The sequence below is a fragment of the Phyllostomus hastatus genome, unplaced genomic scaffold (genome assembly GCF_019186645.2).
Source record: "Phyllostomus hastatus isolate PE091 unplaced genomic scaffold, TTU_PhHast_1.1 phas_contig_551, whole genome shotgun sequence".
In the NCBI taxonomy this organism is placed as follows: Eukaryota; Metazoa; Chordata; class Mammalia; order Chiroptera; family Phyllostomidae; genus Phyllostomus; species Phyllostomus hastatus.
The window spans coordinates 8,184,922-8,257,010 of NW_025333909.1; the positions used below are offsets into that span (position 1 = coordinate 8,184,922).

Sequence of the window (72,089 nt, forward strand, 5' to 3'; positions counted from 1 at the left end):
ATATCACAGAGCTCTTATTAGTAACATGACTAGCAGATAATAGACATTCATCAATGCTAGTTCACATGTGTGTGCATGTATGTGTATGTGTGCATTACCTACAAAGCCTAACATAGGGGCTTGCATATGTACACACCAAGTTCTGGCTGAACTAAACACACACATACACACACACAAAAAACAGAACAATACAAACCATTTTCTTTTTGTTGTTAGATGTGGTGCTGCTGGTGGTAGAAATGTGTATTTATGGGCATGTTTGGTATAAAAGATGAGGGGAAAGAAGTAGGGAAGAAAAAAGAAACTGAAGATATACCTCTGAAACATTACAATGCCCAGTTATCTTCATTTCATTCAAAATGGTGTTGGGAGTATAAGGAAAACAAGAAGAGGTAAGTTATATAGAACAATAAGGATTTACAACCAATTCATGCATAAATAAGTGGAACAACAAATCGGTATCTATCCCTTTGTCGTTGTCTTTGTCTCTCCCCTTCCTCTCTCTCTCTAAAATCAATAAAACAATAAGGGTTTACTGTGTCGAATTACCATTTGTTTAGGCATTAAAAATAAAAAAAATTGTATTTGAACAATAAACAAATAAACAAACAAACAAATACTGAGTATTCTTTATTAAAACATGACACAATAATACCTGTCCAACCCCGCCAGACACATAAAATCTGTTTATAATAGCTGTCCATGAAGTAGCACAAAATACTCTTATATTTACAAAAAATCAAGTGCCAAGAAAAAAGATTATATCAAATAAAACTGAGTAAGAAAGATCAGATTGGAATTCCTCAAGCATTAATAGAAAATTCCCAGGCACATGCACAATGTTCATAGGAATTTCCAAGGTCTTCCTGGGTGTTAAGTGTAGACTTTTCTTGGCAATTGTGCCTAGTGCTTAGGCTTGGAGACTGACACTAAATACCTTGAAAGGCTATAATTATGTTTCTTCAGGTCATTTCATATGGCTGTGTGCACAATATGGTTATTCAGTAGTAATAGTCATCACGATTATCATTATTTGTATTACAGAGGTTTTTACTATTTATAAAGCACCTCCACATACATTCAGATTCAATACAGAACTTAATTCAGTTATGAGAACCTATTATATCATAGGAACTTTTACATGTATTTTCTGTGCTCCTTACAACATTTTATAAACTAGTAGAATGCTCTCCCTAATATTTTCAGTACCCAACTGGCACCATACATAGTTATTACAATATTATTGACTAAATTTTTTATGCTGTACTTTATATCCCTATGACTATTTTGTAACTACCAATCTGTACTTCTCAATTCACTTTATAAAGTATATGATTGTGTAACCACTGTGCCATATACTTGAAACCAATACAAATTAATATTGAATGTAAGCAGTAATTTTTTAAAAAATTTTAAATTTTTTATTGTTGTTCAAATAGAATTGTCCCATAAACGTAAAAGAAAAAATGATGGAAGAACAGAGAAAAAGTTAGAATGTACTTATTCATATTTTGCAGATGAGGAAACTTGAGGCTCAGAAACTATGCTTTTCCAAGATCACAAGGATGATTAATGGCAGAGCTACAATAAAGATGTTTGATTTATAACCCTACAGAAGTTCCTATTCTCCACTTTACGATACTACAGTTAGGTTCTTTTTAAGTATATTTTATTGATTATGCTATTACAGTTGCCCAGTTTTTTTCTCCCCTTTATCCCCTCTCTGCCCTGCATCCCCTGTCTTTCAGCATTTCCCCCCTTAGTTCATGTCCATGGGTTGTACATATAAGTTCTTTGACTTCTCTATTTCCAAAACTATTCTTAATCCCCCTTTATCTATTTTATGCCTACCAATTATGCTTCTTATTCCCTGTACCTTTTCCCCCATTCTCCCTGCTCATATCCCTGCTGATAACCCTCCATGTGCTCTCAATTTCTGTGATTCTGTTCTAGCCATTTGCTTAGTTTTATTTTTGTTTTTTAGGTTCAGTTGTTGATAGTTGTGAGTTTGTTGTCATTTTACTTTTCATAGTTTTGATCTTCTTGTTCTTAGGTGAGTCCCTTTAACATTTCATATAATAAGAGCTTGGTGATGATGAACTCCTTTAACTTGACCTTGTCTGGGAAGCACTTTACCTGCCCTTCCATTCTAAATGAGAGCTTTGCTGGATAGAGTCATCTTGGATGAAGGTCCTTGCCTTTCATGATTTTGAATACTTCTTTTCAGCCCCTTCTTGCCTGCAAGGTTTCTTTTGAGATTCAGCTGATAGTCTTATGGGTACTCCTTTGTAGGTAATTCTTTCCTCTCATCTTGCTGCTTTTAAGATTCTCTCCTTATCTTTCTTTAATCTTGGGTGATGTAATTATGATGTGCCTTTGTGTGTGCTTCCTTGGGTTCAACTTCTTTGGGACTCTCTGAGCATTCTGCACTTCCTGGAAGTCTATTTCCTTTGCCAGATTGGGGAAATTCTCCTTCATTATTTTTTCAAATAAGTTTTCCATTTCTTGCTCTTCCTCTTCTTCTTCTGGCACCTCTATGATTCTGATGTTGGAGAGCTTAAAGTTGTCCCAGAGATTCCTTAGCTTCTCCCCACCTTTTTTTGCATGCTTGTTTCTTCATTCTGTTCCGACTGGATGTTTATTTCTTTCTTTTGTGGTTTCCTTCCCTTCACTGTTGGTTCCCTGTATATTTTGCTTTATTCCACTTTGTAGAGCCTTCATTTCTCCCTTGATTTTATGACTGAGGTCAATCAATTCTGTGAGCATACTGATTATCAGTGTTTTGAACTCTGCATCTGATAGGTTGTCTATCTCCTTGTTGCTTAGCTTTTTCTGGAGTTTTGATCTGTTGTTTCTTCTGTGCCATATTTCTTTGTCTCAGCAAACCTGTTATGTTGTAAGGAGGCAGAGCCTTAGGTATTCCCCAGGGTGGGGCAACCCTCTTTGTCATGCTGTGGTGCTGTCTGTTGGAGAGGGTTCAGAAAAGGAACAATGCAGCTCACTAGCTGCATTCTAGCCCTACTTTCCTATGAACTCTTCTGTGAGACTGGGGTTTTCTGCCATATTCATAACCCCTACAGGATTTTACAGCTAGAGGTTTTGAGTCTTTAGTTTCCCAATCAGCCAGGCCCTGCTTGCCTGAGTGGTCTATAGCCTTCCTGCGAGTCCTCTCAGCACCGCTCCCCATCTCTACCCTTCCTGGGTTCTGGAGAAATGTTTCTTTAACTCCTTGTTTGTTGGAGTTCCACGCAGTTTGATTTTCTGGTAATTCTGCTTGTTTATTGTTTTTAAATTGGTTGTTATCATTCTTTTGATTGTGTGAGGAAGTGAAGCATTTCTACCTATGCTTCCATCTTGGTGGGAACCCAACAGTTAAATTCTTAATAAATCCCTTTTGTGTGTGTGTGTGAATTCCTGACACTTGAGGCTTAACCTGTTAAAAAAAATTCAGTTCAACCCTCAGATACCACTCTGGCTTTTACTACCTTTGACACCATCATTCACCTATTTTCTAGAATGAAAGACTTAAAATTATTTTTTAATTCCTTTCTTTCAGTGCTTCTGTCTGCTGCACTGCCATATCTAATCTAATCTAAATCTTGATGAGTCTTCTTCTACATATACATTCAAGTTATGATTTTTCTTCTCTGGTACTCAAATTTTTCATCTATAAAATGAGGGGTATTGAACTTATATTCTTTGAATGTCCTACTAGCCCTAATAGTCTAGGATTATAATAAATATATGGGAATGTTAATAGTTTCTATTTCTGGTAGTGTAATTACTTCCATTATTCCTTAATTCAACAAGTTCATATAGTAAGGGCAAAGATACAAACAGGCTTCCACTAATTACTCAGAAACATGGGAAGGAAGTGGACAGTATGATTCATCATAAAATAGGCTTTCATTTTATGTCTTTGAAACCTATGTCTTCATTGATCTTCATAAACATGAGTTACTGTTGTTGTAATTAAAACAAAAACAAAATTAAGGAACTAAATATAGAAACAAACCATCTACTCCTACCAGAAGTATTTTTCAAGCATTCAGTACCTTCAAACTCTGTGGGATACAGTGGTGAACAAGACAGATATGGCTCTTGCACTCATGAAACTTAACATAGTGACTTAGAAACTTAAAATAGGTTCTTTGAAGAAGTATAATAGGGACATCTAACCTACTTAAGACATGTTTCTTGGAGTGTGTTCTGGATATTGCTTGCATCAGAACCACTTAAGCCCTTGAAAAATTCAGATTCTCAGGCCCTGCAATAAACTTATTGAATCAAAAATCTGGATGTGGTGTCTAGGACTCTCAAGTTTTTTTTTTTAACTTTAATTTTAATTTTTCAATTACAGTTTACTCACAATAGTATTTTGTATTGGTTTCAAGTGTACAGTATAATGGTTAGACAATCATATACTTTTCAAAATGTTCCTCCTAAACTTTTCAGTAACCATCTGACATCATACATAGTATTATTGACTATATTCCCTATGTTGTTTAACAAACACCGCAAGAGGTTTTTCTATGCATTGCAGTTTGAGAAGCTCTGTTCTAAGGCATGCCTAGTCTTACATTTTGTTCTTTTTATGTATTTGCATTATCTACAGTTTTTCTTCGGTAAATGTGAAATACTTAAGAAAAATCTTAAATTTTAAGAAAATTCAACCAAATGTGTGAGTTAGACTACTAGTTAACAGAAATCATTGGAGTGATCAAAATGTGGTGGATTTTAAGATGAAAGATCAAAAGTTAGATTTTGAAGGATGTGATGTCAATAGATTAGCTGAAAAAAAATTCCAAAAATACAACAGAGTCTGGTAAGAAAAACATAAAGATTAGAATCAACAAAATAAAATTTGGGGATAAATGAAGCAAATCTTTCCAGAACAGAGTTAAGTCAGGGAGGAATGGGATGAGGTTAATGGGTATAGGGTAATATATCAATGGAAAGTCTTGTTTTCAAGCTGAGGTGTTGTGATTTCATTTAGGTTAATCAAAGGACTTCTTTGAACAAGGGTGGATGAGATTATGCAAATCATGCTTTCAAAAGATGCATTGGGTAGTGTTATGCAGACTAGAGAGAAAATGAGGAAACTAGAATAAAGGAGATTAGCTAGAAAGACTAGTAGACTGATACATATCATTTTATGAAGTTTTGAACAGCAGTGATAGTTTTAAAATTTGTATTGAATAAGAGGTTAGGAATAGTGAATGGATTTTTTTTTTAAATTTAGGTTTTAAGAACTATATTCTCTATTTTTTCTTGTTTCTTTTTTTAAGATTTTATTTATTTTTAGAATGAGGGGAAGGGAGGGAGAAAGAGAAGGAGAGAAACACCAACACATGGCTTCCTCTCATGCACCCCCCACTGGGGACCCACCCTGCAACCAGGCATGTGCCCTGGCTGGGAACCAAACCAGGGACCTCTTGGTTCACAGGCCAGCATTCAATCTACTGAGCTAAATCCACTGGGGCTCTTGTTTTTTCTTAATAGGTATAATCTTTTCCTCTTTGATTAGAGGACAGTGTTTTTTGTGTTAGGATATTTGGCTCTTTCTTACACATGATGAGCTGATTTACCATGTGTAAGGATTGGCCCATTTGAACATTTGCTCTATATATTGTAAATTGTTTAGTAACAAAGAATTGTTCTCTTTAAATGCCCAACAAACAAATAGAACTGTTATTGACTTTACCAGCATTTGTGTTATGAGATCCTAAGAACAAAGCTCATCCCATAGGTTCAAGGTACAGCAAAGCTGATAAGGGAAATTTTTTTCTGTATTTAGATAATTGTTTAACAGTAGAGCTGAAGGGGACTATAGGGGTTATCTAGTCCCACTATCTTACTTTACAAATAAGGAATTTGAAGCACAGAGAAGTTAAGAAGCTAAATTTGCATTAGTCGATAAGCCAGGGTCATAGAATCCAGTATTCTGCCTCCCATGGTGGAAAAAGAATTCATCTGCTAATGTGGCAGATGCCTTCTCATAAGCATAGTCATGGAGTACCATATTTGCTAATATTAATCAAAATGTATCAATATTTCTGTGAGAAAACTAGGCATAAAATTTAAAGTCCTCTAGATCCACACTTCCAGTTTTAACTTGATACACTACCCCCCTCAATTAAATAGCACTTTCACAATGCTTCAGGGCCTTAGCTTTAAAACAATGAGAAAAGATTCTAGATTTTATAGTTTTGTGCATTTAACATCACACTAGAACCACATGGGTGCCAAAAATATCCTTATATTTAGATGGCCAAGGATAAGAGTATGAGGATAAAGAACAAGGGAAGATTTAGTTATGAACTGAACTAAATTTACCCAGAGAACAAAAATTGAAACAGTTGTTGTAGTACAGCTCATGTGTTGCCAGAAACAGTGCCGCTCTTGTACCAAATGAAGCAGCAATGCAGAGGGAGTGTGTCTATGTCTCTGAGCGGGATATTTCCTTCCTCCCATGGGACATATGTTTCAAGTTATAATTATAATCTCTGGCCAGGAGAGGATTTCTCTAGTAACACACACACACACACACACACACACACACACACACACACACATAACACACACCATCCAAGTTATTTATGGATTTGTCTCTTGATAAATCTAAGTCTAAGTTATTGAAGAGTGTTCTCCTTTTACTGCCTGGCATCTCACTAAAAGATCCAAGCCAACTGTCTGGTCCCCTTTCCTATATACACCCTTACAACGACCAATTACCCCATGACCAAGTAAGGGTGCATTTATCTGTTATGCAACAACTGAACTTGTTTTGGGAGGAAACAACTAGTTCTACTTCTCCATGTCTCTGTCATTCTGTCTCTGTCTCTCTCTCTCTGCCTGTCTCTCTCTCTCTCACACACACACATAGGGCAGAACCATCAAACAAGACCGTTATCTTGTGTTTGGGTACTTGAAGCAATTACATACCCTTTACTTTGCCCAGACATAAAACTTTACTATTTTCAGAAAGTGATTCAGAGATAGATATCCTCTAGAAGAGGAAAAGAAACTATCTTGGATACTGGAAAACTCCACTTCAAATCATATACATGAAAGCAGTTCATAAAAGCATACTCCCCAAAACATAGCTCCTTCTTAATTCCACATTTGCCCACCCTCCCTTTCCACATTCACATTGTAATCATTTCCCCTACTGCTAGACTGACCTTAAATCACAAAGTTCCAGCCGTCTCACTTTCCTGTAGTTCAGAGCAACTCTTCTAAGCTCTACTGATGTGTTTGCTTAAATAACAGCTTTAGCCCAACCCATTAAAATATTTTCGACAAACTGATTCTGCCATTATTGACCCACTGATTTAGCAACTGCTATTCTCAGGACAGAGATGTCTGTATTAAATATGTTATAGAAATAAACTCAACTATTTTGTATCAAGTAATTTCAATGTACTAAGTGATGGACTGACATTGTGTGCTTGTATATTTGGAAGCGGGGAACATGGGATGGGGTTTGTTCAAGGACAAAATAAACAAGCTCCCTCTAATCTCATAATACTTCTAATCTGTTGAGAGGAAAAAATATTAAAGCTCCCTAGAATTTAAAACATTTTTTAAAAGATCAGGAAAGAGAACAGTAGGGAAGTGTCACTCTAGCTGTACTTTAGATCCAACAGATGATGATAACAAAATTATTTAGCTACTTCATTTAAAAGTAGATAAGACCCATAGCATAATAGTTTTCTCTGAACTTCATCAACCAATGTCTTCAAACATTCTCTGGAAATTCTAATCCCTTTTTTCTGATACTAAAGGCTCATCTCAATATTGCAATATATCAGATAAAATATAAAGTATAAAACCACCCAGATGGCAGTGATTTAAAGAATTTTATTGTGAAACTTCTTGGCATTTTTGATATGTCTACAAAAGACACAAGAAAATTTAAACTAAAAATTTGGGTTATAAATATGTTACCTTGTTACTTAAGGCAAATATTTGTAAGGGAACATGTTCTTGGTGAGATTGAACATAAAGAAAAATATTCAATACTTGATCGCACCATTGCTTCATTCTCATTCTGTCTCCCTCCCCCTGCCTGACATGAAACATTCTTCCATGAAATGCCATTAATAACTATAACATTTCCAGACATTCTGTGCAGCAAGATTCAGATGACCAAAGTGGTAAGCAAGTATATGCAGCAAACTGAATAGGGTCATGGCTGCAAGTCAGAAGCATTCAGATTCCAACTTTGCCATTAACTAGTTGTGTGACCTTGGGCAAATCCTGTAATTTCTCTGTGGCTCAGTCACCTATCAGTTAAATAAGGGTGTTGGACTATATAATCTCTCATGCCCCTGATAAATTTCACAATCTATCAATTTAATTTAAAAGTTAGTTAACAGACACCAAAACTGTCCTGTTACCTCTGAAATTTCAGTGTAATGTTTTATATATTTGTATACATTGTCTTATTTGATGCTCAAAAAAGCCCAGAGGTAGGCATACATCCTCACACCTACATTAACTATAAACAAGTTTAACCTCAGAATGTTTAAGGGTTTATTTAATAGGGAATATAGTCTATTTAGTGTTTTTGTTTACTTTGAATATATACCAAGAAGCAGAATTGCTGTATCATATGGTTGTTCCATTTTTTATTTCAAAGATTTTATTTATTTATTTATTTATTTATTTATTTTATTTATTTATTTATAGAGAGAAGGGAAGGGAGGGAGAAAGAGAGGGAGAGAAACATCAATGTGTGGTTGTCTCTCACACACCCACTACTGGTGACCTGGCCTGCAACCCAGGCTTGTGCCCTGACTGGGAATCAAATCGGCGACTCTTTGGTTAGCAGGCAAACACTCAATCCACTGAGTCACACCAGCCAGGGCTATTTTTAATTTCTTGAGAAACCTTCATAATGTTTCCTTTTGTCTTTTTTGGGGGGTGTGGTTACCGATTTTATTTCTAGACTTTTCTTTTCACGTTTGTCTTGTTTTCCTCTGGAAACATGCCAGCTACATGTCCATGCTGGGAAACACCATGATGTGCAACTCAAAACACATACAGACTCAACTACCCACCCACCAGAGACTGTCACAGATACGCTAGCCACAGGAGAGGTTCTGCTGTGTTTGTACCCACCTCAGGCCTCTGAGCTCACAATGTTTGCCCTCCACTAGGACACACTCGGGCTCCAGGACCCGGTTTGATTCAGACACAGAAGCTGCAGCCAGAATGGTTGAGGTAAGCAGAAGCAGAGACCCTGCGGGTAGGTCACGGCCTGGGAGCACACTAGCCACACCACTGGGCAGGGCTGCCAAGTATGTAAATCTTTTTGGTTTGGTGGAGTGCTAGGTGATTGGGGCATACAGCATTGTGGGCAGGCTTCAGTGAGATCTAAAGCCTCTTTAAATGAGCATCATGCGGCCCTAAACAGAACAGACAGAACAGGAGAACACAACAAATTCAACACACCTGAAACCGAATGACTCCAGAAGCCAGTGACCAAGTCCTAGGGCACAGCACCACAGTGGCACATTAAACCATACTTCTAATAACAACAACAACAAAACAACAACGATAATAATAATACAACTTTCATAGCTATATGCAAAGAACAATACGGCTATATAAACTACCAGGATGGTCAATGCCAGGTCAGATGGAGAGTCCATCATAACAGGAGCAGGGAGAGGATACAGACCAGGGCTTGTTCTCAGAGACACCAGGTGGCCACAGCCAGAGCCAGTCCCCACCAGGCCTATTTGAGGATCTCATCTGCACATCTGTTTGCTGAAGCAGGAGGCCATGGGCCAGACAGAGCCTAGCCGCTGGTCTATCCATGGCTAAGTGAAGCATGAGGTATCATGGAAGGGCAACCTCTTTGGAACACAGCAGTAATCACATTGTCAAAATTGATCATGTAAAAAACATCTACCAATACCAAAGGCATCCGTAAAACATTTTTTTTTCATGAGAAAATTAGAACTACATGGCAGTATATAACATTGTAAAACAAAAAAAACGTGATCCTAGCCCTGGCTGGCGTAGCTCAGTGGATTGAGCATGGGCTGCGAACCAAAGTGTCGCAGGTTTGATTCCCAGTCAGGGCACATGCCTGGGTTGCAGGCCATGCCCCCCAGCAACCGCACATTGATGTTTCTCTCTCTCTCTCTCTTTCTCCCTCCCTTCCCTCTCTAAAAATAAAAATAATAAATAAAACCTTTAAAAAACCCCAAAAATGTGATCCTCCAATAGCAGCTAAACAGTGTGAAAGAGATACAGAGAAGCATTGTGAATCTGTTTCCAAACTGTGCAGGGAAGTCATCAGTAGCAATGAATGAATGAGAAAAATAGGAATTGGGGCAGTAGCCTGCCCCTCCTGGTCTCGCCTGCCTCTCTCCCACTCTCCCTCCCTCAAATCCCCTCCCAGAGCCCACCTCACCACCTCCCGCCACACACACCCTACTCAATAATGATCAAAGGTACAGAGCCAAGATATGAAAACTGTCTACTGGCTGCTAACACTCTTTCTAAAGGAGGGAGCAGGGGATAAGAATGTGCTAGAACCGAGCTTGATTCAAGCACTCTAATTTTCGGGGAACTCTGATGCTTCTCAGATCGGATCACTTTGGGCAACACCAAACAGGCCGAATCACTGTGTTTGTGTTTTTTTTCTGGGGATTCTCCCCGCTGACCCTCCTATGAAAGGACCTACCTTTTCTAAATGGTATTAAACCTGCCCCATGAAAGGCAGCAGGCGTGTGTGGGTTTAAATCAAAGGGAGATTGCATTACTTTATAAATCATGCTGGCCTCAGGAACATCCTCTGTAATATTCTTTTTAGCTTTCACTATAAATTAACATATTTTAGTGCTTGAAAAACTTCCTAACCATTAACCTGTGTTCTTTAGGTGAACCTGTAAGGCCCTTACTTTCAAACACCAGTTGGCATCAAAGGATTCTAAACCTTCAACTTCTCTACAGAAAAGACTGTCGTAATGGCAATGTGAGGATGTAAACTTTTTCCTGGAGTGGACACTCATCTTCTAAGCACCCACTTTTTCCACTGCCCATTCTCTAAACACAGACACAAACACGCTCATAAATATTGGGGTATAATATCCTCTATTTTGGTAATACAACCCTCCCCCCACCCCACTCAGCTCATGGTTATACACGTTATTTTTTGTGCTTTTTTTGAAAGGCAGTTTTGCGATACCTTTTTTTTTGTTTGCTTCACTTACGTTAGAGATAGAAGGGAGAAAGACAAAAGAAAAAAAACAACCCAAGGAGAAGGAAGCCTCCCCTTCCACAGTGATTGGTCCTGGGGAGGAGCAGTTGGCTGCTTAGGGCGGGACCTGGGGCCGGCACCTCCCTAGCCATGGGCAACCTCAAATGTTCAAGTCTGAATCTTCAGTAGGCATCCAGGCCAGGTCTACCTCTTCTTCCAGCCCCTCCCCCTCCGCAGTCTTGGGGTCCAGGCTCTGCTCCTGGGCCTGGCGCAGACTGGACTCCAGCAGGACTTTGATCTGCTCCCAGCAGGCCAGGAGGCAGTCCAAATCACACGTAATCAATTTGGAGAGGAATCGCGTGAGACCCTGACGCAGCCCGGGTTGCATGGGAGCTCTTCTGAGGAATCACGTGATACCCGAGCGCAGCCCGGGTCGCACATAATTGCTTTGGAGAGGAATCGCGTGAGACCCTGACGCTGCCTGGGTTGCACGTAATCGCTTGAGGAATCACGTGATACCCGAGCGCAGCCCGGGTCGCACAAAATCGCTTTGGAGAGGAATCGCGGGAGACCCTGACGCAGCCCGGGTTGCATGGAATCTCTTCTGAGGAATCACGTGATACCCGAGCGCAGCCCGGGTCGCACAAAATCGCTTTGGAGAGGAATCGCGGGAGACCCTGACGCAGCCCGGGTTGCATGGGATCTCTTCTGAGGAATCACGTGATACCCGAGCGCAGCCCGGGTCGCACATAATTGCTTTGGAGAGGAATCGCGTGAGACCCTGACGCAGCCCGGGTTGCATGGAATCTCTTCTGAGTAATCACGTGGTACCCGAGCGCAGCCCGGGTCGCACATAATCGCTTTGGAGAGGAATCGCGGGAGACCCTGACGCAGCCCGGGTTGCATGGGATCGCTTCTGAGGAATCACGTGATACCCGAGCGCAGCCCAGGTCGCACATAATTGCTTTGGAGAGGAATCGCGTGAGACCCTGACGCTGCCCGGGTTGCACGTAATCGCTTGAGGAATCACGTGATACCCGAGCGCAGCCCGGGTCGCGCAAAATCGCTTTGGAGAGGAATCGCTTGAGACCCTGACGCAGCCCGGGTTGCATGGGATCGCTTCTGAGGAATCACGTGATACCCGAGCGCAGCCCGGGTCGCGCAAAATCGCTTTGGAGAGGAATCGCTTGAGACCCTGACGCTGCCTGGGTTGCACGTAATCGCTTGAGGAATCACGTGATACCCGAGCGCAGCCCAGGTCGCGCGTAATCACTTTGGAGAGGAATCCCGTGAGGACGAGAAGCTGTTGGAAATTCCCAAGTGCAAGCCTTCCACTACGGGCCATCAGGCTCCCAGCAGGACCATGGAGGGCAGGTTGGATATGAACTTCATGTCTGTGGCACAGAGGGTGGTGAAGGTCTGCCCGTGTTTGCAGATGGTCTGTTTGTTCTCCTCAGCCACCAGCATCTTGGAGAGAAAGTGGTCGATGAAATCTTGTGGGGTCATGGTAGCCAGGGTTTGTTTTTTTTTAATTTTATTTAAATTGTTGTTGCAGTACAATTTTCTTTTACTCCCATCCAAACCCACCCACCCAGCACTCCCCTCCCCCTTCCCATTTCCACCACCCCCTAGTTTTTGTTCATGTGTCCTATTTACTTGTTCCTGTAAACCCTCCCCTTTTCCCCTGAAATTCCCTCCCCTCTTCCCTCTGGTCACTGTCAGCCTGTCCTCTATTTCAGTGTCTTTGGTTATATTTTGCTTGTTTGTTTGTCTTGTTGTTTAGGTTCCTGTTAGAGGTGAGATCATATGGTATTTGTCTTTCACTGCCTGGCTTGTTTCGCTTAGCATAATGCTTTCCAGCTCTATCCATGCTGTTGCAAAGGGTAGGACCTCCTTCTTCCTTTTTGCTGCATAGAATTGCATTGTGTAAATGTACCATAGTTTTTCGATCCACTCATTCACTGATGGGCATCTAGGTTGTTTCCAGCACGTGGCTATTGTAAATTGTGTTGCTATGAACATTGGGGTGCATAGGTTCTTTTGGATTGGTGTTTCAGGGTTCTTAGGATATAATCCAGCAGTGGAATTTCAGGGTCAAAAGGCAGATCCATTTTTACTTTTCTGAGGAAATTCCATACTGTTTTCCACAGTGGCTGCCCCAGTCTGCATTCCCACCCACAGTGCACTAGGGTCCCCTTTCTCCACAACCTCTCCAACACTTGTTGTTTGTTGCTTTGTTTATGATGGCCATTCTGTCTGGTGTGAAGTGGTATCTCATTGTGGTTTTAATTTGCATCTCTCTGATAGCTAGCAATATTGAGCATCTTCTCATGTCTCTGGATCCTCTGTATGTCCTCCTTAGAGAAGTGTCTGTTCAAGTCCTTTGCCCATTTTTTAATTGGGTTGCTTGTCTTCTTAGAGTGGAGTCGTGTAAGTTCTTTATATATTTTGGAGATTAAACCCTTGTCTGAGGTATCATTGGCAAATATGTTTTCCCATACAGTTGGTTCTCTTTATTTCAATGCTGTTTTTGCTGTGCAGAAGTTTTTATTTTGATGAGATCCCATTTTTTTATTTCCTTTATGTCCTTTGCTCTGGGGGACGTATCAGTAAAAATGTTGCTGTGTGAAATATCTGATATTTTCCTGCCTATGTTTTCCTCTAGGACTTTAATGGTGACATGGCTTATATTTAAGTCTTTTATCCACCTTGAATTTATTTTTGTGTGTGGTATAAGTTGGTGGTCAAGTTTCATTTTTTTTGCATGTAGCTGTCCAGTTCTCCCAACACCATTTGTTGAAGAGACTGTTTTTACTCCATTTTATATTGCTGCCCCCTTTATCAAATATTAATTGACCGTAGAGACTTGGGTTTATTTCTGGGCTCTCTATTCTGTTCCATTGGCCCATGTGTCTGTTCTTATGCTAGTACCAGGCTGTTTTGATTACAGTGGCCTTGTAATACAGTTTGGTATCAGGTATTGTGATCCCTCCTACTTTGCTTTTCTTTCTCAAAATTGCAGCAGCTATTCGGGCTCATTTATGGTTCCATATAAATTTTTGAAATGTTTGTTCTATGTCTGTGAAATATGCCATTGGTACTTTAATAGGTATTGCATTGAATATGTAAATTGCTTTGGGTAGTATGGACATTTTGATGATGTTCATTCTTCCAGTCCATGAACACAGTATATGTTTCCATTTGTTTGTGTCTTCCTTAATTTCTTTCTTCAGTGTTGTGTAGTTTTCTTTATACAGGTCTTTTACTTCCTTGGTTAGATTTATTCTTAGGTATTCTATTTTTCTTTTTGCTATGTCAAATGGGATTTTTCCCTGATTTCTGTTTCTTGTGTTTCATTGTTGTTATACAAAAATACCTTTGATTTCTGGATATTGACTTTGTATCCCACAGTTTTGCCAACTTCGTTTATTAGGTCAAGCAGTTCTTTAGCAGAGTCTATAGGATTTTGTAGACATAGTGTTAGGTTGTTTGTTTGAAATGTTTCTATCTTTTTTAGGTAGGTCTGTATCACTATGAACAACAGTCATCTGCAAACAGTGAGAATTTTGTTTCCTCCTTTCCAATTTGGATACCTTTTATTTCCTTTTCTTTTCTGATCGCTGTGGCTAAAACTTCCAGTACTATATGGAATAGAAGTGATGAAAGTGGACAACCTTGTCTTGTTCCTGATCTTAGTGGAAAAGATTTTAGTTTTTGCCCATTGAGTATGAGGTTGGCTGTAAGTCTCTCATATATGGCCTTTATTATGTTGAGGAATGCTCCCTCTATTCCCACTTTGCTGAGTGTTTTTATCATAAATGGGTGCTGTACCTTATCAAATGCTTTTTTCGCATCTATTGATATGATCATGTGATTTTTGTCTTTGCTTTTGTTTATGTGATGTATGACATTTACTTATTTGAGAATATTGAACCATCCTTGCATCCCTGGGATGAATCCCACTTGGTCACGATGTACGATCTTTTTAATGTATTGTTGGATGCAGTTTGCCAATATTTTGTTGAGGATTTTAGCGTCTATGTTCATCAGTGATAGTGGCCTGAAGTTTTCTTTCTTTGTTGTGTCTTTATCTGGTTTTGGGATTAAGGTGATTCTGGCTTCATAAAAAGAGTTTGGGAGTCTTCCAACATTCTGGATTTTTTGGAATAGTCTGTGAAGGATAGTGATTAGGTCTTCCTTAAATGCTTTGTAGAATTCACCAGTGAAACCATCTGAAACCAGACATTTTTGTGTTGGGAGTTTTTTGATTACTGCTTCAATTTCATCTGCTGTTATTGGTCTGTTCAGGCTTTCTGCTTCTTTTTTATTGAGTTTTGGAAGTTTATATTTTTCTAGAAATTTGTCCATTTCACCTAGGTTTTCAAATTTCTTAGCATACAGTTCTTCATAGTAATTTCTTACAATCCTTTGTATTTCTGTGGTGTCAGTTGTAATCTCTCCTCTTTTATTTCTGATTGTGTTTATTTGGATCTTTCTCTTTTTTTTCTTGATGAGCCTGCTTAAGCCTTGTCGATTTTGTTTATCTTTTCAAAGAACCAGTTCCTGGATTCCTTGATCCTTAGATTTGTGCTTTTAGTCTCTATGTCATTTAATTCTGCTCTGATCTTGGTTATTTCCTTCCTTTTACTCTCTCTGGGCTGTCTTTATTGTTTTTCCTCGAGTTTTTGTAGACATAGAGTTAGGTTGTTTGTTTGAAATGTTTCTATCTTTTTTAGGTAGGTCTGTATCACTATGAACTTCCCTCTCAGGACTGCCTTGGCTGTGTCCCATAAATTTTGGGTTGTTGTGAGTTCATTTTCATTTGTCATCAGAAACTTTTTTATTTCTTCCCTTATTTCATTCTTGACCCAGTCATGGTTTAATAGCATGCTATTCAATCTCCATGATTTTGAGTGTTTCAGGTTTCTTCTCTTGGGGTTGGTTTCTAGTTTCAGTCCCTTGTGGTCAGAGAAAATGCTTGGTATAATTTCAATTTTCTTAAATTTGTTGAGGCTTGCTTTGTGTCCTATGATGTGGTCTATCTTTGAAAATGTTCCATGTGCGTTTGAAAAGAATGTGTTTTTGCTTCTTTGGGATGAAGGGCTCTATATAAATCAGTTAAGTCCATTTCCTCTAGGCCATTGTTCAATGATACAGTATCTTTGTTGATATTTTGTTTGGAAGATCTGTCCATTTTTGACAGTGGGGTGTTAAAATCCCCTACTATAATTGTGTTGCTCTCAATATCCTTATTAAAGTCCTCTAAGATTTTCTTCATGTATTTGGGTGCTCCAATGTTGGGTGCATATATGTTGACAATGTTTATGTCTTCATGGTGGATTCTTCCCTTGAGTATTGTGAAGTGGCCTTCTGGGTCTCTTTTTATGGCCCTTTTTTGGAAGTCTGTTTTGTCTGATATGAGTATTGCTACCCTGGCTTTTTTTTCCTGTCCATTTGCTTGGAAAATTCGTTTCCAGCCCTTCACTTTTAGTCTGTGTACATCTTTTGTCCTGAGGTGTGTCTCTTGTAGGCAACATATGTGTGGGTCATGTTTTCTTATCCATTCTGCTATTCTTTGTCTTTTAATTGGAGCATTTAATCCATTTACGTTTAAGGTTATTACTGATGGGTGCTTATTCATTGCCATTTTCGTACCTGTGTTCCTCTCTCTCTCTCTTTCTCTCTTCCTTCTTTTTCTTAAAGCAGTCCCTTTAGCATCTCTTGCAGAGCTGGTTTGGTGGAGGAGTATTCTTTTAGACTTCTTTTGTCTGGGAAGCTTCTTATTTGACCTTCTATCTTGATTGAGAGCCTTGCTTGTAAAGTAGCCTTGGTTCCAGACCTCTGGTTCGCATTACTTGGAATATTTCTTGCCAATCTCTTTTGGCTTGGGGTGTTTCCATTGAGAAGTCAGCTGCTAGCCTTATTGGGGCTCCCTTGTATGTTACTTTCTGTTTCTCCCTTGCTGCTTTTAAGATTCTTTGTCTTGGTATTTTGCCATTTTAATAATGATATGTCTTGACGTGACCCTCTTTGAGTTCCTCTTGATTGGAACCCTCTGTGTTTCCTGGATTTGTGTGACTTTTTCTCTCATCAAATTAGGGAGGTTTTCCATCATTACTTTTTCAAATAGGTATTCTATGCCTTGCTCTTCTCCTTCTCCTTCTGGTATCCCTAGTATACGGATATTATTACATTTCATATTGTCTTGCATTTCTCTTAATCCCTCTTCATTCTTTCTGAGCCTCTTTTCCTTTTCTTTCTCTTTCTGGGTGTTTTCTTCTACTTTGTCCTCTAGCTCGCTAATCCAATCTTATGCTTCATCAATCCTGCTTTTCTTTCCTTCTACTGTGTTCTTCAGTTCAGAAATTGTATTCTTCATTTCCTCTTGGCCTTTGTTGATAGTTTCTATTTCCTTTTTCATGTTGATGTAGTTTTCAGTGAGCTCACTGTAGCTTCCCTGTGGTTTCTGGTAGCTCGTTGTGAGCTCATTGAGCTTCCTGACAGTCATTGTTTTGAACTCAATATCTGATAGTAAAATTGCCTCTATTTCATTTAGCATTCTTTCTGGGGCTTCCTCCTTTCCTTTTGTTTGAGGATTGTTTCTTTGTCTTCCCATGGTTTGTGAGACTCTTCTTGTTAGCCTCAGCTTCTTAAATTGATCTGTTCTGTCTCCCTGGGTTTGTGGTGTGAAATTCTGTAGTAGACTAGCAGTGAGTTTCAGTGGTGCAGTTTCCTTGATCTCCCGAGCTCACTAGTCTTGGGCTGTCATTTAAGTTGGCTTTGTGTTTGCCTTTGGGTTTTGATTGTCGTTGGGTCTTTCTTTGGTGGTTCCTAACTCACCAGCTGGTTAAGTGAGGGTCACTCTGTCCACCACCTCTTGTATTTTGTTGTGCTGGTGAGGGCAGGTTGTGTTGAAGCTGGTTCTTCCATGTGTATAAGGTTTAAAGAATTCTCTCTTGCTGTTGTTCAGTTGTTTGTATTGGGTACTGTCCCTACTGTTTAGTTGGATTTCCAGGTAGGTCCTGGATTGAGGTTTGTGTGGTTACCACTTCCTCCTTCACCTTCTTCTGTTGTTATCTGTTAGTGGTTCCTTTGTTGTTGGGTTTCCTCTTCCAGCAGGTATCCTGGTGTTTACCTCCTCCATCTACTCTTTTTTGTGATCAGCTGGAGAGGGGAGGCAAAATGGTTTAAGACAGCAAGAGAGTATTCTATGGTATTTACAGTAGCAGCAAGTAGAGAAGAGATAGGAGATCCTTTGACTATATATAGTGTTAACCGTGATCTTCCACCCAGCTAGCTGATTTTTAGAAAGGATGGAAAGAAGATAAGACTCTTGTTGGGGAAGGAGGGATTGTGAGTTGGATCTCTAAAGCAGGGAGGTTGTGGGAGGTCAGATTCTGAGATAAGGTGAGAGTAAAGGAGAGTAAATAGGTGTAGTGTATGAGAGAATATAGTTAACCACTACAGTAATAGAGTTCAGGAAACTTTGAAATGGGCTAAGATCTGGGAGGGGTGTTGTGAAGTAATTACAATTGCATGGAACAACAATTATTAACAATCATATTAGGGCAACAATCATATGACAGAATCTATGAGATTTAGGTAACAAGAATAGGGAGTACAGAACCTCGAATAGTGTGCTAATGGGACACAGGTGAGTTAAAGGACAGTAGATTAGCAATACACTATGAAAGAGATATCAGGGGAAAACTGTCAGGTCATACAATATAACCATCCTAGCAAAGCAGACTATACAAAAAGAAGAGGGATACAAAAATAATATTTAAAAAGATGTAAGAATAATGGAAAAATAATAATAATACAAATATGCAATAACTTGCAGGTTCTCTGTAATAGCAGAGTGAAATTTGTCTCACTGTTCCAGCTGTTGTGATGCTTCTTCTTTGGGTTCAAGTTTGGTCTTTTCACAGATCCAGGATTTTGTCTCACTTGTAGGTATTTAGAAAAAATTTTAAAAAAAATAAAAAAGGCAGACAAAGGAAGGAAGAAGAGATAAAATTGGAGGAAAGGAAGGAGTAAGGAATAAAATAAGAAAGCAGGAAAGAGGAAAAAGAAATCAAAAGAGAATAAAAATGTTAAAAATTAAAAAATTAAGAATTGTTAAACAAAATAGAATGAAATTAAAAAGTCTCTTTGTTTCAAAGTGGCAAAACCAGTTTTTCTGCTCTTGCTGGGTGCGGCAGGCTGCGGGGTGATTGGTATGGCTTTTCTTCCTGGGTCAGTGGCGTGCCCACTGGCTCCCACACTGTCTGGGAAGCTAATGTGGCTCCTCAGCCTTGCGCCCTGGGTGTGGGAATCAGGCCTTTCCCCAGGGTTACTGCTGTGGATGGGGTGCGGGGATGTTCTCCCGGTGCACCCTTGGCTGGGTGGCAGGGAGGCTGGAGTGATTGATCACTTTAGGAGAATTCCCCAAACAGTGTCTGTATTTTTGCTGCTTTCTCTTGAGAAATTCCTCCTGTTCAAGGCTGCTGCTCCACACAGTGGCCTGGCTTCTCCCACTGCCTCCAAACTCTCCAGCCAGACCAGTGACTGTGGGGGCGGGGCCTGCTGCTCCACCCAGCCTCTCCGGTGTCCACAGCCTCCAAAGGTGCTCACAGCCCCTGTGTGTTTGCTAGCACCTGGATTCCTCTCAGTGCCCCTTAGACCTTGTTTGGCTGGGGAGGGAGCAGTTGTCCCGGCTGTCTCCCAAGGACTCTGTGGCAAACCCAGCAGCGGGCCCTGAGCCTGGGGCTGCAGCCCCCGGACCACACGCTGGTTCCTGGGACCCTACCTTGTTGCAGCACTCTTCTTAGGGTCTGGTTTTCCAGTTCCACCACAATCCTTGGTCCCCTATTTTCACATATGCTGAAGTATGTTGGTTGCTTGCTTCTCTACTCCATAGATCGGCCGGGATTTTCTCCCCTGAGCAGAGGGAAGCCAAATCTGTTCGTTCCTACTCTGAGGCCATCTTAGTCCACTCCCCACCCCCCAACCAGGTTCTTTTTGAGTTTGTTTACCAGCAGCTTGTTGTACCACATGGAGTTGTCAGTGTAGATGCACACCTCCTCTGCTCTCAGGGGGATGGGCTCCTTCGTCTTCGAGGCCATGAACAGGCAAGTAGCCCCCAGCAGCTGCAAGCAGCTCTTCTTTAAGGGCTCCAGGGACAGGAACTGGTCAGGTAGCTCACAGACAGGGAAAGACCTCCTCTTCATACTTAGGCTCCTTACAGACCTCCAGCACCCAGGTGGGCACAATCTTACGCATGGACAGCAGGATCTCCTTTTGCACACACTTAAAGTACGACACAGATGGTACACAGGACTCTTATGCCTTGAGCATGGCCCGGAGTACATGGTCGTTGAAAAGGTTGGCATCCAGGTACATTTGGGTACGTTCGCACCTCTCAGCACAGGAGCTGGTCCTCCATGGCTGGGGCTCTGCTGGTTGCTGGGGCTGGTGGTGACTCCAGGGCTCAGTCCACACTCATCTCTAGCTCCTGTGCCCGGTGCTCCCCGGAGCTCTTCTGCCCCTTGCCAGAGAGCACAGACCCTGCTGCTCAGTGTTACTATGCCGACAGCCCTCTCTGTAATGTTTTCTATATTGGCTGCACCAATTTACATTCTCAGCAATAGTGCACAAAGGTTTGCTTTTCTATGCATCCTTGCCAACACTTACTTGTTGTCTTTTTTATGATAATCATTCTAACAGGTGTAAGGTGATATCTCGTGGTTTTGATTTGAATCTCCCTGATGTTAAGCATCTTTTCTTGCACCTGTTGATAATCTGTATGTCTTCTTTGGGAAAAAAAAAGGCCTATGCAGGTCCTCTATCCATTATTTCATTGATTTTTTAAATACTATTGAGTGTTTTAATTCTGTTGAGTTATTTGAGTTTCTTATATACAGGGTCTAGCACAAATAACGCCCCTTTTTATTACAAAATCTTTTATTACCAAATCATAAGTATGTAATTCTATAACATAATGATATCACACTCAAGCACACCATATGACATTTTAGGTGAAATGTTCAAATTAAAATGATAAATTATCACACCCATATGATTATCCTACCAACCACACGGAAGCAAGTGTTTGTTCTGCTGGACCCTGTATTTTGCATATTAACCTCTTATCAGATATATCATTTGAAAATATTATCTCTCACTTAGTAGGTTGATTTTTCTTTCTATTGATGATTTCCCTTGCTGTGTGAAAGCTTCTTAATTTGATGTAATTTCAGCTGTTTATTTTTGCTTTTGTTGCCTGTGCTTTTGGAATCATCCCCCCAAAATTATCACCAAGACCAAGGTCAAAGGGATTACTGCCGATATTTTCTTCTAGGAGTTTATAGTTTCAGGCCTTAGATTCAAGTCTTTAATCCATTTTCAGTTAATTTTTGAAGATAGTGGTTGAGGTTCATTATTTTTCATGTGGCTGTCCAGTTTTCCCAAAAACATTTGTAGAAGAAACTGTCCTTTCCAAATTGCATATTCTTGGCTTCTTTGTCATGAACTAGTTAACCATATTTGTGTTGGTATATTTCTAGATTGTTTATACTACTCCACTGATCTGTTTCTATTTTTATGCTAATACTATACTGTTTTTATCACTAAGTTTGTGACATAGTTTGAAATCAGGGAGCATTATGCCTGAAGCTTTGCTTTTATCCTTCAAGATTGCTTTGTCTGGCTACTGAGGTTTTTTGTGGTTCCATACAAATTTCAGGATTGTTTGTTCTATTTCTGTGTAAAATGCCCTTATATTTTTGATAGGAATTGCATTGAATCTGTTGATTGCTTGGGCAATATAGACATTTTAAAAATATTCTTCCAGACCATGATCTTAGAATATTATTTCATTTATTTGTGTTTTCCAGTTTCTTTCATTAGTATCTTATAGTTTTTGTTGTATAGTTCTTTCATCTTCTTTGTTAAATGTATTCCTAGGTATTTTATGTTTTTGATATAATTATAAATGGATTTTTCTTATTTTTTTCTGATACTTTGTTATTAGAGTATTAGTGAATTTTCCAGTTCTCTTCTGGTTAAATCAGATTTACTTTTATGTACAGTTGATATTTAGTTAGAAAGACAGAGACCAGACCACTTCTCAGTGCTGACATAATTCCTTATGCCTACTCAAAATCTCAATTTTACCTAAAATTCACCATGTCCAATAATGAAATAATGGTCTCTCTACCATCACCAAACACACACACACACATACCTGGAGGGAAGTGTTCTCTATCCAGTTTAAGCAACACAAGTGTCACCCTTAGCACCTTTTCCCCCTTACTTCCCATAATGTATCCATCACTAAAGCCTTATGTTTACTGCCTAAATTTATCTAAATATATCTATGTGTAACCAGCTGTATTCCAATACAGTATCCAAAATTATCGTGTTTGGAATAGGCAAGATAGTCACCTAATCTATCTCCTTGTTTCCATTCTCTCCCTTCCCTAAAATATTTGCTTTCCATTCAGCAGATTCCAAATCATAATAATAATTTCAAATTTTAAATTCAGTCATGCCACTCTTAAATCCATTCCTTGGCTTTTTACTGCATTAAGTGTTAAGCATTAATCCTTACTATAGCCTCCAATACTTTGCACTGCTTATAGAGTCTACATCTAGAACATGATTTCAATGCAAAATGCAATCTCCTCCTCATTCTCTAGGGTGTTTCAGCCACATTGGCCTTCTTTTAATTCCCAAACTGCCATGCTACTGCTTACAATGAGGTCTTCACATATATTGTTCCCTTTGCCTGGAATGTTGTTTAGGGATGTCTGAAGAGGAAAGTTGTATCCTCCTTCTGTAGTAGAATACAGGAAGGCAGCAAAACCCTAATGCAGCGGTATGTTACCAATGGGATAGGCACGGGGTTCAACTTGAGACAATCTTATGAATAAGAAATAAAATGGTATTTAATGGTGCTTTGGGGGCTTTAAAGAAAAGATAACATAGAAGTAAACTATGTCCTAACAAATGCCAACCTGATAAATCAAGACCCACACAAATACTCCCCCTCTACAACTGATAACTACAGACCACATAAACCCAACCTAATGCTGAAACTCAGAATCAACCCATGGGAAGATGAGGAAACATTTAATGGAATCAGGGCTCATAGTATAACTTCAATTCACTTATAAAAAGTGTTTTATCTCTTGCACACGTGTTTTGGGACTGAAATCTGTACCCTGTATAATATGCTGAATATACATTACAGTGGGACCTCGGTTCTCAAACTTAATTTTTTCCAGAAAGCTGTTCAAGGAGTGATTTGTTTGAAAACCAAATCTCCTTTGTTTGTTGCCTGAGGGATATATGACTGATTATACAAGTATCAGCATGAAAGGGTTGTCAGGTCAAGAACTGAGAACTGAAGTTTTGTTCAGCAACTGAGACATTTTTTCCATGAACAACTTGGTGGAGATCCAAATTTTTAGAGATAGGAGATGTTTGGGAGCTGAGCTTTGACTGTATTTATTTTGTGTGATTGTTCAATTAATGTCAATTCACTGTACGAGATTATAAAGTTCATGGGAATGGAGACCGCTCCTGTTTAATATATCCCGAACACTATCATATTTCCTGATGCATAGTTTGTACTGTTTATTTTCTAAATGTATGATTAGACAAAAATTACAATGATAAATGATTGATTTTAAAAAGAAAACCCTGTATTAATTTCGTAGGGTTGCAATAACAAAGTACCACACCTGGGTGGCTTATAACAATAGAAATGTATTGTTTTACAGTTCTGATGGCTAAAAGTCTGAAATGAAGGGGCCATTAGAGTCATGCTCCCTCTGAAATCAGTAGGGGAATCTTTTCCTTGCCTCTCTTAACTTCTGGTGGTTTTCTGGCAATCTTTGCTATTTTTTTGGCTTGCAGCCACATTACTCTAATTTCTGCCATTGTTATCACACAGCATTTTCCCTATGTGTCTTTGTCTATTCACTTGGTCATTTTTTATGAGGGTACCAGTTATATTGGGAGTCAATCAGTTGATGTTTCTCTCACATTAATGTTTCTCTCTCTGTCTCTCTGTCTAAAAAACATCAATAAACATGTTTTTTAAAAATAAAGATCACCCTGTGCTTAGTGCTACACAAGAGAACTTCCATGGTTAAAAATACAAAAAAGAAATAAATTGGTTGTATTGGCATTCTCTTTATATGGCCTTAGCAAGATAGCATGTTCTCAAGGCCTCAGATATACTTGTTGATTGTTGGCTAATTAATCTTATAAAAAAAAAAACCACCAGCCTTTCACTCATACCTAACCAAGAGCCAACAAATTGTGAACTACCCAGCTTACAGACTGCAAAAAAAATTATATATAATTTTGGCAATGTAGACAGAACATCTAGCATTGAGTTGGTTTATATTCATATAGCCATTACAAGTGTGCTTTCTTCTCCACACCAGACATTTAAACATTTCAGTGTTTAGGTTTATTATTTCTATATTTGGCTTCTTTAAATAAGTTTATAATTCAAGTAACCAAAGATTGTCTCAAACAGTGGAAACTGCCATAGGTGTCATTGTTATTTTAAAGTACAATGTGTGCATGTGAAACACCCAAATTGATTATAAGACTAGTTATAAATGTTTGTACATCTTTCCTTATTAAGTAGGCATGAGGTGTGCTTAGTTTCTCATTTTTAAGGTCTTTTCCAACTTTTCCAAGTAAATGGGAGTTGTGGTAGAAGTTAAAGAGGGGATGAATAGGAGAAACTAAAACTACCTGGAGAGTAAAAATAGTAAATTTAGTTCACCATCAAACAGAAAAGTAATGAGGAGGAGATGTGTTAGGTAATATTGAGTTGAAAATCCTAAGCCTGCACAAAGCCCCAGGCAACCTTTTGAGGCTTGGTTATTATACATATATGTCCTCCTTTTTCTCTGCAAATGATTTATGCCTCATTACTGGTGTCTTCTCTACAAGATATTTTGACTTTTTGACAATAGAATTTTAAAGAGTGCTTTTGGGCCAGAAAAAAATATCTATGCATTTATAGTAGGTAAACACATACCTGGTTCACTTTTGTTTTCTGGACCAACCTGGTATGTGTATATTGTAAATCATTTCCTTTGGATTTAATTAAGACTATGAATTCCTGAGAGCATGAACCTCATCATCTTTATATTCTGATATACACATACTGTGATACCATGAGACTTATCCTCTCAAGTGTCTAGGTAACATGTGTATTTGGTCTGATTATACTGGGGAAAACATGCTTCTTCATAATGATGTCTCCAATCCTGGTTATGGCTCTATTTCTAATCAGCTCTTAAGCCGAGTGATTCTTTCTGCAGCCATGGCTACATCTAGTCACTGACACTGGCACCTATTAGGAAGTCTCTAAGAGGTACAAAAGTAAGGCATGCAGCTGATTATTGAGTCTGATATGATTTCCAGAGAATTTCTAAGGAAGCATACAAACTGCATTCATCACAGAAACTCTCTGTAGGTTTACAACAGCTCACAATCTATGAGTTCAAAGAATTGAACCGAATAGAATTAATCAGGATTGAATATCAACAATGTTGTTTCTAAATTGTTTATTTCTCCCCCCCTGGAATTATTTTCAATCCCAGTTTAAACAACGGAATATGGTTCCCTTCATTCTCAAATACATTACCGGCTAATTCCATATAACTTGAAACAAATTAAAGTTATATTGTACCAGACAATTTTAAAAGGTTGCCTTATTTTTCAATAGACAATGTATATGCAATATGAATTGATATAACAGCAAGCTCCTTTATGTTCTCAATATAACTGACCTTACAACTTTTAATAAAAAGTTTTATTAACCTTTACAACTTTTAATAAAAAGTAAATATATGCCAACTGCATAAAATTGATGAAACACAAAAGAGAACAAAAAACAAAAATATCATTTTCTATATCACCATCCAGAGAAAATCATTGTTAACATTTTTGTGTATCTATATAGTCAAACTTTGGTTCTCAAACATCTCCCATCTCAAACAATTCAGTTCTTGATCAAGTTGTTCATGGAAAAAAAATGTCTCGATTGTTGAAAAAGCTTTGATTCTCGACCTGACAACACTTTCATGCTGATACCTGTATGAACAGTCACATGTCTCTTAGGCAGCACACAAAGCTGATCCAGTTTTTGAACAAATAGCTTCCTGAGCAGCCTTCCAGAAGGAATTAAGTTCAAGAACCAAGTTTCCTCTGTATATTTTTAGTTACTTTTATAGCTACATTTCTGTATATATCCCAAAGTGGTTCCATATTGTACAAACTTTTTTGAAGCCTATATTTTAACTTAGCACTGGGTTGTATTTTCACATGTCAATAAGTATTCTTCAACAACATGATTTTTAATGGCAGTATACCTTACCTCCATGTAGACTTACTATAGTTAAAAGAATTTTCTATTACTGGACAGTTTGATTGTTTCTAACTTTCCAATATTATAAATAATATGAAAATCTTTATGTATTATACTTGCATACATCTTTGATGATTTCTTTAGTATAAATTATTAGGAGAGGAATTGCTAGATAAAAAGTCATGCATATTTTAGGACTTATTATGTTTGTTGCCAGACTATTACTGGCATTGTCATAACATGTTTACGTTACATGTTTATATCATGTTGCTGTAGAAAGAGAACCCATCAATTTTTTAATATGAAGAAACAGCTAGATGAATATTTAAATGTTTATACTTACTTTGTTTTGAACATGATAAAACATCTGCACTTAAATGCATTTATTTCTGTCTAGCTATTAATTATGTGCCAAACTAATGTTGTATGCTTTTTTTATTATATTCAGGACACTACACAGAAGCTTTTACCTTAATGCAGATATCACTAAATGAGAATGGAAAAAGCAGAGCACCAAGTAATTTTCCATCACAAAGTTGAGCATTTCCAGAGTGTGTGTTCTCTGGACATACAATGTAAATGAAAATGTAGTGGGGTCAAAATGGCATGAGACTTTCAACAGTCCTATATCAAGTGCATACTTTGTACACAGTGTTATGCTAAATACCATGAATTTGCATGTTCATGGGGTGAGGGAGAATGGTGCAAATTTATATATAGAAACACAGAGGCTCTGCTTTCAACAACTGCCAGTAAATGGTTGCTAGAGAATGAGATACTTGATTAAAATGCTTTATGGGGGATGTAGTAAAGCCATCTCACCAAACAAAAACAAATCTATATTAGTAGATTAAAACTATAACATTTGGTTTGTAATGATCATAATTAAAGTTTGTTCTAATAAGTCTGTATTTTAATTTCAGTACTATACTCCTAATCTGAGAAAGGACTTTCCAAATTCATGCTATAATGCAAAAAGAAGTCATCACAGAATGTAGACAAATGGCATATTTTCAAATCAGTCTTGACAGTGTTGGTCCATTGTGAAAATTGTTGTAGAAGAAAAGAATATATGATCATAAAAGGAAGACCAAGATGGGGATAAAGAGAGGCCAAATTCATGGAAAACATTTGTGCTATGATTTATTAAATTGATTCTTTACATTGGTTCTTGGTCACTTGCTGTGTTATCAGCACTGTGCTAGGCTCTATGGAGAGCAAGACAATCAAATAAGGTAAGGTGCCGCCCTTATCTAGTGGAGAATAACAATGGGAAATAATAATAATGGATAATTTCTATTGAAGGCTTAATATATGGATCAAGGTTCTTGGTTGCAAGAAAACAAATGACTTTGGATAAATTGAACCAAAAGGGCAGTTCATATACTTCCAGTCTAATGGGACCAGAGAACCAAACTTGAAGTTTTCACAGGTTGCACTAATGAGATCACAGATACTAGAAACCACTACTAGATCTTATACCGTCACTATTTCCAGTAATTTGTCAGAGTTGCTGCTACTGCCTACACTCATCACCCGAGTTATTTCTGGATGATCCTAATGTCCTCCCATTTCTAGCTTCCATTCAAAGTTTGGTGTGTGATTATGATAGGCAGAGGCTTAATATTCTCATGCCTTACTTGCAAGAGAGGTTGTGAAAATAATTTTCAGTTCCTATAGTGGGAAGTGAGATATGCCTCATAAAGTAAAGGATTGCCAAAACATAAGCAGATTTTCAAGATGCTGTGCAGCTATAAGGAATTATAAATATCCATTAAGGTTAGATACTGTCGTAAGTAATACATATGTGTGTGTGTGTTTTGTGTGTGTGTGTGTACGTGTGTGTGTAAAAAATATGTCTGGAAAAAGTCCAGTCATTGTTAAATATAACAAGAATGGTTTGCACAACATTGATGTAACCTGGCGGCCAAGGAGAGTGGACTGGAATGCACACATATGAACAATACCAGTCAATGGGGGCAGTAGACACCATTGAGTGAGCATGTATACTGTGTGACTGTCACATTCAAAATGACTGAGCAAGTAAAGTCATGCGTCTGTATCCAATTTTGCATTAAGCTTGAACATTCCTCTTCAGAAACTTTTCAGATGATTCAGAAGGCCGCAGCTATGGGCAACTGGTGATTGGCAGCTTCATCACGACAACATGTCCACTCATGCATCCTGTCTCCCACAGAGTTTTTTGGTGAAACATCAAATCACTCAGGTGACTCAGCACCCCCTATAGCCCAGATTTGGTGCCCTGTGACTTCTGGATTTTCCCAAAAATAAAATCACCTTTGAAATGCATTAAATGCTTTGGAAGTCAAATGAGTCAGTTCTCCCATTTCATTGGTCAGAACTACACATGTAATCATGTTTATGTTAAAGGGGGTATAAAAATATAATCCTCTGTATATCCATAAATAGAAAAAGAAGGAGGCTTAGGGGGAATATTAATAATGTCTACCACAGTAGACACTATTTGTAGTAGCACCTTCAATTTTGAAGAAAAATAAGCAGGGTTTAAGTAAGGTTGTAGTAAATAATGGAACTGGAATATGAATTTTTAAAGATTAAATTAAGTTTTATAATAACAATGATACCTGATATGCATTGAGAAATATTAAGCATCATTTTAATTTTCACAACAATCCTGTCCAGATAGGTTGCATCATTGCCTCAGTTTAATAGACAAGAAAGCTCAGACAGTTTCACTAATTTTCTCAAGTTAAATAGCTAGTAAGTAACAGATCAAGCTTAGAAGCAGTAGTGCGATTTCAAAGCTCATGTTTTAACCACTCTATAGCTTCCATATACTATGCTTTCTAACACAATATAAATGATGTGTAGTTTTCAGCTGATTTGAAATGATATAACTGACTACTCAAGTGCTTTTCTAATACATAAATCTTTAGAGCTCTAAGGAATTTTAGAGATTATCTAGTTCAATTATTTTCTTTCACATTAAGAGACTGAGGCCAAAAGGGAGAGAGGTTTATGTAGAGTCATTGTTATTCAGTGGCAGATCTAGGACTCAAGTGCTCAAGTGCAGGCTTGAAGCAATAGTTGGTCGTACATTGAAGCCTGCAGAAGTTCTCGTAATCTTTAGATGATAGGATTACCTCAGAAGCACATCCTAGACCATATCTCGTCTAGGTTCATCAATATGTCATTTTTCCTTTATTCACGAAGATATTCTCATTTGTTTGCAGGGAGACTATGGAGTAGGAAGAGTGAGAGAAAGGTAAACATTTAGGCAGACCAATTAACAAAATCTGAGAGGGAATGATCTATTAAAGGTCTTACAGTGCCTGTTTGTACTTTAATTGTAGAAAATTGTAGTGAATTGATTAAAGGAAAAGGGATAGAAAAGTGGTTTATCATGATCAATTAATGAGTGTCTATCACATTGTACTAAATGGACCCAAATCAGAAATTGATATGAAAAGGTGAGATGAGAAAAGATGAGCAGGTTTCATGTTCTGCTGCCTAGAACCCTCTGTAGCATTTTATTACCATTTCAATGTATATTTGTTGTGATAGAATAGCTTGTTTAGTAAATATCAATCTTACAGTATTTACAGTTATTTATATTTTACTTAGTATAATTTTATGGGGATCTTAATTACACAGAGTTATCACAGTGCATTTTTGGAATTAGTGGCTAGAAAGCACTGTTTTAGAATCAAATCAGTATTTTTAGGCCTTTATTATTAGTGGAAGGCACCATGTAAGGTGTTTCATTAACTTTTTATAATAGCTTGAAATGCAGGGGCAGTGGGACCAGATAGAGAGGAGGAAGAATTTAATTATTGGTAGTATAAGATCACCAGTGCTTAAGATGAAAGCTATAAATGTGTCCTTCTGATATATAAATAGTGGCTTTTATGAGAATGTAGTAGTTAGATGTTGGACAGAGTACATTTGTATTAATAGCTATACAATTAAAGTTGGTGTTTTTTGATGGTTTTATGCAAGTGATTACAGCTATTATCATTGAAGCTTTAACATGAATTTTGCACCTCTTGGAAATTCCTAAAACCAAATTAAGAGCTATAAGAAACTTCCTCTAACCAAATTGTCACACAAGAAAAGCAGAAATTTATCTAGCTAGCTAGCTAGCTAGCTAGCTAGCTATCTACCTACCTACTTACCTATCTATCTCTGTCTGTTTAAATTAGGCTTGGAAAGTATCAAAAGTAAGTTATGAGCTTTGAAAAAGTACTTTTGGTGACATCAACTGGAGAAGAACCTATCCAAAACCAAAATGATTATTTTTCTCTAACTAGCAAGTCCTGGCTTTTTATTTCTATTTTATTTTTCCTTTTCCTTACCCTCCACATCCAAGAAGTGGCTAACTTCAGAGCTGTGGGGAGTCTCAAGTCCATCCTTTCCTAGCACTTACCTTAACCCAGACTTTTAATAGCCTTTACTTAAATCTTTACAGTATCTCTCCCACCTTGCAGATGCTACCACCACTTCGGACCTTCCTGCGCTCAACCATGGTCAACCTCACCCTGTTCTTCAACATTGCTGCTGATAGCGAGCCTTTGGGCCACGTTTCCTTTGAGCAGTTTGCAGACAAAGTTCTAAAGACAGCAGAAAACTTCCATGCTTTGCACACTGAGGAGAAAGGATTTGGTTACAAAGGTTCCTGCTCTCACAGAATTATTCTGGGATTTATGTGCCAGGGTGGTAACTTCACACACTACAAGTCCATCAATGGAGAGAAATTTGATGATGAGAATTTCATCCCGAAGCACACAGGTCCTGGCATCTTGTCCAACACAGATGGTTCCCAGTTTTCATCTGCACTGCCAAGACTGAGTGTCTGGAGGGCAAGCATGTGCTCTTCAGCCAGGTGACAGATGACATGGATGTGACAGGCATGGAGTACTACGGGTCCAGCAATGGCAAGACCAGCCAGAAGATCACCATTGCTGACTGTGGACAACTCGAATACATTTGACTTGTGTTTTATCTTAACCACCAGACCATTCCTTCTGCAGCTTGGGAGAGCACCCCTTCACCCCCATCTGCTTGGAATGTTCTATAATTGTGCTCTCAATGCAGTTCATTGGGTTCCATGTTTTCCCTACCCCTTCAAAGTCTAGCTTGATTGCAGAGTTAAGCTTATGATAATGAAATAAAAACTAAACAATAAAAAATTTGTAGTATCTCCAACTGGTTTTCCTACCACCGACCATTTCTCTCTCTCATCTAGTGGTTCGCAATACTTATTGTATATCAAAATCACATTTAAAAACTTATTAAAACACAGATTTTAGGTTCCTGTCCACAGTTTATGACTCAGTAGGTCTGTATGGGCTCAAGAATTTGTACTTATAACTAGCAAATCAGTGATGTCAATGCTGCCATTTCTGGGATCACACTTTGAATAGTCTGACTAATCCATTCTTCTTCCTGTACACTTCTGCCAAGTCTACCTTCTTAATAGTTCTGATTGTGTTTTAATTTTTTACAGAATTTCCTTAAAAATAACATTTTTTATTATTCTGAAAGCTTTCTTCTACCTTATAGCCCCAGCTATCTTTCCTGCCTTATCTTCTACCTTTACTCTAAATGATGTTAGGTTACATAACAGAGCCTTGGAGTAGATGTATTCAGTACTTGGGTTTGAATTCTGTCTCCATTTAATGAGCATGGAGTTGAGGGGCTATCTTTAGTCTTAGTTTCCTAATTTGTAAAATGAGTATAATAGTACCTACCTCTTCAGTTCTTGTTAGGATTATATTAATTGATACACATAGAATACTTAGAATAATGCCTGGGACTCAATGAATGGCAGTGGTCTAAATGACCTGCATGATCTAATACCTGCCTATTTGCCCCTATTCTACCCCTATTTTGTGTATTTTTGTCAAGTTAAAATTTTCCATTCCTGGAAACCAACATGCTGTTTTTTACTTCAGGGTCTTCACACATGCTATTCCCTCTACCCGCAGCATTTTCTTCAGGAGCCCTGCCCTGCTAACTAATCTGGAAGCACCTTGTACTTCTTTGCCACAAATGACACTACTTTTCTATGTAGTTGTTTCATGTCTATTTTCCCCACCTCTCCATGAAGAAAAGGAACATCTTTTTTGCTCATACTTTTTATCCCAATATCTAGCCTACTGTTACTTAATCTGCTTTGCTCACCTAACTCTATATCATGAACATATTTCTAGATTAATATTCAATACATACAGATCTACACATTTATTTAAATGGCTGTACAATAGTCCATTTTATGGATGATCCATTATTTAACTAACTTTCTATTTATGGGCACATTGTTATGCATTTTTCAATGATTTAAACTAAGTTCCAATGAAACTGTACACTTGCCTTCTTTTTTCTTAGAATAAAATCCTAACGAGACCTTTCCTAGTCAAAGAATGTGAGCTTTTAAAATGCCACTGTGTAAAACAGTATGGAATTTCTTTAGAAAACAAAATGGAACGGCCTTTTGACCCAGCAATTCCACTGTTGAAATTATACCCTAAGAATCCCAAAGCACCAATGCAAAAGAACCTATGCACCCCAATGTTCATAGCAGCACAATTTACAATAGCCAAGTGCTGGAAGCAACCTAAGTGCCCATCAGTAAATAAGTGGATCAAAAAGCTGTGGTACATTTACACAGTGGAATACTACACAGCAGAGAGAAAGAAGGAGCTCATATCCATCACTGGAGAGCATTATGCTAAGTGAAATAAGCCAGGTGGTGAAAGACAAATATCATAGGATCTCACCCTTAACAGGAACCTAATCACAAAACAAACAAACAAACAAACAAAACAGAACCAGAAACATGGAAATAAAGAACAAACTCACAGTAACCAGAGGGGAAGGGGATTATGGGGGGAAGAAAGGGAAGGGTCAACTCAAGGAACATGTATAAAGGAGCCATGGACAAAGCCAAAGAGAGGTAGGATTGAGGGTGGGAAGTGGGTGGTGGATAGGGCGGGGGAAAGTGGTAGCAGGAAAATGGAGACAACTGTACTAAAACAACAGTAAAAAATAAATTTTTTAAAAAGTGAAAACTTACGGTTTTCAGACATATAAAATCTCAGGAGTCATCACTCCTGTCCTTTCAACAAGAAAAGGCAGGGCAAGTTGCAAATCAACATTTTTGCCTTGACTCATGAGAGGACTGAGGTCACAGGGCAAACTGCCACCTAGATATCAGCAAGGACAGGCAAACCCAGAGAGTAGCAGCAAAGATCATCATCTTTTTTTCTCTTTTTTTAAATTTTAATTGTTGCAGTACAATTTTCTATCTTTTACTCCCAACCCACATGATCATAGAGATGATCATCTTATCTGTACAGAAGTGCTGGAGACATAAAGTTTACAAGAATACTTAATAATTTGAACAAACGGCTGGAGGCTGAGCAAAAATAATAATACATTGCAACCAAGTGGGATTCATTTCAGGGATTCAGGGCTATTTTGGTACTTATAAATCAACTGATATAATTCCTCATGTTACCCAAATAAGAAAATACCCAAATAAAAAAATCATATTAATAGATGCAAAAAGAGCACTTCACAAAATAGAATACCCATGCATGACATGAAATTCTCAAAAACTAGAACTAATCAGAAACTTCCTTAACTTAGTAAAGATTATAAACAATTTTCCCTGGCTGGTGCGGCTCAGTGGTTTGAATGCCAGCTTGCAAATTGAAAGGTGTCAGGTTTGATTCCAAGCCGGGGCACATGCTTGTGTTGTGGGCCAGGTCCCCAGTAGGGGACACTCGAGAAGGAACAACACATTGATGTTTCTCTCCCTCTCTTCCTCCCTCTGTTCCCCTTTCTCTAAAAAAATAAATAAAATCTTTTTAAAAAGTCTATAAACCATGAAGTCATATTTAACATCATATACAATAGTGAGAGATTAAGGGCTTTCTCCTTAACATCAGGAAGAAGGCAAAGGTATCCTCTCATAAGCATAGTACAGGATGTCTTAACCTGTGTGATTAAGCATAAAAAGGCAATAAAAGTCATTCGAATTGGAAAGGAAAAAAATAAACTCTGTGTTCACTGTTCACATGATTGTCTATGCAGAAAATGCCAAAGATATACAAAATGAAAAACTGTTAGAACTGTGAGTTGAGCTTAGCAAGGTTGCAGGATAGATGAGCAATGTATGAAAGTGAATTGCTTTCCTATATACCAGCAATAAACAACTGGAGTTTGAAATAAAAACTACAATTGCATTAAAATAAAATACTTAGGTCTAAATCTGTGCAGGATCTGCATGCATGCATACAACTGAAAAACACTGATGAATGAAATCAAAGGGGATATAAATGAGAAACTATTCTCTTTTGATGGATTGGAAGACTCAATATTGTAAAGATTTAATTTTCCCCAGTATGATCTCCACGTTCAACATAATCCCAATCAAAATCCCAGCTGAACTTTTGCAGATAGAGTTGAATGTACTCTAAGATTTATATGGAAAAACAAGGGACAGAATAGCCAACACAACTTCTAAACACATGAACTAAGAAGATTCACATTACCTCATTTCAATACTTATCACCATCAAAGTTACCCTAATCAAGACAGTGTTACATTAGTGAAAGAATAGACACATTGATCAGTGGGAAAAGAATAAAGAGCCTAGAAATATACTCAAACCAATAAAATTGACTGAATTTTAACAATGGTGCAAATAGTCTTCAGTAAAAAATGCTAATCTATTTAACACATGATGCTAGAAAAATTGGAAATCTATATGCAAAAATTTGAACATAGACCCAGATCCTATACTTTACAGAAAATTTAGCTGAAAATGAATCATGGACCTAAATACAAATATAAAACTGTAAAACGTGTAGAAGAAATCATAGGAAAAAATCCTCCACACTGCCTTGAGTTTGGTAATGAGTTTTTAGTTACAACACCCAAAGCACAATCCATGAAATAAAAAAAAAGATAAATGGACTTTATTCAAAATAAAAACTTTTGCTCTGTGAAAGAGGGAGAGAATATTCTCAAATCCAAAAACCTTTAAAGAACTCTTAGGACTTAACAAATAAAAAGCAAACAATGTGATTAAAATGAGGAAAAGAGATAAACAGACACCTTATTAAAGAAGATACATAGTTGTCAAGTATTTAAAATAACACTTCTCATTAGGAACATGCAAATTAAAACAACAGTGAGATACCACTATACTCTTTGCTATTAATATCTTTAAAAAGGTGGCAAATAACAAGCAATAAAAATTACTGGAGAGAATGTGGGTCAATGACAACACTTTCATTGCTGTTTTTTAAAAATCATTTATTAATATTGTTATTCTATTACAGTTGTCTGAATTTCTCCCACGTTACCCTCCTATGCCCATCCCACCCCCTGCCCACACAGTCAATTTCCACATTGTAGTCCATGTACATGGGTTATTCATATATATTCCTTGATTAGCCCCTTTCCCTTCTTTCCACCCTTTTCCCCTTCCTTCCTCCCTCCCCTCTGGTCACTTTCAGTCTGCTCCATGTTTCCATGTCTGTGGTTCTGTTTTGTTGATTAATTTATTTTTTTCATTAGCTTTTTCTTATGGTTGAGATCATATGGCATTTGTCTTTCACTGACTGGCTTATTTCACTTAGCATAATATTCTCTGGTTCCATCCATGCTGTCGTAAAAGGTAGGAGTCCCTTCTTTCTCTCTGCTGCATAGTATTCCATTGTGTAAATGTATCACAGTTTTTTTTAACCACTCATTTACTGTTGGGCATTTAGGCTGTTTCCAGCACTTGCCTATTGTAAATTGTGCTGCTATGAACATTGGGGTGCATAAGTTCTTTTGAATTGGTGATTTGGGATTTTTAGGGTATATTCCCAGCAGCAGAATCACTGAGTCAAAAAGCAGTTCCATTTTTAGTTTTCTGAGGAAACTCCATAGTGTTTTCCACAGTGGCTGCACCAGTCTGCATTCCCACCAACAGTGCACTAGGGTTCCCTTTTCTTCACATCCTTACCAGCACTTGTTGTTTGTTGGTTTATTAACGATAACCATTCTGACAGCTGTGAAGTTATATCTCATTGTGGTTTTAATTTGCATCTCTCTGATGGCTAGTAATATTGAGCATCTTTTCATATGTGTATGGGCCATCTGTATGTCCTCCTTGGAGAAGTGTCTATTCAGGTCCTTTGCCCATTTTAAAATTGGATTGTTTGTCTTCCTGGTGTTGAGTCATATGAGTTCTTTATATATTTTGCAGGTCAAACCGTTGTCCAATGTGTAATTGGCAAATACATTGTCCCATATGGTCAGTTCCCTTTTCATTTTGATGATGTTTTCTTTGGCCATGTAGAAGCTTTTTATTTTGATGGAGTCCCATTTGTTTATTCTTTCCTTTATTTCCCTTGACCTAGGAGATATATTGGCAAAAATATTGCTACATGAGATATCTGAAATGTTGTTGCCTATGTTTTCCTCTAGAACTTTAATGGCATAACGACTTATATTTAAGTATTTTATCTATGTCTAGTTTATTCTCTTATATGGTTCATTGCTGTTGAGAATACAAAATGGTCCAATCATTTTGGAAGCTATTTTGGCAGTTTCTTACAATGCTAAACATAGTCATAACCAAACAATCTAGCAATTCTGTCCCTAGGAATTTTTCCAAATTATTTGAAAACTTATGTTCACACAAAACCTTAGCACAAATGTTTATGACAGCTTTATTCATAATTGCCAAAAACTGGAAGCAGCTGAGATGTCCTTCAATCAATGAGTGCATAAGCAAACTGTGGTACATTTACACAATGGAATACTATTCAGTGATAAAAATGAATGAATCACTCAACAACATGAATTCCTTGATGCATACTTCTAAGTAAAAGAAATCATTCTCAAATCTTACATACTGTATAACTCCATTTATATGACATCCTGGAAAAATAAAAACTGTAGACACAATAAACAAGTAAATACCTGCCAGGCATTTAGGAGCATTGACTAGGTGAAACACAATGACTTTTTAGGGTGGCGAAACTACTTTATATGATATTGTAGTAGTGGATACATTGCACAATGCATTTGTGGAAACTCATAGAAATTTACAGCACAAAGAGAAAACCTTGATATATTCAAATCAAATCCAAATAATTAGGAGATAGGAGGAATCTCAAGACAGGATGTTGATTGTGACAAAATATTCCAACAGTATGCAAACATCAAAGAACCTCACTGAAAAAGATGGGGTAGGGGGTAAGATACTGACCTAAGTAACTCTGGAAGTGAATAGACAGACTACAGATAATAAAGACTGTACATGAATACTGTACTTTGCTGATACTTGTTTCCCACAGGATATGAGTTAACAATTCTAAAATCATTATACCCGAGGTGAACAATTAAGTAAATGATGACAGAGAGTAGGAGCCATCCACTCATGGTTGGAGTGGGAAGTTAAAGACAAGTAAGGGAGAGGCTAGAATGATCCTTATGGTCATGGATCAGTGTTGGAGACATTACTATAAACTTATGTTTAGTTTAATATATTTATAAGTTAATATATACAGAAATAGTATAAATATGAATATATGTGGGTTAGCATACAAATGTCTATTTCCTCATTCTGCCACCTTAAAGGGTCTAGAAATAACAACACTGCAGTAGCAATGAGAACAACTAAGAACCCACATTTGATTGCTAATACCATTCTCCAACAGAAGAAACCTAGGCTCCTTTAAGAGATGAAAGATTAGAAAGCTGAAGCAAGGAATATACAAGATGAGCCTGAAAAATGTTTTAGTCCCTGAAAATAAAGAAGTACTCAAACACATACACAGATAGAGAGACTGATAGATATTGAGAGAGAGAGATACCAAAAGAGAGGAGAGAAGATGTGAAAGAATAATAGCAGACAAATTAAAGTGTTCCCAATTAACAAAGCTAGAACCATTTGAGCAACAAAATAAGTAAAATGGAATTGGGTTATAATCCAGAATATAAAATAAATATCCATGAATGAATACTAATTTAAATAAATAATTGAATAAGTAAATAAATAAGAAACTAGACAAAAGTTCCATTCAGAATAATTCCAAATAATTTATGTTGATAGTCCACCTCAAAGAAATATAGTCTCCATTACTGAAGTGTGGACTACATAAAGTACAGTATGAAACAGAGGAAAAACAGTAACTTGACAGTGGAAAAGCCTGACAGATGCTAGTTCAGTGATAACTCATGTTGATGGCATGTACATTTGATATGATGTGATAAGAACTGCCTTTTACCTCTGTGAGGTTTTTCTCCAAAATACATAGTGCCAGTCTAAGCATGAGAAAACCTTCAGGCAATCTCAAATTGAAGTGCATTCTACAAAATATCCAACCAGTGCTCCTTGAAACTCTCAAAGTCATTAAAAACAAGACTGACAGCTGTCTAAGGGGAGGGGGTACTAAATGGAAGAAGGTGAAGGGATTAGCCAGAGTTCCCATAAGACTGCCACATGATTTCTCAAAAGAAACTTTGAAGGCTAAGACTGGCAAGAAGTATTCAAAGTCATGAAAAGCAGGGACCTACATCCAACATTGTTCTACCCAGCAAAGCTATCATTTAGAATTGAGGGCAGATAAAGTGCTTCCCAGATAAGATCAAGTTAAAGGAATTCACCATCACCAAGCCATTATTATATGAAATGTTAAAGGGACTTATCTAAGAAAAGGAGTATCAAAACTGTGAAAAATAAAATGGCAATAAATTCACAACTATCAACAATTGAATTTAAAAAACAAACTAAGCAAACAAGCAGAACAGGAACAGAATCATAGATATGGAGATTGTTTGGAGGGTTATCAGCTGGGAGGGAAAAGGGGAAGATGGGGAAAAGCTACTGGGATTAATAAATATGAATTTGTAGGGACAAAATAGAAAAGGGGATGTTGAGAACAGTGTAGGAAATGGAGAAGCCAAAGAACTTATATGCATGACATGGATGTGAACTAAGTGTGGGGGGATTATTGGAGGGAATGGGAGTACTGGGTGGAAGGGGGCAAAAGTGGAAAATTAGGACAACTGTAATAGCATAATCAATAAAATATACTTTAAAATGAAAGAAATAGAATACCTTTAGGACCATCTTTCATGATTCATCTCAATCACTATCCTCTGCCTCTCTGTCCCTCCAATTGTAATATTTTCCCACCTCCTTGTTTTTCTTTAGCTTAATAACTACAGTATTTTGCCATGTATAATGTGCACCCATATTTTTGGCCCAAACTTTCAGGAAAGAAATATTTCATTTTAATTTTTAAGTTCAATTATTTATTTATTTATTTATTTATTTATTTATATTTAGAAACAAAAACTGATCATCATATTACAGGGTATTATTTTGCACATGGATATCATTATTGCTTTGTAGAGTTACACTTTTAATGCATAAGCATGAATAAAATAATTAAAACCATTTACATAGATATGGAATTAGTACTACCCATGTATAATATGAATCCTTATTTTCCCCCCAAAAATTTGGGCAAAGAGTACACATTATATATGGCAAAATATGGGTAAGTATGTGTTCCTAAACAAAAATATTTAGTTTTGCTTTTTTTTTGTACTTTACATAAATGAAATCATTTTATGTAATGATTTTGGATCGCTTCTTTTGTGATCAACAGTAAGTTTGTGAAATTCATGCTGTATGTGTCTGTAATTTTTTCGTTTTTACTGCTCTATACTTTTATATTCTATGTAAATAACCACTTATTTAACAACAACAACAACAACAACAACAAAACCCTCCACCAAGGTGAGTCTGAAAAAATCATCACAGCCCATAGGAGCCTCGTGAAATGTGATGAATAAATGTATGGTGATATCCTGAATAGGATCTTGGAATAGAAAGAGTATTAGGTACAAACAGGAAATGTGAAGAAAATATGGATTTTAGACAATAATAATGTATCAGTATGTGTTCATTTGTTGTGATAAACAAACTATAATAATGTTAGCAATAAGGAAAAATGAGTGTGAGGTATACATAACTGTCTGTAATATTTTTGAATTTTCCCTTAAATCTAAATTTTAAGTTTATTAATTATTTTTAATAAAGTGGGCTATAGTATAAGATTTCTACTAGTAAATATAACTTAGTGATTACAAGTTTTAGTGGTAGGTCAAGAAGAGGCAAACAAACCAAAGACAGAGAGTAGAACTCAGGAATTACACTAATGGAAAGAGTACAAGCTTAAGATGGCATTTCACTAAATCTGGAAAAAAATGTGGAATACTTAAAAAATAATGTTGGAACATTTTTAAAAATTCAAGGTATGTTTAACAAAAGATAAGACATTTGAAGTGACTGAGGGGTGAGATATGTGGTGAGGAATAGAGAGAAAAGACAGGACGGGGATATGGGGAAATATCAGAGTTAGTATAATAGTAGTTACAAGCTTCATTCTGAGACAGGCTTACTGAATTTTGAGTGCTGACTCCACCAGTCAGTAAATATGTGACTTTTGGTGCCAAAGTTTTTAAATATTGGAGAGTGTAGTTAATCTGTAAAATGAATATAATAGCTTCCTTTCTAATAAGGTATACTAATTGAGACAATTCATGAAAAAATCGTAAAGACTACTTAGTACAAGGAAAATGCTAAATAAATTTTGTTATTAAAAATGCAATGCAGTTGATTTTTTTACAATAATTACAGTGTTTATTTCCCATTGATTTTCCAACACTATAATTATCAATCTTTTTCTAATTTCATAGGTGAAAAATGTCACCTTGTTGCTATGATTTATATTTCTTTGATTATTAGTTTGGAAAGAATATTTTAATATGTCATGGACCATCTATATTTCTTCTTTGTTGAATTTCTCATCAAAATCCCAAAAAGCATTTTTTTCTGATTGATTTATATTATTTCTTTATATATTAAGGGTAGTCAAACTTTCATATTACATATGTTCCAAATATTTCCCCCAAAGCTAACCTTTTGACTTTTAAATTTATTTGAGGACAGATAATTTTAGTAGTCATATTTATAAGAGGATTTTATCCAAAGCAAAACAACCTTCAAATCAGAGTTAGAATATACTCTAGTTCTTATAGCCTTATGACCCATTCATCTCTACCAAACCCAAACATAACACCAGAATTTCATTCTATAACTTTCTTGAGAGATGATCATCCATGCTCTGCTTGAATACTTCCAATTATGAGAGTTCTTTACATTATAGCACTGAGTGCATCACTTTGGACAGTTTTAGGTATGAAGTTATTTCTGATATTGAACTCAAATCAGTTTAGAATCTCTTTAAGTTAAAGGGAAAACAGTTATTTTTTCTCCATATGACAGCCCTTCAAAACACATTAAGGCACACCTCATTCTTCTCCTCAGCTTTCTTTTTTTCCAATCTAAATAGTTGTTAGTATAGAATAAACTTTTGACAGTTAAGGCTGTGATTGTGAGGAGTAATTTATTTTTCATTGGAATAAAAATCAGTAGATGCTTTCTGAACCTATGAATCTTTCATTTATTCACAAGATTTTTCAGGTAGGAAAGCAGTGGGGGAAAATTAAATTTGCCCCATTGTTTCAAATTTGCCTCACTTTTTCCTTTTATTGAATAGTTATTGTTCATATAACTATATATAGTTATATATCATTCATTGTGTCATCTTTTAGGGCAGTTTCAATAAGAAGTACATCACACTGAAAAGGCGCATAAAATAAAACATTTAATAATGTGCAGGAAATCTCCATATCCTCAAGTTTAGCAGCTAGTCATCCCAGTGTGCTGGCTCTTGATGTCCCTTCTATTTATGTATATAGATTTTGAGAGTAAAGTAAAAGTGATTCAATAAAATTTAACCTAACAAATGTTTATGTATGTGCACAAAAATCTTACAGATAGCCTAATAAACTAGAGAATAAGAACAAATAACATTTAATTTTAACAGAAACAGAATATTTTCTAGCATCCTAACAATGTTTTTTTCTTGTTATTATTTTGACTTTATTTTTAACATTTGAATGTTTAAATATATGAGCTATATTTTGTACACTAACAGTCTTATTTTTTAAGGTAATAATGACTAGAGTTTTGTAGCAATGAAAATTATCCTTTTTAACCATTTAAATAATGCATTAAAAAAGAATGCATTTTTAAAATTTATTTATATTGTATTTTTTTCCCATTACCACTTACCCCCTTATATCCTCTTCCACCTCCCTGGCCCCCTCACCAATCACCACACTGTTGTCCATGTCCATGAGCCTTTTTTCCTTTTTGCTCGATCCCTCCACCCCTTGACTACCTGCCCCAGAGCTGCCATCCTACTCTTTAACTATGAGTCTGTCTCTGTTTTGCTTGTTAGTGTAGTTTGTTCATTAGATCCCACATATGAGTGAAATCATATGAAATGAGTGAAATGTAGTTTGTTCATTAGATCCCACATATGGTATTTGGCTTTCTCTAACTAGCTTATTTCACTTAGCCTAATGTTCTCCAGGTCCATCCATACTGTTGCAAAGGGAAACATTTTCTTCTTTTTTTATGGCTGAGTAGTATTGCATAGTGTAAATGTCCCATAGTTGTTTTATCCACTCATCTACTGGTGGGCACTTGGGGTGCTTCCAAATCTTGGAGGTTGTAAATATTTCTACAGTGAACATTGGGATGCTTACATTCTTTCAAATGACTGGTTTGGGTTTCTTTGGATAAACTCTCAGAAGTGGAATTGCTGTGTTATAAAGCAGTTCCATTTTTAATTTTTTGAAGTATCTCCATACTGCTTTCCACAGTAGCTGCACCAGTCTGCGTTCCCACCCACAGTGCACTAGGGTTCCCTTTTCTCCACATCTTCACCAGCACTTGTTGTCTGTTGATTTATTGATAATAGCCATTCGGATCATTGTAAGGTGATCCCTCATTGTGGTTTTCTTTGCATTTCTCTGATGATTAGTGATGTTGAGAATCTTTTCATATATCTATTGGCCATCTGTATGTCCTCTTTAGAAAAGTATCTATTCAGGTCCTTTGCCCTTTTTTAAATTGCATTGATTGTTTTTTCGTGTGTTAAGTTTTATAAGATCTTTATAAATTTTAGATATTAACCCTTTATCAGATGCATTACAAATATGTTCTTCCATTCAGTGGGTCTTTTTCTTTGTGGATGGTTTCATTTGCTGTGCTAAAACTTTTTAGTTTGATGCAGTCCTATTTGTTTATTTTTAATTTTGTTTCCCTTGCATGAGGAGATATATCTTATAAAATATCACTATGAAAAATGTACAAGACTTTACTGCCTATGTTTTAATCTAGGATTTTTATGGTTTTTGGTCTAACACTCAGACTTTAATGCATTTTAAATGTATTCTTGTGTGTGGCATAATAAGATCAGTTAGTTTCACTTTTCTGCACATATCTGTCCAATTTTCCCAACATAATTATTGAGTAAACTATCTTTAGCCCATTGTATGTGCTTGCTTCCTTTGTCAAATGTTAATTGACTATAAAGTTGTGAGTTTACTTCTTGGCTTTCTACTCTGTTCCATTGATCTTTGTGTCTGTTTTTATGCCACTACCAGGCTGTTTTGATTACAGTGGCCTTACAATAGCATAGTTTGATATTAGCTAGTATACTTCCTCCAACTTGGTTCTTCTTTCTCAGGCTTGCAGTTGCTATGCGGGACCCTTTGCGACTCCATATAAAATTTTTAAATACTTGGTCTAGTTCTGAGAAACACATCATTGGTATCTTGACAGGAATTGCATTAAGTCTATAGATTGCTTTGGGTAGTATGGACATTTTAATGATGTTAATTCTTCCAATCCACGAACATGGTATTTTCCCCCACTTATTTGTATCTTCTTCAATTTCTTTCTTTAGCGTCTTATAATTTTCCCAGTATAGGTCTTTAATATCCTTGGTTAGATGTATTCCTAGGTATTTTATTCTTTTTAGCATAATTGTGAATGGGATTGTTTTCTTAATTTCCCTTCCTCATAGTTCATTATTGACATATAAAAATGCAAATGATTTCTGCATATTAATTTTGTGTCTTATTACTTCATTTATCAGTTCTAGTAGCTTCTTGGTGGAATATTTAGGGTTCTCTATGAACAATATCATGTTTATCTGCAAATAAAGACAGTTTTACTTCTTCCTTTCCAATTTGGATGCCTTTCATTTCTTGTTGTCTGATTGCTGTGGCTAAGACTTTCAGTACTGTATTGAATAAGAGAAGTGGAAGTAGGCAGCCCTGTCTTGTTCTAGATCTTAAGGAGAATATTTTTATTTTTTGCTCATTTGGTGTGATACTGACCATGGGTTTGTCATGTATGGCCTTAATTATGTTTAGGTATGTTCCCTGTATTCCCACTTTGATGAGAGTTTTTGTCATCAGTGGGTGCTGGATTTTATCAAATGCCTTTTCTGCATCTCTTGATATTATTGTATGGTTTTTATCTTTCATTTGGTGTATGTGGTGTATTACATTTATTGTTTTGCAAATGTTGTACCAACCTTGCATTCCAAGAATAAATCCCATTGATCATGGTGTATGATCTTTTTGATGCATTTCTGTATGAAGTTAGCTAATATTTTGTTGAGGATTTTAGCAACTACATTCATCCAGGGGTATTGCCCTATAATTTTCTTTTCTTTTTGCAATGTTTTTATATGGTTTTGGAATTAAAATAATGCTGGCCTTATAAAATGAGCTTGGGAGTCTTCCCTTTTCTTGAATTTTTTGGAATAATTTCAGAAGGAAAGGCATTAGATCTTGGAATGTTTGGTAAAATTCACCTGTGAAGCCATCGAGTCCAGGGCTTTTATTTGTTGGGAATTTTTTTATTACTGCTGCACTTTCACTAGGTATAATATGTCTATTCAGGTTCTCTGATTCATCCTGATTTAGCTTTGGAAAATTGTATGTTTCTAAAAATTGATCCATTTTGTCCAGGTTGTCCAGTTTGTTGGCATATAGTTGTTCATAATATTTTCTCACAATCCTTTCTATTTCTTTGGTGTCAGTTGTTATTTCTCCTCTTTCATTTCTGATTTCATTTATTTGGCACCTCTCTTTTTTTTTCTTGGTGAGTCTTGTTTATCTTTTTTAAAATTTTAAAAAAATTATCATCGTTCAGTTATAGTTTTTCAAAGAATGAGCTCTTGGATTCGTTGATGTTTTGTATAATTTTTTAAGACTCTATTCATTTATTTCTCCACTGATCTTTGTTATTTCCTTCCTTCTACTTACTTTAGGCTTTGTTTGTTGTTCTTTTTCAGTTTCTTTAGTTGTAAAGTTAGATTGTTTATTTGACCTTCTTTTTGTTTTTTGAGATGGGCCTGTAAATGGTATGAATTTAGGATGGCTCTTAGGATGGCTTTCCTTGTGCCCCAAAGATTTGGGGTTGTTGTGTTCTCATTTTCATTTGTTTCAAGGTATCTTTTTTTAGAGACTTTATTTATTTTTAAAGAGGGGAAGGAAGGGAGAGAGGGAAACATCAATGTATGGTTGCCTCTCAAGCGCCCCCCACTGGGGACCTGGTCCTCAATCCAGGCATGTGCCCTGACTGGGAATCAAACCAGCGACCCTTTGGTTTGCAAGCTGGTGCTCAATCCACAGAGCCACATCAGCCAGGGCCATTTCAAAGTATCTTCTTCACTTCTCCCATGACTCATTGTTGACCTATTCATTGTTTAATAACATGTTATTTAGCTTCCATGTCTTTGTGTATTTTTCAGTGTTCTTCTTGTGCTTGACTTCTAGTTTCAAAGCATTGTGGTTAGAGGAGATTCTTGATAAAATTTCAATCTTCTTTAATTTATTGAGACTTGTTTTTTGTCCTAACGTATGGTCTATCCTAGAAAATGTTCCATGTGCAGTTGAAAAGGATATATATTCTGCTGCCTTGGGATGAAATGCTCTGAAACTATCAATTAAATTCATTTGATGTAGTCATTTAAGACCACTGTCTTATTGTTGATTTTGTGGCTGGAAGATCTATCCTTTGAAGTCAATGGGGTGTTAAAATCGCCTACTATGACTGTATTTCTGTCGATCTCTACTTTTATGTCCATCAAGATTTGCATTACATATTTAGGTGCTCCTATGTTGGGTGCATAAATCTTTACCTGGGTTATATCATCTTGTTGGATTGTTAATTTTATCATTATGTAATGTCCTTCTTTGCTTTTTAAAATAGCCTTAGTTTTAAAGTCTATTCTGTTAGATATATGTATTGCTACCCCAACCCCCCCTTTTCATTTGCATGAAATATTTTTCCATCCTTTACTTTTAGTCTGTGTGTATCTTTTTTTTTCTGAAGTATGTTTCTTGGAGACCTCATGTATGGGTCTTGCTTTCTTATGCAGTCAGCAACCCTATACATTTTGATTGGAATATTTAAACCATTTACATTTAAAGCGATTATTGATAGATACATATTTATTTTCATTTATTTTTTAACTATTTTCCTCTGATTTTTTTTCTTTTTCTTCTTAAAGCAAGTCCTTTAACATTAGTTGCAATACTGTTTTGATGGTAGCAAACTCCTTTAGGTTTCTTTTTTGGAAAGCTCTTTATTTCTCCTTCAATTTTAAATGATAGCTGTGCTGCATAATGTAGCCTTAGTTGTGGGTCCCTGCTTTTCATCACCCTGATTATTTCATGCCATTCCCTTCTGGCCTAAAATATTTCTGTTCAGAAGTAAGCTGACAGTGTTGTGGAAGCCCGTTGTAGGTACCTAACTGCCTTTTTCTTGTGGCTTTTAAGGTTCTCTTCTTGTCCTTAAGCTTTGCCATTTTAATTATGTTCTGTCTTGGTGTGGGCCTCTTTGGGTCCATTGTGTTAGGGACTCTGTGCATCCTAGACTTGTGCATCTTTTTCTTTCACCTGGTTAGGGAAAATTTTGGTCATTATTTCTTCAAATATGTTCTCAATCCCTTACTCACTCTCTTCTCCTTGTTATTCCCAGAATGCTGGTGGTGTTATACTTCATATTGTACCAAATGTTCCTTAATCTCTCCTCATTTTTTAAAAATTCAATTTTCTTTTTGTTGCTTTGCTTGGGTGTTTTTTTCTACCTTGCCTTCCAAATTGTTGATTTGATCCTCTGCTTCATCTAAACTACAGTTTATTCTTTCCAGTGTTTTATTTACTTCAGATAATGCATTATTTATTTCTGACAGGCCATTTTTATGGTTTCTATGGGTTTTTTTCATGCTGTTGAGCATCCTTATAATCATTACTCTTAAACTCTATATCTTGTAAATTGCTTGAGTCCATTTCACTTAGTTCCTCATCTGAAAAGTTCTCTCTTTTTTTATTTGAGGCCTGTTTCTTTGTCTTTCCATTTTTTGTGTGTTTGTTTCTTTGTATTAGGTATATATTTAAAGAATCTAGTGTAGTCCTTTGTCAGATACTGCTTGTGACAGGCCCTAAGCAATGTGTTTGGAGCTATCAGTGATCCACAGCACGCGGCTTCCTCTGCTGAGCCTGAGTGTTTGAAGAAAGAACAAAGCTGTACACCAAGGCCAGCTTTTATCAGCGCCAGGTCTGGGGAAGGGTCAGTTCAAGTCTCAGAGCTTCCAGAGATCTGCCTTTGCCCACAGGCTTTCTGTTAGGCTTAATCACTGAAATAGCCTCTAGCTCTTCTCCTCAGCTGCAAGGATTAAAACATCACAGGGTGGGGCAGAGTAATTCCTACAGGTGGGGCTCTTGCTTCCACTCAGGCTGATGTCACTTGTAGAGGGGTGCTCTGAGAAAGGTGGCTCAAGCAGTATGGATAATGACTCAGCACAGGGATCCTGGGGCCTGACCCTTCAGCTCTCTCCCCAAAGCCACCAAACCCAGACTCCCCTCATGTGGTTCTAGTCTTCCCTTCCTCTGCTGGAGCCCAGGGTAAGTGGCTGCAATTGACATTTTGTGTTGGCCCACTAAGAAGCTCTCTGCACCTCTAGCCATCTCTCCCTGGTGGATAGAAACCCCACTACTTTTCACAGCTGGATGTTATTTGGGTTCCTTCCCTGGTTCTGATGCTGTAAGTTGGCAAGCCCACCTTGTGGTTTAGACCACATAGTTTTCAGGAGGAACCATCCCTGCAGCAGAAATATCCCTCTGGAATTTCAGCTGCTGCCCATGGGAACCCAGCCAGCCCTCTTGTGCCTCCACACTTCCTACTAGTCTCATTGTGGTGAAATGGATTTTTCTGTAAATCCTTGGTAATAAGACTTCTCTCCAGCTAGTATTCAGTTGGTTACTCAGCATGATTTTTCTATAACTTGGTTGTAATTCCAGTTTGGTCCTGGGAGGAAGTTAGTGTATCTTTCATCTACTCTGCCACCATCTTGGATCAACCCAAGGAATACATTTTTAAAAATTAATTCATACTACTCAGAAGTAATCATTGTTGACATTAGATAGACATCACTTTAAACATCTCACTTGGTGCATATACTGATAAAAGAATGGATGAGAGGATGGCTACAGAAACATTTTACCAGTCAATTATTTTTGTATAACATGGGTAATGACATAACATATTTTTGTATAGCATAATGACAAAATATCAGTGGTATTCAAAAATAAGTATTTATTTCTCATTCACACTTCTGCAAGTTGGTTGGGGAAGTTTTTCTACAGCCTGCAGGTTCATCAGTTGACTTTGCTCCATATTCTCTTCATGCTACAAGGTTATGTTTCTATAATAATGATGGCAAAGTACAAAAGAACCTAGCCAAACTAGGCCAACACATTTCAAACCTCTTCTTTTAGCTTGTCAACTAACATCAGTGGCCAAAGCACATCATACATATAGCTAAATCCAAAATCAAGAATCAGAGAAGGATTCTTTATTTACCGTGAGACCAAGGCAAAGGTATATCTATATAACTATTTATAGGGAAATGAATAATTGGGGCCATTAATTCAATCTATCACATGTAGATGGATGGAGGAATGGAGAGACAGTCTGACCATCTGATAGAATTATATAAACATATAATCCAACTATTCAATTCTATTTTTCTTCTTTGTGTTTTTTCCTTTTTAAATTAAATTTATTGGGGTTACATCAGTTAATAAAATTATATAGGTTTCAAGAGTACACCATTCTATGATGCATCGTCTATGTATTGCACTGTGTGCCCACGACCAAAATTCAAATATCCGTCTGTCACCATATATTTGACTGCCTTTATCTTTTACTACTCTAACCCCTTCTTATAATAACAACCATACTGTTTGTGTCTGTTTTTGTTTGTTTGTCTTATCCATTTACTTTCAGATTTATATCCCATATAGGAGTGAAATCATATGGTGCTTGACTTGCTCAGTCTGGCTTATATTGCTTAACATGATATCCTCAACATTTATCCATGATAAGCCAGGCAGTAAAAGACAAATACCATATAATATCACATCTAAGTGGAACCTAATCAACAAAACAAGCAAGAAAAATAGAACCAGAGACATGGAAATAACAAACTGACAATAGCCAGAGGGGAAGTGGGAAGGGATAACGGTGCTGGGGGAGGAAAGGTCAACAAGGAACGTGTGTATAAAGGACCCCTGGACAAAGCCAAAGGGGGTAGAACTGAGGGTAGAATGTGGGCGTGGGTGGGGTAGGGGAGAGTAGAGGGGGGAAATGGAGAAAATTTTACTTGAACAACAATAAAAAAGGAGAGAAAATTTATCCATGATATTTCAAATGGCAGCATTTCATGTTTTCTTATGGCAGAGCAGTATGAATTTAACCCCAAAGGCAAGGGAAATAAAAGCAAAAATAAATAAACAGACTATATGTAACTAAAAAGCTTCTGCACAACAAAAGAAACTGTTAACAAAGCAATAAGGCAACTAACTGAATGAGGAAACGTATTTTCAAACAATAGCACAGACAAGGGGATAATATCCAAATTTTATAAAGAACTTATACAATTCAACACCAAACAAACAATCCAATGTAAAAAATGGACAGAGGACCTGAACAGATACTACTCTGAGGAAGACATACAAATGACTATTAGATATATGAAAAGATGTTCAACTTCATTAGCTATTAGAAAAATGCAAATCAAAACTACAATGAGACATTGAAATTAAGAACAAACTGACAGTAACCAAAGGGGAGTTGGGAGGGGATCATGGAGGGGAAAGTGGGAAGGGTTTTCAGGCATATCCATAAAGGACACATGGACAAACCAAAGGAGGGTAGGGTCAAGGGTAGAAAGGGGGGATGGCTGTGAGTGTAGTGGTGGGGGAAAATGTAGACAACTGTACTTTAGCAACAATAAAAAATTTAAAAATTAAAAAAAAAACAAAAGAAAAAGAAAAAAGAAAAAAATTAAAAAGGATATCTGTAGCATTTTCACAGTCTTGGTACAAGCAAGCCATGAATAAATATTTCTTTACCAACAAAAAAACCTACAATGGGATACCACCTTACACCTGGTAGAATGGCTATTATCAACAAACAGGTAATAACAAATGTTGGAGAACTTGTGGAGGAAAGGAAACCTCATTCACTGATGGTGAGAATGTAAAGTGGTACAACCACTATGAAAAACAGTATGGAGGTTCCTCAAAAAATTAAGAATAGAGTTACCACATGACCAAACATCCTGTTGTCTGGTTACCTATACTAAAAACTCAAAAATATTTATTCACAAAGATATATGTACTCCTATCTTCATTGCAGCATTATTCATGGTGGCCAAGACATGGAAGCAACAAAAGTGTCCTTGGATAGAGGAGTGGATAGAGAAGATATAGAACATATGCAGTATGCAGTACTACTGAGCTATAAGAAAGTCATACTAGTGCCATTTGCAACAACATGGATGGACCTTGAGAATATTATGCTAGGTGAAATAAGTCAGTCAGAAAAAGCTAAGAACAATATGATTTTACTCATATGTGGTATGTAAAACTGAAACTCATAGAACCAGACAACATTATGGTGGTTACCAGAGGGAAGGGATTGGAGAGTGGTTGATATTAAAGGGGAGCAAACATAAGGTGAGAGAAAATGATTTGACTATAGTTGGTGAGCACACAATGCAATATACAGATCATGCATCACAGTAATATACACTTGAAACATATATGATGATTTAACCTATGTCACCCTGATGTATTTAATAAAAAAGGAAAATACAGGCAGTAAAATCTCAGACATATCTTGTAGGAATATTTTTGCCAATATTTCTCCTTAGTCAAGTTAAAGGAAAAAATAAACTAATTGGGCTAAATCAAACTGAGAAGCTTCTTCACAGCAAAAGAAACCATCAACATAATGAAAAAGGAACCCCACTGTATAGGAGAACACATTTTCCAATGACACATCTGACAAGAGGTTGATTTCCAAAATATATAAAGAATTTACAGAACTCAACACCAGTAAGACAAACAATCCAATTAAAAAATGGGCAAAGGACCTAAATAGACACTTTTCCAAAGAGGATGTACAGATGGCTAATAGACATATGAAAAGATGCTCAATGTCACTAGCCATCAGAGAGATGCAAATTAAAACCACAGTGAGATATTGCCTCACACCTGCCAGAATTGCCACCATCAATAAATCCACAAACAACAAGTGCTGGTGAGGATGTGGAGAAAGGGAACCCTAGTGCCCTGTTGGTGGGAACGCAGACTGGTGCAACCACTGTGGAAAGCAGTGTGGAACTTCCTCAGAAAACTAAAAATGGAACTGCTTTATGACACAGTGATTCCACTTTTGGGAATTTATCCTAATAATCCTGACACACAAATTTGAAAGAATATATGCACCCCTATGTTTATTGCAGCATCATTTACAATAGCCAAAATTTTGAAACAGCCCAAGTGCCCATCAGTAGATGAGTTGAGGAAAAAAGCTGCAGTTCATTTACACAATGGAATACTATTTGGTTATAAAAAAAAATAAAGAAAAAGAAAATCTTACCTTTTGTGGCAGTATAGAGGGACTTGGAGATTTTTATACTAAGTGAAATAAGTCAGTCAGAGAAAGACAAATACCATATATGATCTCTGTTATATGTGAAATCCAATGCACAAAATAAACTAATGAGCAAATTAGAAACAGAGGCATGGACACATGCAACAGACTGACAGCTGTCAGAGGGGAGGTAGATTCAGGGACTGGAGGAAAGAAGGGGAAGGGATTAGCCAAAGAACATAGATGCATAACTCATAGACAGAGCAGTGTGGTGATGTCCATCAGGAAGGGGATCCAAGGATGGGTGGAGATGGGCAAATTAGGGGGGGGACATCTATAATAATGTCAAGAATAAAAATAAAGTATAAAAAGCACTTTGATACCCCCAACAAGAAAATGCCTCATTAGATAATTATTTTTCTCCTTTGTCTAGAAGAGACATAATTTTGTTTGATGTGGGAAACATCAGCTTATTTGTTTCTGCTTTTCAGGAATTAATAAGTGCTGAGTTGTTGCATGTTCATCTTGAGAAAATTGCTAAGGTCCCATGTTGTATCAAATTAGCTGTGTGAACTCTCTCCTGTGTGTGCATGTATCAACATTTTTTTCTATATTGAAACCTTCTTCTTTCTATTTGCAGAGAGGAAATAATTAGCTATTTGCTTCAAGCTAGTACCCTCTCATTTTTTTTCTGTTTTACTTCCTATTTTTTTCTCTTCTCTTGAGAAACTTCAAAGATTAACTGACCAAAAATAACTCAGTTGTTATGTGCACACTGTAAGAATATCTAGATCAGATAAATAGACTGGTCAATTTATTATGTCATATTGTTTCATTTAATATTGTTATAAGTTAATTTTATTTTAAAGCTATAGTTAAACATCTTATATTATTACTTTTTGTATACTTTCACTTCTGTGTATGCTTAATTACACATACTGTATATATAAGTATAGATTAATAAACAATTTACTACAAATTGTGACATAAATAATGTACCAAAGAAAAAGCCTTGGAGAAATTTAAAGAAGTTATCATTAATTGTCAGAGATAATGCTGATTAAGAAAAAATAAATGGGAAAAATTAGGATGCTGTTTTTCTAAAGATAATACTTGCACAGTTCCCTATGGTGTCTGTTTTCAGTTGCTGCAATGAATAATAAACTCAAATTTTCAATTATAGGTGTGTGCTGGTGGTCTTTTGTTAATAGGCATTTTGTGTGTATAATTTCACTATAATAAGCCATTGTTGTGTGAATTTGTATCATTCAATATACTGAATTACTTCCTTGATAATTTCTTCTTAATCTTTCTCTCTTCCTGTTTCTGGAATACCTATTAATTAAGTGTTGGACATCCTAGGGTAATTGTCAAATTTTATTATCTTTTTCCCTATATTTGTCATGTCTTTGATTTATTTTCTATGTTTAGGGACATTCTGTCAACTTTACCTTTTTAACCTTTCCCTTATACTTTGCTGTTTGGAAAAAGTTATGAGATCCAGAGTATGGATAGAACACATGAAGAATATGGAATTACCTTGGAAAGACCAAGTGGGATACCTTAGAATTGCAGAGAAAATATTTGAACACCAAACCTAGTCAAGTCTATTGATCTAATTATCACTATAGAAGGAATTAAAGGTAAAGATAAACATTAAAGGCACCTAAGGATCAATCAGCCAAATCTGGAGTGTGGGAAATTCTACATGGCAAATGACTCAGTTTATTCAGCCAGGAAATTATATGGAAAAAAGTGAGAGTGATCTAAAGATTTAAAGATATTTAAGAGACATATCAACTAAACCCACCAGGCAGTTCTGATTTAAATCCTTATTCAAACAAAACAACTGTGGAAAGAAAACACTCAAGACAGTGTGGGAAAATGGGACATAGACTAGTTGTTTGAAAACAGTAAGGTATTACTTTTAAGTTTTGTTGGATGTGATAATGGTATTAAATATGTACTATTATCCATATATTTTTGTATGTTTGAAAATTTCCATAATAAAAATATTTTTAAGATTGTAAGGAAAATGGTGCTGAAGTCAAAACCATGGCAATGGCATTTTCATTTTATGGTTTGCCACTAACTTTTTAGCCAAAGAAGATTTCCAGAGAAGGAGTGGGGTAAAGAAGGGAGAGGAAAAGAGCAATTGCCATATCATAGCACTGAAACCCTATATAAAGCTTGTGAATTAAGGGGTTGTGATGTGAGTCCCATCTATCTCTAAAAGATAGAAAATCAAAGCTTAACATACTTAAAGAAAACTAAAATAACAGAACTGGTGAAGGGTGCTCCTAAATTAGAACTCTCAAGTTGCAGGTACCCTTGGTTCTCCCCGCCTTTCCTCATCTTACTATTCACCAAAAACACCGTTACCATGTAATATGAGGAATCATTGAAAAAGAACCTGCATTAAACAAGCACCTAGATATTGCAAAATACAAGGAGTAAAAGAAAATAAGTATACATCAAAAGGAAAACATACAGTTCCAGATATATATCCCAGGGAAATATTTAAGACATCAAAGATAAATAGTTTTCTAGTTCCTCAAATAAACCATAGACAATGTCAATTCCCCTTAAGAGGGACGGATAAAATGTTCAAGAAGGGGAAAGCATGATTTAAAAGGGAGGGGGGGTTAAAATGGAGAATGACAGACTTCAGAAAACCTATCAGATTGCTTTTGTGGAAATCTACCCAAGGACTATGGTGGCCAGTTTAAATGTCCAGATATGTCCTTCAGTCTAATCTTAATTTTATGGGACCTAGAAGTTAGGCTTCCTGGTTAGTGATTTGGAATTGCAGCCATTTACTTCTTTTATCAAAGCTAGAGTTTATTTTCCTCATTTTCCATTCTTATTGTTGATATTGGTGGGTGTTAAAGTAAAAGATACAATAAAATTCCCTTTATCCTGCCATCTCATACAAATAAAAAAGTAGAGAATGATTGTTTTAAATAATCTTGTCCTTTAAAATGTAAGATACTACCTATTCTTTCTTTTATAGTTGAGGCAACTGAGACCCATAGAAGTTAGTGACTTGCTTATATCACTTCGTTATATGAATCATTAAAATTGTGGTCTTTTATTAAAACACAGTGCCATTTTTAATTAGAAAGTCACATAATATACAACATTCCTAGGGAAACTGGACCCAGTATCAGGAAACAAGTGAACTATTGGCATTTGTACATATGACTGAAATCTAATAAAAAGAGAACAATCATTATCACCAACAAAAAAGATTGGCATCCAAAGTGTGCCATTTATTATTGTGAGAAATTGTAGCCCAGTGAATGAGGTAGAGCATCATGGAAAAACTATAAAATATAATCTAAACTCCAATTCCACGTTTTGAAAAGTGAACCTCTTGCTATCCTGATTGATAATGTAAGTAATGCTTTTTCAAGTAAAAAAATAAAACATTTATTGAGTACACAAAAACTGGGACAAAAAGATCTCCAATTCCCCTAGAAACTCTGGCCTTCACAGTTTATTTTTTTTCTATTTTCTGCTGTTCTGTTGATTTTTTTATTTAAAGAAATATTGCTAATGAATGCTACATTGTCTTTTTATTATTTTTTATTTAATTGTGTTTATTGGGGAGACACTGGTTAATAAAACCAAACAAGTTTCAAGTGTAAACTAAAAAAACCCATAATCTGCACACTGCATCATGTGCTCAATACCTGAAGTAAAGTCTCTTTCTGTCCCCATTTATTCCCCCTTTACCCTCTTTCACTTACCCCAACCCCTTTTCATCTAGCAATCAACATACTGTTGTCATGTCTCTGTGTGATATATGTGTGTGTGTGTGTGTGTATTCACATACACTAGAGTAAAGACACTCTCTTCAATAAATACTGTTGACAAAATTGGACAGGTACATGTAAAAAAATGAAACTAGACCACTAATTTACACTATAGAAAATAATAAAGTCAAAATGAATAAAAGAAAATGTAAGGTACAAAACCATAAAAATCCTAGAAGAAAACATAGGCAGAAAAATTTCAGATATCTCCCATAAGAATACTTGGCTGATAAATTTCCTCAGGCAAGGAAAACAAGGGAAAAAAATAAACAAATGGGACTGCATCAAACTAAAAAGTTTGTGCACAGCAAAAGAAACCATCAACAAAATGAAAAGGGAACCCACTGTAAGAGAGAACATATTTGCCAATGATACATCTGATAAGGGTTTAATTTCCAAAATATATAAAGAACTCATACAGCTCAACACCAAGAACACAAACAATCCAATAAAAAAAAATGGACAAGGACCTGAACAGACACTTCTCCAAGGAGGACAGACAGAGGGCTCATAGACATGTGAAGGATGCTCAGCATCACTAGCCAGCAGAGAGATGCAAATTAAAACGACAATGACATACCACCTCACAAAGGTCAGAATGGCCACCATAAGCAAATCAACAAACAAGTGCCGGCAAGGTTGTGGAGAAAAGGGAACACTAGTGCACTGTTGCTGGGAATGCAGACTGGTGTAGCCACTGTGGAAAGCAGTGTGGAGTTATCTCAAAAAATTAAAGTGGAACTGCCTTACGACCCAGTGATACTATTCCTGGGACTATATCCTAAGAATCCTGAAATACTAATTTGAAAGAAAATGTGAGATTTATTCACATATTGTGCAATTGTTCACCACTATGTTCATAACATCATGATTTACAATAGCCAAGCTTGGGAAACAACCCAAGTACCCATAGATGAGTGAATGAAAGAGCTGTAGTACATTTACACAATGGAATACTATTCAGCCATAAAAAGAAAATCTTATATTTTGAGACTTTATTAATTAACCTGGAGATTATTAAGCTAAATGAAATAAGCCAGCCAGTGAAAGATGAATTCTATATTATCTCATCTCACTTATATGTGGAATCTAATGAAAAAATAATATAACAAACATGTTTATTTACCGGTGTTAGATCTGATACCAACATCAAATTTATTAATCACTTTAAAGCTTCTTTTGTCCTCTATCCAAAACGTAAAATTTTTTTTCTAGTAGTGAGGGACACCAAATCAGAATCAGGAAGTTGCTTGTTGAGATAGAGTTACCGAGAGAAAAAGAAATCATAAAATAGTTTTCAGGGATATTTCATTTTGTTAAAGGTAATAAACTGTTTATTGTATCCTAGAGTACAGTTTTTAGTACTCTAAAACATAGCCAGGATATTATGTCTGGCTAACATAGTAACTATTCAGGAGGACAAGACTGAGAGACACATGGAGCATTATTTCCCCAGGTTTACATTTCTTGGAATGCTAATCTCACCATTCAGTTTTTACTGACTTTGGTTTTTATCAGATAAATCTCAAGCCGCTTTGTAGTTACTAACTCCTACCTTGCAGTAATCCTGTTTTGGAAGGATGTCCTTAGTGGCTTCAGGGAAGGCCTCTAGAAACCTATTTGCTGTATTAGATCATTTGAAACCATTCCAATTTCTTCAATCCAGAGCTGGAAAAGAGAAAACTCCAGAAGGGTCTCAGCACTTAGTAAAATTCCCTACCAGAAAGCAATCACTTATAAACTGACTTGGAAGAAGCAGGGGTACAGGAAAAAAGGGTGTCCTTTCCTTGACCTAGTATTCATCTCATTTTACCACAAAGGTCCATAAAAAGGGGGTACATATAATTGTTATTCTATCACTTTATCTGTAATACATAGGGGTTAAAGAAACATCAACTTCTTGAAAATTTTATTTTAATTGTTCAAGTACAGTTTTCTGTCTTTTACTCCCATCCCAGCCCACCCCCTATCCTCCCCCTCCCATTTCCACCCCCCTTAGTTTTTGTCTATGTGTCCTTTATATTTGTTCCTGTAAACCCTTCCCATTCTCCCCTGAAATTCCCCTGAAATTCCCTCCCCTCTCCCCTCTGGTTACTGTCAGCCTGTTCTCTATTTCAGTGTCTTAGGTTATATTTTGCTTGTTTGTTTGTTTTGTTGTTTAGGTTCCTATTAAAGGTGAGATCATATTTAAAGAGTTTTTTCCCCCTTAAAAATCATAGCTAGAACCCCCTAGTTTTATGTGCTTGTTCTCTCTCCCTCTATCTCTCAGAAAGTGGGGGCACACATGCCAATACTCTTGTCCTTAGATATGATGATATTCCTTTCCCTACATGATATCCAGTCTTCCATTCCACCCCTAAATCCTATTGCTACTCCTGCTAGCTCAGGAATACCAGAGAGGGAGAAAATAGTCCCTAACTACTGATTCAGGTCTAGCTCAAGCTCTGGATCAACCTTGTTCTCAATGAGGAAGAACTTGTGGAGCCTAAATCAGTAGCACATAAGTTTAATACCAAATAAGTCTTTCTGCTCCAACTTTCTATTGTGATACAAAATGCTGTGGGAATTGGGTTCTTGCTCTAAACTCCTCCTTCCATTAATTTTGCCTTGTTCTTCCCTTGAATCAAGTTCTGCTCTGATATACTGTGGTCAGACACTCTCTACTGGCCCAGAATGATACTGACTACTTGCATATACAGGTTTCTTTTAAAATAATCACTAATTCCTGAGACTTCTTCAGGTTTTCCTCTTGTTTATGTCTGCACTGCCCTTCTATCAAATGATGTAACTACATAGACTTTTGGTATTATTTCAAGGATGGTTATTTTATAAGTAAGACAGTGTCTAAAGATATTTTAGAAGAGTTATTTGGCCAGCTCACATCGCTGACTCCTACTCTCAACTGTGTATTAGGATGTATTAAGGAATCATTGTTAATTTTGTTAGTTGTAATAATAGTATGAGAACAATATGTTAAAAAAGAAAGCAAAGTCTTGCCCTGCCTGGTGTAGCACAGTGGATGGAGCACTGGCCTGTGAACCAAGGGGTCACCGGTTTGATTCCCAGCCGGGGGCTGGGTCCCCAGTGGGGGGCATGTGGGACATAGCCACACATTGATGTTTCTCTCCCTCTATTCCCCTCTGTCTAAAAATAAATTAATAAAATCTTAAAAAAAGAAAACAAAGTCTTTATCAATAAAAGCTGCATACATACATGTTTTGATATAAATGACATATCTTAGATTTGTTTTAGAATACTCATGGGAAAAAAGATAAATGTGGAAAGGAGTGAAGTGAATATATGAGATAAAATTGGTAAAATGTTAAAAATTGTTGTAAATGGGTAATGGATGCATTGGAATTAACTATACTATTATCTCTAGTTTTCTATATATTTGAAAATTTCCATTAAAATTTTTGTAAATATGATTCTCTCACCAAAACATTAAACACATGTATATGTGTGTGTGTATGTATATACACACACACACACACACACACACACACACATATATATATTTATATATATATAAAATTTTAAATCATTGTGGTATGGTTGAGAGAACATGGACTTTGGTATTAGCTACAATACATCTGGTTCCTAATCCAGGCTTTACAACTGATAAATTGTGTGACCTGAGAGTAAACTGTTTAATCTCTTTAAACTTTGGTCTAGTCAGTTGTAAAATGATAATGCTAATACCTACCTTGTAGGATTGTTGTGTAGATAAAATAGTATATAGTACATGTATGTATGTATGCATGCATGCATGCATGTATGTATATATCTATTTATCTATCATCACTAGCAGTCCTACAGAATTCCCTGGTCATTCAAAAATATATGCACACTTATATGAAGCACTTATATAAATATGACATGATTAAATCAGCTTTTCTTATGTTCTGTCTCACAAAAATGTCTTCACATTTGAGTTGTTGGATTATGTGTTATTTCAGCTGTTTTTGGTTATTCCTATGAAAAAACATCTAGCATTTTGAAAATGGGAATTGAGACCTGGAAAGGTAAAGGTACTTTCTTAAATTCACACAGATAATAAATGGCAGTATTATGAATATTATGTATTCTTAGATATACTATTTATGTCTTCTAGTTTTTTTCTACCTCATCAATTTTCTATGTTTAATTTCTGAGTTACCTTAGTTGTCTTCTCCATGCACTAGGTAGGAAAAGGAACAGAAACATCAAAATACCATCTTTGGCTTTTAAAACTCCAGTGATGAACTGAAAAATCACTCTTTTTTCTTTTTTATTGAATTTATTGGGGTGATGCTGGTTGACAAAAGTATATAGGTTTCAGGTGCACAATTCCATAAAACATTGCCTGTATACCTTATTCTGTATTCACTACCTCAAGTCAAGTGTCTGTCCATCATCATTTATCCCCACCTATACCCTCCTTCACCTCTCCCCAAACCTCTCCTGCTGCCCATAAAAATCTTAAAGATGAAGTGCATTGAAAATAATAGAAAACTACACACAACATCCCTTGACCAATGAAAATGTCATAATATGAAAAACCTCAGACTTCTTTGTATGGCAAAATGCCAGCCCACTCAGAAGTTAATATTTTGATAAATAGCATTTACAATCCTAATGAAAGCTTAACAAATTCAACAGACTCTTAACCTTCAGACAATCACTCTTAATGAATATGTTTTATTTTAAAAGAATGGTTGTTTTGACTTTAAGCTTTGTTCTCAAAAGTGCTTTTAATCTATTCCTTCTCTTTGCAAGTAAATGGTTTTTTGATTTTGTAAACATCCCACTGAACTTGGGTTCAGCAAAACAGATTTACCCTGGGGACTGCTTTGCTTGAAATTAACTAAATCACACACTCACACACATGTGCACATATACAGATTATTCTTAAAGTATTAACAGTTCAATACATTTGTCAAACACAAACCTCAACTGTTTATTTCCTAAAATGAAATTAGAGAACACTGACTGGCTTGACTAGATGCAGACAAAACTTCATCCATCTGGTCACTAATAATTTCCCCAGCTGGAAACAAGGGTACCATGATGGTTTTCTGTCCACTTATTCTTACCTACCCATTTGCCTATGGAAAGGAACAGCAGATTGCCGGAAATAGTTGGGACTAAGCATTAAAACTGAAGGAAGGTCATTATGGTAATATGACTAGGTCATTATTACAAGAGGTCATGCAATTATCTTCTACCCTATTGAAGGAAGAACAAATAGTTGTGTCTTTGAAAATAATAGTGTAGGAAAGAGGCAATATTGTGAATGGCCCACAATAAGAGCAATGATTGAACCCTGATTATTTCTATCAGAAGGGTTCTTAAAATAATACAAATAGAAATAGGACACAGTAGACTATAAGCTCTTCTTGTTTATTTGTTTCTTTATAATGAATTATGCATATGAAAAGGGTAGAATGATATATAGGATCTCATATATAATTTAATTATGAGAAAGCAAAGCCAGTATTTATCTTTGTAAATATGATAATTACTATGCAAATGAAGGACTGCTCTACAGAAATACCTTTGTGTGTACATGTGTGTGCACATAACCATAAACAGCTAAAGCTAAAAAAGGCATTTGAGAACATTTAACTCAACCTTATTATTTTACATATGAAGAAACTAGAGTACAGTGAGTTATAATTACTTGACTAAGGAATAGCAAAGCCATGATTAGAATTCAGCTTTCTTCAAACTTGAAACTACTGTCTAAAATTGAGAAATAGTGATGAGGGCTTTTAGTCAGAATGCCTAAATCTGCAATCTTAGCTCTCGCCTTCCTTAACTGTTTGACCTTACCCAAGCTGCAAATCTCATTGTGCCATGGTTGACTTTTTACAAAATGGGCGTAACACTGGATCCTCATTATTAGTGAACAGGTGATTAAAAGAGTGTCTGGTGCATAATAAGCACTCAATAGATGTTAGTTATCATCATTACTAATGAAAGTCTTTTCTACTTACTATGACACCCATGTACACTTTAGAAAAACACAAGATAACTTTTCTGAATCATTGTGGAATCTTTAGAAGGGAATCTGTGTGCAATAAACAAGAATTATAGATGAATGGTGTTGATGTGATCTTCATTAACTAATATGTTCATGCGTATCCTCCTTTATATAATCTTTATTGTATTTTTCCATTACCATTTAGTCCCCTTTTACCCTTTTCCCTCACTGCAGTTACCACACTGCTTTCTGCGTCCATCAGTCCTTTTTCCTTTTTGCTCAATCTCTCCTCTTGCTAACCTTTTCCCCATCTGTCATCCTGCTCTCTATGATCTGTCCACATTTTCCTTGTTAGTTCAGTTTGTTCATTAGATACCACACATGAATGAAATCATGTGGTATTTGTCTTTCTCTGACTGGCTTATTTCACTTAGCATAATGTTCTCTAGGTCCATCCATACTGTTGCAGAGGGTAAAATTTTCTTCTTTTTATGTCCCAGTAGTATTTCATTGTATAAATGTCCCATAGTTGTTCTACTCACTTGCCTACTGATGGACACTTGTGCTTCCATATTTTGGTGATTGTAAATAATGCTGAAGTGAACATAGGGGTGCTTATGTGCCTTTGAATTAGTGTTTTGGGCTCCTTCAGATATATTCCTAGAAGTGGGATTGCTGGTTTGAAAGGTAGATCCATTTTTTATTTTTTGAGGTATCTCCATAATGCTTTCCACAGTGGTTGCACCAATCTGCATTCCCACTAACAGTTCCTTTCTCTATGTTCTTGCCTGCAGTTATTGATCCACAATTGGAATGTTGTAAGCTGCCATAAAATTATAGCTACATGTTCCAGTACTTACAGCTTCCATCCTCAGAACATCAAAACAACAGTGGTAACTTCATCAAGAACATTAAGTTGGTCTTTAGTGAGTGTATCCATTAAGTAGTAGCCCGCTGTGTTCCAGGAAGGTGCTGATGGTAGGGTGGGGTATGGGGAATGGGAAAGAAAATTGACGTTCAGAATGGGGAACAAATAAAACCTATCACTCTGGCTAGTAGTTGCCTTGGAAACAAGCCAATAATGACCAGTGCACAAAGTATACAAAATACTTTCCTTTAAATGAGTTTAAAGCTCCGTCTAGCAGGTCGGAACATGAGTCTGGGTCAACTTACCCCTTAGTTAAGTGCATGTGAAAGTAGCGCTGAAGAGGGACAAGGTACTGTTCTCAGCTGGTTTTAGAGTGCTACTTTCCTATGTTTTTAATGCTCACCCAAGGATATGTCTTTTAATTGATTTTATTGAGAGAGTAAGAGGAGGAAGAGAGAGAGAGTCTAGCCAGGCAATTTTTATTTTTTTTGATCAATACAAGGCTAAATAGTAAAACATTAGCTAAACTTTTCAAGTAGTTGGTGTACTTAAGGCTTAAATCTAGATATCTTGATTTTTTTACCCAATGCTCTTTCTACAAATAACTAATATTTACTCAGTCCTTACTCTATGATCTTCAGTTTCTTCATAGCATAAAACAAAGATAATACTTAACTTAGAGGGTTGTAGTGAAGATTAAAGCAGAAAATACATATATTGCACTTGGAATAGTGGCTGGCACTTCACAGGTGCTCAAAAAAGGTTAACTGCTATTCTCATGCTCTAATCTAGAGAAGGTGTTTCTTAAAATCTGGTGTTTAGAATAGCATCCAATGTATGTTTCTGCTCCAGATCTCATTATTGTTGTTTCTGGATCAGGATATGAGCTTGCCTCTAGTACTACAATATAAGCCTCTATGTTTTGTACAGGAGTTTTCACAGAAGCTTACTAAGTAGCTACTTCAAGTTTATCCAGCAATTAAGTGGTGAAATTGGGGTTCAAACTAAGAGTCTTTGCACACAGAGCTTGGTACAATACATAGTAGGCACTCCATTGATCTCACTAACTGAATAAATGACTGTCAATGTTATTTAGTCCTTCATTCACTGTATCATTCATTAAATATTTATGTATTTTCCTTATTCAGGGTATTATATTTTTATTAACAGTCTAAGTTCACTGGCATTTAGGAGAACACATATTATTGACTTATATTGAACTAACTGCCTTATCAGATTTAATTCACTTGATTGCATTGTTATTTGCCTTATATTTCTGCATCTGATTCATATAGATCTCATGAGAGATTCTGTCAAAGATCCGGCTAAACTCCAGATACAGTCTTCTATTATATTTTATTTTAAAATTAGCTCAACATTTACTGTAGTACAATGTTTAAGTATTGGAATTTGGAATCAGACCTGGGTTTGAATCCAGGCTACTTTCTAGCTGTGTGGGCTTTGACATGTTATTTTTAAAGGTTTTTTATTGAAGTTATTGGAGTGACATTGGTTTATAAAATTATATAGGTTTTAGGGGTACAATTCTATAACACATCATCTGTATATTGTATTGTGTTTCTACCACCCCAAGTCAAGTTCCCTCCTACTACCATTTACCCTCCTTTACCACCTCCTAACTCCCCATACCTGACTTTCCCTCTGGCAATCACCATACTGTTGTCTGAGTTTTTTTTTCTTTGCTTCATCCCTTCACCTTTTTCATCCAGCCTCCCTAGCCCCTCCACTGTGACAGCTGTCAGCCTTTTCTCTGTATCCTTGCCTCTGTTCATATTTTGTTCTTCCGTTTATTTTGTTCATTAGATTTCACATATGAGTAAGATCATATGGTATTGGTCTTTGACAGGCTTATTTCACATAGTATAATTATCTCCAGGTCCATTCATGCTGTTGCAAAAGGTAAGATTTTCTTTTTTATGTCTAGGTACTATTCCACTGTTTAAATGTACTGCAGCTAATTTATCCACTCATCTACCCATGGGCATTTAGGCTGTTTCTACATCTTGGCTTTTGTAAATAATGCTGCTATGAACATAAGGGTGCTTATGTTCTTTTGAATTGGTGTTTTGGGTTTCTTAAGATATATTCCAAGAAGTGGAATTGCTGGGTCATAAGGCAGTTCCATTTTTAATTTTTTGAGGAAATTTCATACTGCTTTCCACAGTGGCTGCTTCAATGTGCATTCCCACCAATGGTGCAAAAGGGTTCCTTTTCTCCATATCCTAACAACACTTGTTTGTTGATTTATTGATGATAGCCATTCTGGCAGGTGTGAGGTGATATTACATTGTGGCTTTAATTTGCATCTCTGTGATAATTAGTTACATTGAGCATCTTTGGATATGTCTATTGTCATCTGTATGACATATTACTTTTTATTTGGTTTAATGTCTCTAGCCTTGCATCTTCATCTGTAAAATGGAAATAATTATATCATATAAGATAATGCTGTAGCAATATAAAATAATAAGAGGTAATAATGAAATTGATAATACAACTCTAAAGCAATTTTAAGGACTAAATGTACTGGAAGTACATTTACTATGTTTGGCACATTAGTAAGTTATATTATCACTATATTTCTTAAATGGATATAGTAAGTACATCATATGGTGCATGTAAATTGCCTGGCATATTGCTGGACCTCTTCCACATACTCTCCCCTAACTTCCTTCCCTGCACCTACTTTCCTATTTATCCTTACAGCCCATGTGCTCAAGTGCAGATCTGGGGCAGATCAGCTTAGAAAGCTTGACAATAGCTTATTCTCCACATTTCCTTTTACCTTCTGTCCAGTTCTCAGTTGGTGTCTGTTCTATGACCCCACAAAGCCTCCCAAAAGATATTAGTTTTCCAATGGTGTTTTCACAGATCTCTGCTGAACTGGAGGCCAATTAAAATGTTTATTCTTTGTAGATCTGGGCTCCATCACATGTTGTGAGTTAGTGATGAAAGACAAAACGTCTGAGCTGGTCAGTCGTCTGTGTGGTTTCTCCTCTGTATGAAACAAACATGCCTCAGGACTTGGTATAAATGAGCCTATATAACAGTTTCTCACTCATTCCTTAAATTTGGGTTTTTACAACACACTTCTTAGCTGCTCACAGTTGTGTCTTGGTGTCCACTGACTTTATAGAGGAGACACAAAACCCATCACAGAATTAGCAGCTTGCTTCGTTTCTGTTTGTTTTGGTATTAGATTACTCTAGGTAAGTCACTTGTAATTTCTAGGTCTCAGTTTCTCCAGTTATGAAATGTAGGAGTCCCTGGTATAATTTGTAATTTAATGTTTATGATTCTATGTGGTTTGGATTTTTTCCTGTTCAGTTTATCTGACAGTGATAATATGTCACATTTACAGAGATATTTTATCTTTTTTATGACAGGGATTCTACAAAGATAATCTGACATTATCCTCACAATTATCTTGTAATATCCATAGGGCCAAGAAACTTGAACATAGCATATAGAGGTTAAATGACTTGCCTATGGTCATACAGCATATTAGTGTCAAAATCAGGAGAAGACCCCACTTCTTCTGACTCCTTATGCTGTGTAACTACACAGAAAGATGAATTACTCTAATATGGCTGTGTGCTGAAAGAAACCCCATTTAAAAAATTGTATCACCTGTAACTTTATTATTTTTAAGGTGATTTGTCTTGATTATTTTTAAGAGGATAGAGCTGTCACTTTCTTCAGTTATTTATTCCTGTGTACAAAACCTCCTATACACAACACATACCAATAAACATTGTCTGGTAACCATTATAACAGACAACAGGTTTTCAAGACCTGAGTAACTTTCTCAGGGACTGTTATTTCATAATACACATGTTGTGAAGTTATTTCCCCCCTCACAAAATTTATGCAAGTTGGCTAAGAAGTAGATGAAGATCTTTAAATGGATGTGTCCCCTAGACATGTGTATCCAGAATTATCTACAATAACTCTATTTAACTAGACTTAGAAATTCGGCAACCTCACCTTTTTAGAGTAACACTGAGAACCAATAAAGAAATAAAAATATTATCTGGGCAATTAAAATGATTGTTAAAACCAATGCATGCTATTCAAAGAAGAACCCCTTTGAATCTTTATCTCTATACTTCTGAAGAGGCTAGTTATCTGGTTTCTAAATCCTCTGTGTATTAAAGTGAGAAGAGGAGCTACAAAAGGCAGGCACACTGACAGCCAAACTGACAGCTGACAGTCTGACAAAAGATGAGGAAGAGACAGAAAAGCAATAAAGCCCAGAAAATGAACTCACAAAGAACATCAATCTAGATTTATTTAACAAGAGAGGAATCAGACCTTTAGTGCATCATTGCATAATAACAATATACTATTCAGTTTCCAAATTATGTCCCCAATTCATTAAAACACTAGCCAAAAAGAAAAGGTTAAAAAAGTACATAGATTTTTTTTGACTACTCCCCATCCCTCTCTCCTCTGGCAAAAAATATACTATTGTATGCCCATTATACTTTAATGATTTTTTTCTCTACTTACAGAAACAGGAAAAAATTCTAAGGAGCAGCAATGTTTTCAAGTGCCAAACTTTAATTTGTTTGAAACACGGAAATACATGAATATACCTATTAATTAGGTTTTGTTTTAATTTTTATTTCTTTTTACTTTTTACTTCTTTTTACTTTAGTATATATCAGCTTCAATCAAAATGAAGATAAAGATGAGATTGTTTTATTCTGAAGGAGAGTGGTTAAGAAATAAACATTAGCTATCCTGAATACTGTGCTGATTGGAATGACTCATTACAGAAGGTTCTTCATAGTTGGTTTACTGAAGTTTTATAACAAATTAGTCAGCATGAGTGATTTTTTCCCTAACTCGGCCATCACAGACAGAAAACTGTCTACACTGGAATATGCTAAGTTGACCCTCAATTAGTTCCTTTCTGGGCATGGTAAAGTCACAGAGCACTTTGGGCAAAGAGATACTAAATCCTGAAGTGGCTGCAAATCCCTTTGAGCAAAAAGAGAATGCTTATAATCACCATAAAGATGCCAAAGACAGTAGACCTATATTCCTAGAATCAATTTTCCCTGCCTTAACTGTATGCGTACCTTGTAGATATAGAAAGGGGGGGGTTGTCTTTATAATATGTAGTCTCTTTCCAAAAATGTATGCCCTAATATATTACAAAAGCTATTGAAAACCCTATGAAAATGGAGCTGGGAATTGGATGCTTTAATCCATCTTCCTGTTATTTTGGGTGGTGACTCTTATCCACCTGTGGCAAATAATATGAGGATGAGTACAAGAAGGCTATATACTTAGTATTTTTTAAAATGGTATACTTAATAATTACCTTTGGGAGCTAAATGAAAACTTCCATGCTGAGCCAATATACAATGCAGAATTTGGGAGGAAGAAGGGCATTTATTCAACACTGACAAGATTATGATTCTTTATTGTGTTTTATTCTGTGTTTCCAAATTCTGAAAATAATATTCTAAAATTCAAAATAGGGTCATATATCCTAAGATTCATGTATCTTTTCTGAATTATAAGGTTTAGCTCTGCAACTTTATTGCTGATGCGAAGTAAATGATTATATTTACGTGTTTCTTTAAATTTGAATAGCAGCCTATTTCTAACAAAGATAAGACAATCAGTTGAGCCATTTTCTCCCATGCTAAAGAGACACATTCTTGAATTGACTGAGATGAGAAGGCTTCAGACAATTTTGAGCCTAAAGACCCATAAGCCTGATTTGTTCCAAGGGACCTTTAGTTTTATACTTCTGGGAGTCTAACACATAGATCTTGGTATTGAAGCTCATTGTAAGGGCATATAAACTAGATTAGTTTCTGACTCAATATATTGCTGCTCTAAGTTCATTGAGGATGTTATGCAGCAAACAAAGTATAATAGGTAACCCACATGGCTAATTGTGATTATTATTGGTTTGGTGCAAAAATAATTCACACATGCACACACCACCCAGACCATAACTTATTTTGGGGCTACATTGTAAACTGGTAGCACATTCTTTCTCTGCAATGCCCTGAGAGGGAAACATTTCTCCCCTCCCCTCTCTCTCCTTTTTTCTCTTCTATTTTTCTCTCCTTTTCTGTCCCCTCCTCTCTAATTCTGTAGTAGCAATGGGAAAGTATTATAATCAAAACTGTTAGGCAAGGAAGATACCTCAGCATATCTTGGACAGAAGGTAATGTTTTCTACACATTTGGCATACATGTTCTGCTTCTAATGTAATTTTTTTTCATCTGGTTTTGAGGTGGGGATGGTGAATCCTGTTGGATTTAGTCACTTGTGAGTTCACTCTGAATGTATTCATATGCTCTGTCATACAGTAGTTTCTCTTAAGCCTGATTAAATGAAGCTGACTGAGCTTCACAATAAGCACGCTGCCGGAATCTGCTTAGCAAGAAGTGCAGTTGAAATAGAATGCTTCACTAGAGAAACACAGGCGAGTCTATATACTTCTTTATGTGCTGCCTGATATATTGGTTTTATATTTGCTTGGCTTTCAATTTCTCGGTTTAGATGCTTTTTTTTCTTTAAAATTACAAGATATTGTGTAGGCAGAAATCATGCACGTATGCAGCACTTGTGGAGAGTTTTCAGGCAGGTTCACGGGAATGCCGATGAGGTCTAGAATAAAAGATTATGCTAATGTCACTGAACCCAGTTAATAGTCCAGCTTCTTCCTTGTTTAGTGTGTATTTGTTTTGAAAATGCTTATGCTGTAGTACGATCACTAGTATAGTAGAAGGTACTGTCTACTCAGTGTAGAAACTGATAGAAAATGACAGAGACTGCCTTTCCTGTGAGTACAAAGTCACTAGAGAAACTCCTTAGGAATACTTAGAAATCTTTATCTGGCTATATATCTATAGTTAATAATATGTAGGTAGAAAGATAGAAAATATTTCTTTTTATAAATAAGTGTGCTAGATGCAGAGTTTTTAAGATGGGTAAAAATGATTACAGTCTGCTACTGTACATGAATGAAGCCAGTGTTTAAAAATTAGAGTAAAAAAGAGGCATTGGAGAAGGATTTATTTTCTTATGCACAATTTTACACTATTCTAATGTAGTTAAGTGCATATCTATTAGTTACACTGTTGAGAGTCAAATTGTTTGCTTTTTGGAACAATACACAAATAGTCTGTTTACCTACCTGTTACACTGGTAATATTTTCAAAGACATTTGTACTCTGTGGAAGAAAATAATTCCTATTTTACTGAAGGATTGTACCTTGTCAGAATTCATGACACTTGACAAAATTAGTCATTTTATGTTAATTTTGTTCTTTGATTAAATATAAGTGCAGACATAGATTGGTTTTACTTATTAACACTTTCCTTTACAAAGCCCAGATATCCCTAATATCAATGGCCAGTTTGTTAAGAGTTTGTTTCCAGAGTACAGTGACTGTCAATTCAGACTAGTGGAAATGTTATTTATCCTAAGTGTTTTATTCATGCCGATTTCTGGTGTGACTAGATAACTGATAGATACTTGTGTATGTGCACAGAGAGAAAAACAAGCCCTCTGTAAAAAGATGAGATGTGTCAAGTACCAAAAAAGTTGTCAATACAAGTTATTTTCACAACTGTAAAGGTAGATGAGCAAAAAAGAGAATTTATGATGACAATATAGAGTAAGACAAAGCTTAGAATGATAAAAATCTCACTGACAAATTACATAACACTTGTTGCTACTTTCAAACCTGCACTGACACCTTTGTAGCAAATTTAATTAAATTTTGGTTAATGTATTTGCTTGTTAATAACAACTTAGAATATATAGGCATTTCTCTGTGAGTATTTAGTTTGCCATCTCCACATAATAAGTTGTATTTCTTAGTAGCTAATTAGATTTTTCATCTTATTTTTCTTAAGATTTCATTAATTCAAATAATGGGAAAAGCACTCACCAGTTTAGTTTTCCAATGTTCTAACATGTCCTCTACAAGTCACTTATTAAATAAGACAATTTGAGATCATCTTACTGTAGAACCTTGTAGGTTTGTAGATATGAATGAAAGCATATATAAAGTGACAATATTTTGTTACTCAATTTATATGCCTATTTTTGAGATTTATAACTATCTTGGAGTTACTGGCTCTACATGTAGCCTAGGATATATTTTCAAACTCAGAAAAAAATGTCAGAGAACTGTGCTTTATTTTTTTATTTGTTCATGTATTCACTAGAGATTTATTGAGCATTTAGACAATATACCAGGCACTTCAATACAGAGGTTCGTAAAATACATATTTCCAGCCTTCACTCCCATCGCACCGACTGAGCACATACAGGAACACAATTCTAGGACGCAGTCATTTGAAACGTCTCTTTAGGCAATGCTGATTCAATTTGGAAACCCTAGGCTAAATAGCCCTCCACACGGAGAACTGTGCTTTAAAGTGTTTATATTTCATGCCAGTAAGCCTTTAGTGTGAATTTTCATTGGGTAAAAATGCCATTTAAAGGCTTAAGCAGTACCATGCTGCTTTAGTTTTTCACTTACAAGAAGGACAATTAGTTAAGAAGTAACTTTTCTGTCATTTTTCTGATTATTGCCACTTTACTACCTGCATTTGGCAGATGGCTATTTCATTACTAATCAAGATAAACTTTAGAGTATTACTGGTATTCAAGTCATATCTACTGTTTCTATAGAGTTGCCTCAGACTCATTCACTGGCTGGAACCTACCTTTCAAATATATTGCAATGCCAAAGATTGATCAGAAATCATCTTTCACTTCCTGGTGTATTCTGGCAGTTCTTTTGTGTTAATTATATTTATTTAAGGTCTATAATGTGACTGTGAAAAGTGTGCCATTTCCAGAATATCAAAGATATATAACAGAAATGCAATT

The 72,089-nt window shown here is 36.4% G+C and overlaps 2 pseudogenes; one reads left to right on the forward strand and one right to left on the reverse strand.

The window, feature by feature from the left end:
* Positions 1 to 11,378: 11,378 nt before the first annotated feature.
* LOC123824276 lies at positions 11,379 to 20,645 on the reverse strand (annotated as a pseudogene).
* On the forward strand, positions 12,172 to 31,776 carry LOC123824335 (annotated as a pseudogene).
* Positions 31,777 to 72,089: the final 40,313 nt, after the last annotated feature.